We start from the raw sequence: 72,089 nt of genomic DNA, 5'->3' as shown, positions 1-72,089 counted from the left end.
ATATAAATCTATCGTCTAATTTAATTCAAATGCACCGGAAAAAGTGTCATAAGAGAAATGATGATTTTAATTCGACATATGATCCTTAGAATAATGAATTTATACATATTATTTACTTTTCGAAGATCCCTTGGTGTTGCATTGGAATCTGAGATATTTAGGGATCTTTCCTCTAGATTACCGATGTCTGAAGTTTAGGTGTGTAAAAGTGTATGTAAAATGCATCACTCATCTAATTGCTAGTAATCTGAGTAATGGATTTTTACTTGGTGAATCAAATCCCCAGTAATGGCCCAGTAATGTGGGTGAAATACCCGCTTTATGCCCCGCATGTTGGACATAATCCTAGCTATGTTAATCCCGTGAACAAAATCATCGCATTGGCATGTTAGTATGTGGCCAGATGGAGAGTAAAAAGATAAATGGTTTATTCCTTTCCCATCCCTAACATGTCCTTAGAATCAAATTAATTTTAAATAAGGTACCCGTTCGTCAACGAAAACGTTATTGTAATAGAACTGATGTCAGTACTTTAATTAAATAAAACAATTGATAGCTTGTAGAATGTTTACCTTAAACTGTATATAGAAAAGTTATTATTGGACAGTTAAGACTGGGTGTAGTTGAAAATACACAAATTTAAAACGGTAGACAATAAACGGTTAAGATATGTCCTTTGTTTTGTACTTTGTATATAACCGAGGCATTGAATACTACCACTGGAATATGTCAGGTGATTTGATGACCTTTTTGTAGCGCCTTTCTATTATAAATTTCTTCCACATATCATTTGCAACGGAAATGTTTTTACAGATTTCTTCATCGCAATCCATGGTAACGTGTTTTTTGTTTCTCCTTCAATGGCCAAACAATAGACATGAATAAATACTATAAACTAATCTCTGCTCTGCTACAACTTGCTCACTATTAATTATATTACGTCAAACAAAAAGCAATTATTTAAAATAGCAATTGTATTGTTTACTTTAATTTATTTAATAACTCGTTCTTCCATATTAATATTGACATTGAAAAAGAAATGAATTATGAGGAAAAAAAATGGAGCAATTGCCAAGAATGTGAATGGAAAAGTATTGACTACAGTGGTTCATACAATAAATATGACACCATTGTGTGGATTTGAAATGTTTCAACACATATTAGACGCTTTCGAAATCATGTGACTAGAAACATTTATAGAGACGTGGGAATATATACAAGAGGAACACAATGATAAAATACTGTCCTTGCTTTATGATCAAAGTCCATATTTTGCCTCAGTGGTAATCGAAAATGTAAACATTATTGAAAATACAGCGACGATTGAATTTGGTGTTTGGGATGGTTTGTTGTATTACCACTCAAAGTTACTTATAACGAGCTGGTTACCAATGTACTCTGTATAATATGTTTGATGAAATTTTACTATTTAACAACTGGTAAATTTTGCAGTTAAATTAGGTTTATTTTAAATAGTTTATTATTATTAAATCTTGTTGTATGCAGGTTATTTTAGAAAGAACAATTTTGACTGATCAAGGTTATGAAGTTTTGAAAGTGCTGATGTTTCGTCTTGGATTTTGTCAAAAGCACGGACTGTATAATATGATATTGTCCATAAGTAGCAGAGCAGTTTTCTTCGATGACAACAGATGTAAAATGAAAAACATTTTAAATATAAAATAGGCGATGTGTAGTTATCCACAAAACCTAGCGAAATGGAAGTACAGTATATTATTTGATTATTAAAGTTGACTTCACGAAAGACAATTTAACTTACAATACCAACTTGAATAATTGCATCAACTTAAAATTGTGATTGCTTTTACGATTATCGTAGTAAGCATTATTTCAATATTATATTAGTTCTGTACATGCATGGCCTAATACACCATATTTGAGACGGAAATAGTATCATGCTAAATGAAAAATATCTCAAGTCTGCCTGCTTTAGTGCACGAGTTCCGTCAAAATATCACATAAAGTTACAAAAGGGTTTCTTTGTATTTCTTTCCCGAGAAGCCGAATACTTCATTAAGTTAGCTCTGACAACGGAGATCATAAATCGAAATTAATTTTCCAGCTTGATTTGAATTTAGAATTGACAGCGAGCATGATATTCATATATGAGACTATCAAATATATCTGTTCTTAAAGCTTAGATTTTCGAGCCAACTCATAAATATATAAATATATTTAAATTACAATGTGTTGGACTTAATCGAAATACGGGCCCAATAATCGAAATGTCAAATGTCGAACTTAATATTTTCTCGGACAAGAAATAAATACAATTTATATTCTGTAAATGTTTTTGTTTTTTTATATTTTGTTTTATAAAATTTTCAGTTGGTTATTTCGCTGCACACTATATTCTAATTAACGGAGATATCCTGCTATATACGTGCATACAAAAGTCAGTTATCGTATTATCTATGTAAAAATGTTAGTGAATTTTACTTTTGGTTTCCATATTTAGTTCTACTGTATAAATATAAAAAAACCTGAAATAAAAAAAAACCCGAATCGTTTGTCAATACAATAAGGCACTTATTCGCTCCTCGAGCTTTCTACATTTTTATGTACGCATCAGTATTGAGAAGTATTATTAAAAAAATAAAAGATGACAATTTAGAGCTAAATTAAGTATGTGATATCAAAGCAATATCAAGCAAAAATTTGTTCTTTTTTTATTTTGCAAGCATTCTTTAAATTATCATTACAGTAAAACTTTGTACACAATTGTTATTATTTCTATTCTAATGTTTTTATCATATATTAAAAACTTTAGAGATATTTAAATCACAAGGTTGAAAATGCGTACATAAGTTAATGTAATAAATTGGCAGGTAGTCTTGAGTTCTAACTACTTTGATATATTTAAATTACTGTAAACATACATACATGACATATGCAATCACAATGGACTCTTATCTTATAGACTAACTATACATCATGGGAGACTAGGCATATTTGAGGAAAGATGTTTATTGTAATGTTTAATAACAGAAGAACATATATTATATCTTGAATTAAGCATATACAGCGTACATACATTCATGCATAGATATGAAAAATGGTTACGCATTTCAATAAATAAATTAAATTGGTGAGCATGGAATATATACAAACAATTTTAGAATTACAACAGGGTTGGTCTTATACATTACCTGGCATTCAATGAATCAAATCTTAATCTAAACGCTTGATAACAATATATAGCTAATAAAGCAGACATATATCATTTTGTTCCTTTAAATAACGCCTGTATGATTTTAAGACAAACATGATAACCTGTAAACTATCCAAGGCAAAAAGATTCTTCTCGTGTCTTTATACATTGTAAATAGCAGTCCATTTCTCAAACATAACTGCATTATCTTCGGGAAATTTAGAATTTGAGAGAAAATTGTAGTATTGAATATAGCGATTTTTAACAATTTCGAAATTAATAAAGAATACCAATACAATATCAAAATACACATTGTTTCAAGTTTTTAATGGAAAGTCATTGTCAAATGATATCAATTTATGTTGTAGTTTAACATACGAGTTAAGTATCTTTATTGTCTTGCAGATATCTTTTTTGTAATAAAACATGCATTTCATTTGTTCCCAAACAAATATCAATTTAAGAATATTGATTCTGTTTGAGCAATCTTTTCTCTCGTATATTTGCATAACACACTTCATATTGCTGTTAATACTTTTATAGGATTTTGTGAACAATCCTTTCTTTTATCACAGAGATATCAGCAAAAGAACAATAGTAGAAAGTATTAAAATAATCCTTTTGTATATGATGAGATGAACGTTTCTATAGTAAATCAACCTTGTCATAAGCCTTCATTGACAAAAACAAGTGACATATAAATACAAAATAGAGCAAGTATTGTTTTCTTTTTGACCATATTAAATGGGGATAGACCTCAGTACAAAATCATTTAAACATAATCTGGGAGATGTTTTTGTTTTCTTTTTAAAGCGTTATTAAAATCATTTAAATTTTGGTTCAATGTGTTATATTGAGAGTTCAATTAGAGGATTTGTTGCGAAACAGTTGTATCTCATGTGACATTACGAAACACCAACGCTTTGTTTTGTATAATCTGAAAACGCTTACGTATTCAGTATCACGGAAAGATAATAGTAGCGTTTGGGTATCAATTGCACTGAATTTTGTCTTCAACCAATTCTCACATATACTCACTCACTCCATTTTACAGACTGGCATAACTAGTATTTGAACAATAATTTATTTGCTATACTTTTCTTCTTGTACAAACCTCTGAAGAAGAGAAAATAAATGGCAAATCACTATATACTAAAAAGTTATGCCTTTCATGCGCACAATAAAATTTGATTCATGCATATTTGTAAGAAACAACAGCATATTTGTAAGAAACATTTAATATTATTTGGTATTTAACAATACAGGCATGTATGATATTAAATTACACCATGTATATATATATTCTTTTATTTCCTCCAATATTTGAAGAGCATAACATATATACATACAAAAAATACAAATATTTACATGAAATAATAAAACACAAAACATACGAGTATTATGAAACATAGCATTAATAACAAGTAAAGAGAGGCAATTTCCTTAAGACTGCACATGTCGAAAAAGAAGTACAGGATCAAAAATTAAGGAAAATTAATCTTATATAACAGGAGTTATATTTGCTGTCATATTTTCTAATACATCATATAAGCATGTTTCTTATATTGTCATATATTACAACATTGTCTTAAATAAATTCTAACATATACTGTGGAATCCGCAGAGTTCAATGCTTATCGAAACGAAACACAAGATCTGAACAGCGGATGAGACATGAAATTACAGTTTTATTTTTGTTTTAACACAGTCTATTGTAATGTAATATCACGATGTATTTCCCTTAAAGCTTTACTTGAAATATATGTAGTCACTTACAAAGCCTAAACAAATATGTAAGACATGAACATAGCCGGGCATTATAATCAAACGCAGAGTTATAATCTCTAAAACCCGACAAAATATCGCACAGTTGGTTTCTCTCATCTTGTAGAATATAGTCTAGATAGGCATTTATTTCCGATACAATTCAAAATATATAACACATATCACATCTAGTTGTATGGTTCACAGCACAATAAATATCTTATGGAGAGTAAGTTTATTAGTCAATTCATTACATTTGTTACAACACTCTATATCAGTATAGGAGTATAATCTTCCTAGAATATAAACAGCATTGTAACATGCATCTTTCATTGAGCGATTCCCCTTTACATAAAGACCAGAACAGGCACATATTTCTCCCTGAAACACAGTGCTTATATGCTGATCTGACATGAGCCCTTGCAAAGTTTCGTTTCTTTCATTGACATACCACTCATGAACTTTCCGTTTAACAGCGTTTTTCCAAGCTTGTTTCTCTGGGAATGTACCACATACAGAATACACATCTAGTACATGGAGCAAATTAAATTTACTTAATAGCTTATACATATCAGGAATATATCCGATCACTTGTTTATCCCCGTTCAAATAGTTTATAAGTCTGTGTACAAAGAACTGTTTTGCAATATATTTCTCTGGGAGTCTGCAAATTTGACCAAAGAATATACTTTTAATATTATTTGGTATTTAACAATACAGGCATGTATGATATTAAATTACACCATGTGTTGCCGAGAAACATTGTGTTCTTTTAAAAACAATGTCGTATTGTTTTATAAATCGAAACCGGTATAAATTTTGTGTTTGATATTCCATTTCTTATCAGATTTTATATAGAAATATTATAGTTTAAAGAGGAGTAAACCAGACCACGAACCTATTTTCGTCAGCATAACTAACTTCAAGAACTTATCAACAAATCAAACAACACGACGCATTATATCTGATTCCTAAAACGATATTATAGCATTTCGAAAATATAAAACACACGTCGTTATTCATTTGTAAACATATAATACCAAAATATTAATTGATCTTACTCACATTGTCATAAAACAGAGTCGATTCTAGACAAACGTCAAACATGAAAAATTATCATAGAATTCAAAAAGACTGTACTTAGTTTATAATATGATTAAAGTGTACGAGTATAAATAAGGTAAATCTTTTTTTTAATGAGACGCATGATCTTTCGGGGAATAACAATATATTCATTTACTTTCTGACAATCCCGTGGAGGTGTTGAATTATATTCTAAAGTACAAACCATATTGCTAATTAGATGTAACACTCGCTACATTGTTGACGTGTGAGTTTGTGAACTAGATACCACGTGGTTACGCTGAGAATATATTTGTTTAAATCTAGTCTCATAGACATTAACATGATGATAAAACTTCAGCCAGTTATTTACTTAAACCTTTCACCATGATAAAATGTAATAAATAGGAATAAAATGCACAAATTATTCACGTTTGACATATCCACCGGCAGTGTTGATATTGAGCGCGTGATTTACAAGCATTTATCTGTTTTCTCTAACAAGAAAAAATACTATGATGTTATCATGAATACAACATTGACTCTATACTAATCTACACGTATAACAGAAAAGAATAAAATTGGTTATCTTTTTTTATTTAGGAAATAGATATCAATTCTGAGTGCATTGTTGAAGAATAATGCACGGTTTGAGTTTAAATGCGTAGTAATATAATCACGAAGGCCGATAGGCCTGAGTGATTAATTACAAAGCATTTGAAGAATTAATATCTATTTCCATTCTAACACGTCAAGAAAAAATATAATTATTATCATAAAGTTGGACTTTATGTTTGGTGATTAAATTTGTTTTCGCCTCAGAGTTTCCTATAGAAACGTTCTTTAAAGGCTGTTCCAGTGGGTTGAAAACAACTGTCGTTAAATCTACCGTGTGTAAAAACATTTTGAGAATAACGAATTTTGAAAACGTTGATAATTTTTTGTTGGTTTATTTTATTTCACTCTATAATTTTTCAAGCGAAATACAAATTATTAAAAATGAATAAATGTAAAACTTAACTCGTTTGCGACATTAAAATAGCGTACTTGATTTGATTGTTTTGCACGGCTGTTTGGCGCTACATTGTGACGTCACGTAAACAACACTTTAAACGTCTGTACAGCGTTAACGACTGAATTAAAGATATTGGTGTTCGGATTAATTTTCTTAGTTAGACCATTGTCTTTTATTCTAGATAGTTTTCACAACAAAATTCGACAAAAATTGTTTTTGTTTTCACAACAAAATTCGACAAAAATTGTTTTTATTTATCAGACTTTTTAAACAAAATGGCGCCCTCAATGTGAAAATACAGAGGGAGATAATAAGAACGGCGAGTGCATTGTTGTAGAATAATGCATGCTTTCGGCCTTCTTTGTCTATATAGGAAAATTTCCGATAGTGTTTGAATATTTAATTTAAACTTCTTCTTTCAATTCCAGCAAAACTAGCTGATCTTAAGATAAATTATTTTCTGTCAACAAACGTTACACAATTATACGTGAATGGCATGCGTGTTTATGTTTAATTATCATGAATAAATGTAAATTTTGAGTGGCTTTTAAATCGCCCAATTACATGCGTGACTGTGATTCGTGACACATGTAGCATTTTAGCAAGCACTTGCTCGTTTCATATCCATCAATTACCATTAGTCAAACAACTTGTGCTGTGTTTTACGTCAAAGATTTGGAATCAATAAAATTCAATGTTTTCCTAAATTTTGGGGTATTTTTGTTTTAGCTTATAAAGACAAATTCAATGAACTGATTGTGTGATATCATATTAGCCATTCAAACTTGTATGCTTACAGATTTTCAGAGATCTTTTTGCAGATTGACGTTTTCCGAAGCGTTCAGAAGCACATATATATATATGTATCATTGGCAATCGTTAGCAGTGTGGGGGACAGTCAGACGGTGTAATACCCGCTTAATAACCCGCATGCGTGTTGGACATAATCCAAGCAATTTGGTTATAAAAATCATTGTTTTGGCATGGTTGTACGGGGACAGACGACAAACTAAAGGTGAGAAATGGTTGATTCCTCTGCCATCCTGAACATGTCCTTGTGTATCAACGAGGTTAATGTTTTATGTTATCCAAAATGATGGGTCACAGTTCAAAGCTTCATGTTTTTGATGAAAAACTCGTGCATAGGTTTCTAAAAAAGGTTGTAGGACAAGAAAACATTGTAACAGTTCTTGTGTGAGCAAATATGTTTTAAACAGGAGGAAAATAAGGAAATCTATTTCTGTACATGCACCTTCTGCTTATGAAAAGATAATTATAAGATTTTCAGGGGAAGTAGTTCAATGGTATATCATAACTTTCATAAATGCCCGAGAGAGAAATTGAAACTGTTTTCAAATTTCCGTAAACGACAGTCTACAATTGTATGCTTATTCACAAATGATTACTGATTATCTTAATGATTTAAACTAGCTAGCTTATCGAACGTCGGTGGTTCTACTCAGATGTCCGTTTGTGCCTGAAATAATGCACAGAGGGGCACCGGAAGTATTCAGTAAAGCTGGTATGTCGGTATATGACCTATACTGTGTTGGTGCGACGTAAAACCCAACCAAAAATAAAACAGTTATTGTAAGCATTAAACAAAACACTTAAAAGTAGTAAGTGGAAATAAAAACGGAAAGCAGTAAGCGTTCATTAAGTACCATAGATATCACATCATACATGAATTTTGATTAGTTCTTTGCATACAGTCGAGACATTGAATGCCACCCATATAATTTACGTGATTAGACGACCATTAATTACCTTACATTGCTTCCGGAGTCCATGTTAACGGTTTGTCTGCCTATTATATGTAGTTATTTTCTTCTTCAATGGCCAAGCAACAGATTTGTTTACAAAAGAAACAAGTCAGCATGATAAACGATTGTATTAACAAATCCTTGCTCACTATTGATAATATCTTAGCATACATATACATAATATTCAAAATAAAGTTTGTTTTGTAATCTCGATTTTACCATTTACATTTATGAATTTTGTAACTTTAATAACTCGTTCTTCCATATTAATATTGACATTGAAAGAGAAATAAATTTTGAGAAAAAACACGGAGCAATTTCCAAGAACGTGAGTGCAAAAGTATTAACTTAAGTGTCTCATACAATGAATACGACACTATTGTGGATTTGAAATGTTTCAACAATTACCGGTATCAAACGCTTCATAACCATGTAACCAGAGACATTTAAAGAGACGTGAAAATATATACAAGAGGAAACCGTTAATAAAATATTTTCTTGCTCCATGATCAAAGTCCGTATTTTATCTCAGTGGTAATCGAAAATGTAAACATTGAAAATACAGCGACGATGGAATTGTCTCTAAATGACTGATGTATTACCACTTTAAGTATGTTGCGTTTCCATTACACTCGGTGCTATGATAATCACATTTTTGATATTTCATCATTTGACCACATGTAAATTCAACAGACAAATCAGATTTTGTGTGTGACCTTGATTTGTATGTAAAATATTTTGAAATTGTTGAGGCTATGAAGTTTTGTTAGTACTCAAGAAAAACATGACTTGACTAATCATGTCATGTTAAAACCTTTTTTGCTATGTGTTGCAATAAGAAGAAATGCCGGTAAAAGTAAATATATACTATGCTCAAATTTGATTTTAGAAAATATTAAAAATTGCTACACAATCTCTTTGTAACTATAAAAAAAACATGTTTTGACTCTACACAAAGTGCATGTAGATATGTGATGTTTAAAGGTCTACAAACTTTGGTGGTCACAATATGAATATATAGTGTCATTAAAGGAACTGGCAGTTTTTAAAAGTAAGACCAACTTCACTCGACCTGTAATAGGAATAAATAGTTTATTCATTCTTTTATTCAAATTATAGAAATTTCCAATAAGAAATTCTGTGCTAAAAATATATTTCAAAAAATGAGCATAGTATATCTTTAAATAATTTTGTCAAAAGCACATACATAATCTCACATAATAAACGCTCTGTATATTTTCCAGCTTGAAGCAGAGTTTACACTTTGATTTTAGTTCAAAGTTAATTTTTAAAAAAAGGCAACAATTAACTTACAAAACTAACTTGAATATATGTATTATAATTATGATCGCTTGCCATTTTGGTTGTATTCACGATTATATTGATGAGAAATATTTAAATATGATTTTATCTGTACTAACCTGTCCCTGTACACCATATCTGAGCATACTCCATGCTTGAAAAAATTTCTCAAACCTGTCGGGCTCCTAAGACAAAAATCAAACAAAATATATCACACTCAGTGCCAGTGTCTGTGTTTCTTTCTTATTTTCTCGAGAGGTCGAGTACTTCATTATCTGGATTTAAGAAATTAACCCTGACACCGGAGATAAAATATATCAAAATTCATTTTCCAGCTGACTTTAAATTTAGAATTGGCTGCGAGCACGATATTCAACTTTAAGACAGTCGATTATGTCTAATCAAGCAAAGCAATGAAGGTAAACCCAACTTGGAGATATATATTAAAATAACAATATGTGAATATTGTGCTTGCGTTTAATTAGAACAAGATATATGATCGATATTGAAAATTCATAAAAAAAAGTTTGGGCAAATAAATACTGTTATTTAACTAAAACCAAAACAAAGACAACTAACGTCTCGGATCTGAGACCGGAGATTGAAACATCTTCAAATCATTTAAATGTTTAAACTCCATTAAAGGCGAGTACTGTCCAAGTATTTAGATACTAAATAGGAATTTTAAAACTTAAGAACACGAAAATCGTCATTTGTGCTAGGATGGAATCTAGAGCACGTTAGATCGAAAGTTCGAAATGTGTGAAAATCGTGATATTATTGAAATCAGATTCGGCCATTAATGTGTCATAATCGTAATATCATTGAATTTCAAGGTGGGATATTTATTTCCTAACCAGCTCTCAGATCGATAGTAAATGTTATATTATGGAAGCAAACCTGTAAGTTGCTTTGATGTGTCAATATGAAAATTCTATATTATGAGCAATATCTTATTCATCATTGTGGGGTAATAGCCTTTCTGTATGATACGAGTAACTTGATCCCACTTCTGATATAATATCATCATTGTCACGAATTTCAACACAATACCCATTTAAGTAGAAGAAGCACTTCTATTGTTTGATTGTATGTTCATTGTCTATGTTTCTCAGCTTTGTATAGGGTTTCATTCGGCGGAGATTAGTTTAGATAACGTAAATTATTTTACTTTGTATATTCAATGAACTCTTCAATGAATTTTGTGGAAAGTTTATTGATTTCATTTGTCACATATATACCAGAAATAGAAAAGAAAAAACACATTTAAAAGTCTGTAAGTCTCTAAAGAATATTTCATGAAAGATATCGAAATTAACATAATTCTAGTCTGTTAAATTCTGTCTGACACGTAAGAGCACATATAAAGTATCATTGTTATTTGCACTATAGAAAAGGTATCGAACTCGTGTCAGTGATACAACGATTAAGTCATTAGTTATTGTCTGGAATACTGAAGCTGTTTCTGATATCTTGTCAATAAAGCTGGTTTCTTATAATTTGTCTTTCATATCGTATATAAATATGCCTTGTAAGACAATAATATTGTCATTTCAAACTATAGCTTTTATTTTATTGTGTTATTTCTTTAATTGAAAATAGCAGTTTGAATTGAAACTAATTAATTCGGAAAGAATTTCCAATTTCTGTTATTTTTATAGGAATATATATGAACCAGTATATATCCTTCGGACAAATTTTGTTGCCATACAATTAAAGGTGAATGTAAAAAGAAAACAGAATAATTTACTTCTGTACACAATATCTATCTACTTATTATTTATTATTTACTATCTTACCAAAATCGATCATTAGTTGTAATTGAAAGTAAAACTTTATATTAGCATCACATAATGTATTGTTACATTAACTTACATATCTACGTATCAAAGACATAAACAATAAATTTGTCTTTATTTATCATTAAAAAATCGTATCTACAAGTGTCAATAACGTTGAATTATGAATTTCAAATTATCTATTACATCATACCTACATGCGGGTCACTGATATTTGCTAATGAATTACACACATTATACGTATGTTTGAAAAAACTCAATACAGCCCAGGTCGATATCAAAACCCTTGTTTTTCGAAATTATCGTGCATGCTGCATGATAAGTGAATATAAGATTTACATCGTTATAAAAATAAGAGTGGATGGTTACAGGGAAAAGTCGGTAGTGAAATTTATCATTCAGATGTCACGAAAATCATTGTTTGATTTGAAAATCATTGAAATAACAAATAAAAACATAGGACTAGCAATCTCCAGGATTTTGAAAGTTTTATAGACAAAGAAAAACACACAATAAAGTATATATATATTTTGAAAACTACTGATTAAATATTGGTTCTTCAGAAAACAAAAGTAAAATATTAGAACATAAATTGGAACAAGATTTTTTTTTCTCTTTACATATACACTTTTATTTCTTTTAATGTATACGCTCGTATATGAGTAATTACAAACTGAGCGTGAAACTTTTTTGTTTTCGTGTGGCTGCACTTCTACGAGAAAAGATGTCAATATCACATTTGATTTTGTGTTTTTAGTAAAGAAAGCTCATTTTTTATTCATTTTGGTACCAAATCATAACGTCTCGTGTGACTTACTAAAACTGAATGTGAAATTTTCGCACAATTCAAACAATGTTCTCACGTTGAAGAAAGTTACCATGCATATAATGGGCTAGGTCTAGTTTGGATTAAGGAAACATTTGTCATTTAAATATATCAAAATAATGAACTCACCGAGGAAATTCTCTTTTATATTACTATACAAAGTCACAAGATTTCCCCGTGCTTTTATATGATATTAATTTTGAGGTTAGTAATCAAGAAATTGGAGAACTGGTGAGGTTGTGGCTATATGTGTTGGAAAACAGTATTTAAACCAGATCAAATGATTTATTATCATGTTACGTATCATGTATTCCGTGTAATAAAATCATTTCGTATTCCTTAAAAAATATTTTTTCACAGTCACGTAAAATATTACATCATCATGACGTCATTTGAATATACATTTCAAAGGAAAACATCAAACAAAGCGTGCTTAAAACGTCAAAACAAGTTTATTTTCACAAATTTCTGTGCGATGAAGAGGAGCCAACGTGTGCTGCCATATAATATTAAATCCTATAAATCGAGTTCAAGAAACGGTAATAAAGAAAGCCTATGGTGAGCTTAATGATATTTTCTTGGACAAAATAAGTACAATTAAATACAATTCAAACATGCCTCGTTATTCTGTCACTTTACACAATGAAAAAAAAAAAGAAAAAAAGAAGCTGAAGAATAAACACATGTTAGGGACTACATGTATATGTGGCTGTTTTGTTTTTGTTTTTTTTCCCTCCGATAACTGATAGAAACAAGTCTTATAAAGGCATCAATAATAACGTGTTGTTATTATATGTTCCGAACTAACTATGTCTCTTTCCATATGATGTTAATCTTGCATCTTACACAAATGTTTACAAGAAGCCATATAAGTCGCCGTAGCCCGATTAGTTACGATCAGCCAAAAAGTGAGATTGTAATTAAATCACTTTCCATTTTCATTGTTAAGGCTTTTATCATAGATAATTTTTTATCAATATGGTATTCTTTGTCTCAAGTTATAATCAGCATGTCACAGTGGTTCACAATTCCTTTACATTTTCATCATCGTACAATTTCGCGTTTAACCATAATTTTCATATTTATATTCCTGTCCGTCGCTATTCAAGCTATTCAATGTGTACATCTAGTGCAAACGTTTAAGCTTAAGACATGTTTTGTCAGCTCTCTAACTTTTGAACCACTTTCCTGATTCAAAAGACGTTTTTGTTTCCTTAAACAAATTCGTATTCACACAAGCGATTGTAATGATGTTGTATATTTTTATGTATTGTGAACTAAAATTTATTTCAGGGGCGTAGCTAGGCTACGCGGGGGGTTAAGAGGCCCGCTTTAAGCCTCCTTGAAGGTCCCCCGAAAACTTCTCGATGTTCGCCATTTAGAGATGCTTAAAGTATGCATTTTCATGTCAATTTGAATTTCATAAAATAGGAAATTTAAGTCTGTAGGAATGTAATTTTATCATTAATAACAATTTATGCAATAATATGATTTGATATTAATATTGACAATGATAAATATAATTGCTAGATCGTAAAACAATATTTTAAAGTCTTTAATCAACATTATATAAGGCTATGCTATACATTGCATAAACAGACGCAAATTAAAGAGAGAAACGGCGATTTTTGCGTCGTGCAAAAGCATCTACAACAACATCAGCCTGCTTCTTTCTGTCTCTGTGGGTGTGCAAAAGTCAGAGAGGCGTGACAAGTGATCATCATTGAGCGCAATAAAGTCTTTATCCTCAGGCTGCTGAGCGAATGAATGTCAATCGCTCGCGGTAGAGACTGACATTGCTAGAAGCAAGTACAGGCGCCTGTTTACATTTGGATAACGCTCTGTATATCATGCAACACAAATTCTATTGTGGACAGAGCCTGCAACAGTGAAAATTTGCACCTTGTCTACCATCGTCCACATCCGAGTATAAAAGTTTCTTGATCATCCACAAAATCCTCTTGTACGACAGTATAAATGTCAGCTATCTGTTGACGGTCCATGTTGACTACTTTGTCTGGCAAGAAAACCTGAATAACGTATCTCTCATTATTCTGAAGAAGTATATGGTCTATCTCGGAAATAAGATGATCCACAAATGGCAGATACATGTTGATTCGCCAGTACTCTGATGCAATTTGAGCGGGTGCATCAGGGCGATCCTGCTTTTACCCCCACGTAGACGGCTGGACACCAACCGAATATGCCATGCTGACTGCCTTCTCATATACTAGTAAACGATCCCACACCAACGGATCATTTCTTTCAGCCATTTCATGTGCAGTAGCACTCGATGTAGAAAACGTGGTTAGGAATGTTACCGTGCATGGAAAACAAGCTACGTCATTTACTAGTACTTTATTTATGATATGTTATTTTGTATGGATATGAAGATAATGGCGTTGACCATGTCCAACGCATATTTACTTAAGGTCTATAAAGGTGATGAAACGTGAAGAGATATACATGTACAAATGACTTGAAGAGATATTCAAATGAACATGTTTAAACAGACATATAATGAACCGTGTCCATTAGATCCGTGGTCGCGGCGTCCGTGGCCTCGTATGCGATAAAGTCAAAGATTGGAGCGCTGTTGCAGACCTCCACAATTTCTGTGCTAATAATCCCGCCACATGTAGAAAATAACTCGTTTTATTACCGCAATGTTAATCCCATAGGCCTATGGGAGTTATTCGTACTGTTGAGGCAAGTGTACCAAGTGACTAGTTATATAGGTAACAGTATTTTTAACAGTATAAAATCTGGTCACGTGGTCTATTTTCTAAATAAAATGAAATAAAATGGCCGCCATTTTTCTCTCGATTCATTCATATTTTCGACGATAGGGGTATCACCAAGTAACTATGACTCTCAAAAGATTAAGTCCTTTGCACCCTAGAGTCTTGATTAGTCAAAAAGTAAGCATCCGTTTTGAACGGAAGTAATTGTAATGTGAATAATTATCTGTCAAACTGGAACATGCAGACGATTAAAGCATGCAACAAAGGATTATTTAATAATTCTAACCGATAGAGTTAGTGGACATACAGCTGTAGGATATCATCGTTATTTTGTAAATGCACTTTGTTAAAAACCATGCGAAGAATATTCTGAATACATAAGGATCAGATTTTACAGATCATAACCTGATAAATGGGTTAGTGTTTTGTTTTCTAAATAAAACACAGCTTATTGTGTGTGTGTGTTCATGGCTGGTAGATTTCATCACTTGCTTAAAGAATAAAGAAAAACAGCTTCTCAAGTAGGCCTTAAAACGGACAGTTTAGTTATTGCTACTCTTGGTTTATTTTTTGTTACAGTTAGATTAAGTTTACAAATTCAAATCATCACAGTATTTGTTCGGGGGAATAAAATAAATAACTCATGGGTTTGTGTGTAACAGTAAAAATATCATCCTCGTAAAAATACTGTCACCTCGTGATGATATTTTTACTTTTTTACCCACAAACCCATGTGTTATTTATATACTGGTCTAGGTGTCGCGCGAAGTGTATTTCGAGCGAGGATTACCGTGATCTAGGTGGTTCTGTAAGACTGTATTGTACTTCGCATAGTTCTTTATGAATTTACTCTCTGTACGACATAAAATTAATAGCGGTAATCAATGAATTCACTCTATATAGTCATTATAGTTTTGAAGTTGAACTTAATACCTTAATATTTCGAAGATGTTTATTTACATGTATATTACAATCAATGAACACAATAAATTATGTAATCATGCCTCTTAACCCTGAAACACCACCTTCACCTTTACCTTTTAGTTTTCTCACTTTCATTTTCCTGAATCAATGTTACGCATGCGCGTAAGTGCGAAACGCTAGCCACGGCCCTGTATTCGCTATTGAAACTTTTCAAAATTTTCATTACTTCAATTAAATCGCTTGTATTGTATGAGGCACTTATTTGTGACATTTAATTTATACATCATTGACGTTTCTCATGCTTTTTCTTGTTTGTATAGAAATGTTCGCAAAGAAAAGTGCAATTACATTGAAGAGTGCACACACATAACCAGATAACTTTAGGTTGTTACAAAAGAAAGCATGTTGTCCCAAAATGCATATGTGATAATAATATGGGCTGTTTAATCAGCGAAATCGTGAACTCTTGATTATATGATACGGCGATGACGACAACAAAGTCTTAGCAATGTCGTTGAGAAATAGTTCAACAGAGTTGTAACACATTTAAATAAATTGAACAATCATGTACTTGTCAATACATGTATATCATCTCCCTTTTTTCGGAATTTCGCTTTAGTGTCTTTAAACATAGCATTCTTTTTTAAGCATTAAAAGTAACTAATTTATTCATTAATTATGTTTTAGTTGCATTAGTTATATGTAGAACAATCGAGACAGGACATGCTCTTCATTACAAATGTACTTTTGAGACTAATTTGTTTTTTTAGTACTCTAAACATTTCGTAAATGATTATTTCGAAACTAGAAATAAGGTATATATAGTAAAACAAAACAGTAAAATTGTTATTATTGCAAACAGGAATTAAGATCAGTTCTAACTGTTGTCATAACCTACTACATATTATTTCAAGTATGCATGCCACTTTTCGAAAAGTTACAAACGAAAACTTCTTTAAGAAACTCTAAGTTTTCTTTAAATAATATGTTCAATCTTAACTTTATTTTATTTTTTTTTTTTGATATTATGACATTTGTTATTGAAATGATAATACTCCTGGGAAATTCACAATATTATCCTTCCTTTCCATCAATATCAAACACATTTAACTTATTGTAGTTCTCAAGGTTAATTCAAAAACTTTGTATAAATATCCGGTATTCGATACAATTATCATAGCCAAAAATAATGTGCAAAAAGATAATACAAAAAAACAATCACTTTGATACGAAATTCATTTTATTTCTTTGTCGTTTTTCTATTGTTAGTTGTCGTTTTCTATAAATAAAATATAGAAGTTGTGAACGCATACTGTTTCTTAATTGTTTGCAAATTAAAGTATTTGCATTCAAGTGTCTCTTTCATCTTTTTACGTCTAATTCTTGATTTTTCTATCGGCCCCAAAGCCGACTTACACATCGACAGTTCTGCATCCAGAGATTGCATTTACATGAAAGTCCGTTACAACATTTAAATCCAGGTCGATTTGTCCACGGTACACAGTGATGATTCCAACGTCGACAAACAAGGCGTTTATAACTCTGGAATGACTTTCTGAAAGTTGAGAAACAAAAAGTATTATATTGCACGCTTGTAATGTCGATTTTCATTAGAACAATGTGACTTTTATATTAAATATATAAACGGTTGCTGAATATTTATGAACTAACCTACACATTTTCAACGAGGAAAGGATTGTACAGTGCTACAAGTTTGTTATAAATACTTTTGAAATGTTATGTTTCAATATACTGATCATTTGTAACATTAATTTTCATCGGACGTTTAGATTTCTAAATTTCTAGTGTTTATTGTCTCACTTGTAATTTTGAACTTTTTTTAAATCTTAATCATAGAAAATAAAGTGATAATGCAATTTTATCACATTTGTTACAAAGACTTATTTCTAATAATTTCTTAAAATCTTTATAACTAATGGAATCAACGGTTGTTATAAATATATTTACAACCGTTTATACTAAGCCAAAGTCTGCATAACTAAATTCAAAAATGCCTGTGTTTACATTGCATTAAACAAAATTTATTAAAATAAAATGATAAAATTCACCACTAAGTAAAATATGTAAGTGTTTGTGTTTACAACCTTTTCATAATATTTTAAAAAATAAAAATGAAACAATTTGTAAAATATATCAAATAGCTCTGAAATCCCTCCTTTCACAATGGAACTGTCGAATGTGAATCGGATAAAATTAAGATTGTCTTAAATATTATACTCTTCATAAATTGTAAGAGATAAAAACAAATCGCATCATGATATGTATAACTACTCAGATATGTGAAGTTTCTGTGATAACAACACTTATTCAATAGGGGTATAATTAAAGTTTCTTACTTTTGAACATGTTGAAATATATCTAAGGCATCGTCTTCTAAATGATCATCTAAGTGGGAAACATTGTCGTCTGAAAATAAAATCAGCAACATTTAATGTCATTGATTTGTTTATTTATAACAATGAATGATAACCTTAATGCAGGGAATGGTTGGCCTTAATGATTATTTTATATTTCAATCTTTTTAAATCTCTATTTGTGGAATTTTTTTCTATTTCTGTTATCATTTTGAGACCAATGTTGTTTCATTTATAGAAGAGCATTTTATTATAATCTATGGAAACACAAAAACATAATTCTTATCAACATGCAATCCCTGACACGTTTGTCTTATGCTACAGATCATTCGCTATATCAAGCACTATTCATGAACCAAACAAGAAACAAATATATCACATGTGTTAGAAACAAAGTACCAACATGGCCTTAATATGTTTTCTTCTGTCAAAGGAAACGTCTATTGTGTACATTCACTATGAAGACAGTGGTTGTTTATTAATATTATTTTTGAATGTTTAATCTATAAAATTTTCTTTAATGCAATGTGTATTAAAGTACATGTAATTATTTGTTGAAAACGTATGTGCCTAAAATATTGCATTATCTTCAAGTTAATTAAAATTTTGTGTCTAAATTTTAGTATTGGATACTACCTTTATATAGGAAATGTTTTAATCATTTCGAAACTAATTAAGAATATGAAGTTATAGAAACAATGTTAAAATACACAATTACTTTATTGTTATTTGAATTGAAAGTCTTTGTCATATGTTCCCAAACATTGTTTAACATGTCTTTATTGTCTTGCAGATATCTATTTTTTTTTTGTTATAAAACATGCATGACATTTGTTCCCAAACAAATATAAATTTAAGAGTATTGATTCATAATGTTATTTGACAATTATTTTTCTCTCGAATATTTGTATAACTGAAGTTCTCATATTATTAATGCTTTTATTGGATTATGTGAACAATCCTTTGGTCTTTTATCACAGAGATATCAGCAAAAGAACAATAGTAGAAAGTATTAAAATAATCTTTTTTTTGTATGTGATGAGTTAGAATTGCTATAGCATATCACCTTTGTCATAAGCCTTCATTGACAAAAACAAATGTCATATAAATTCAAAATAGTACTTTTTGATCTTGATGAATGTGGATAGAGCTCAGTACAAAACAGTAGAAAGTATTAAAATAATTCTTTTGTATCTGATGAAAGGAAATTTCTATAGCATATTACCCTTTCATAAACCTTGACAACCGTAATGAGGATAGAACTCAGATTATTTTCAGGTTACCATTTCTATATCACTAAATATCAAATAAGATGCACACAAAATTAATCTAGCAGACCATCATCATGGCAGAGATTCAAGTATTGACACAGTTTTTAAGACACCTGATGTCATTACAGATTACAAAGAGTAATTGTTTCTACCAAGTTTCTGCTAAACCGTTACCCGAGAACCTCCTGATATTTCTGTCTGTTACGACTGTCAATGCGTGATTCATTTTGTTAGACCACATTTGTAACGCCTGCTGGATTTGTTGTAACGGACAGCCAAGTAATATTCATTTTTAGTTAAAATACATTAACTGTGCACAAAAGGGTATATTAGTAAGTTTGAATGAAGAAAATATCCATATGTGATAAACATTGTATAGCAAATCATATTGATAGATTCATGTGTAACTTTATATGCATTGTAACACCGCAAAACGTCCGTACCGCAAAACGTACGCGTGTGGACGTTTTGCGTCGCATATCGTACACATGTGGACGTTTTGCGGTGCATATCGTACTTGGTACGTTTTGCGGCGAGAGTGTGCCTTTGCGTCGCATATCGTCCATATTTTCTGTATTAAAATATATTCATTATAAACGTTACTTTTATTGGTTCTGTCACTTTCATATTGTTTCAGGTAAAGATATGACGAAATAAACATTAAAGTGCAATATTTTTGTGATCCTATATAATTCTGACTTTTTTTATTTTAAAAAAGAAAAATTTTTAATATGCTTAAGCCGAGGATGTTTTTCGAATCGATTTTTCATGGAATGGAACCAATCAGCAGCAGCAGCTGAGATACAAAAACGATGATATTGAAATAAATGTAATCTTATAGACATACAGAAAAGGACGGACGAACCGGGGATTGGACTGAGTGAATGACAAAAAATATTAAAATTAAGCTTTGCTTTTGACAATAGCTTTTCATATAATTGCATCAAGAAGTGGGAATGATTTTTGTGTTCTTGTTGACTATGGAGGTTTGGTTCTACCGTTAATTTTTACGGGGGATGGATGGGGGCTTTTGACAGCGTAGTCATATTTGAGCGAGAGAGCTATATTGTCATGGAGATGGGGCCTTTAGGTCGCCTAGTCATAATTGAGCAAGAGAGCTTTTGTCGCGGGGGCGGGGTGGGGATTGGGGTGCTTTTAGCCGCGCGCGCGCGCGCGCGCGCGAGAGAGAGAGAGAGAGCTATTGTCGGGGTCGGGCTTTTAGCCACCTATAGTCATATTTATGCTAGAGACATTTTGTCGGGTTGCGGGCTTTTAGTCGCGTAGTCATATTTGAGTGGGAGAGCTATTGTTGTGATGTAGGGTGTCTTTAGCCGCCTAATCGTTTTTGAGCAAGAGTGCTTTCATCGGGGATGGGGGCAGGGTGTGTTGGGGCTGTTTGCCGCCTAGTCATATTTGAGCAAGAGAGCTTTTTTACAGGGGGATATAGGCTTTAGCCGCCAAGTCATATTTGAGAGAGAGAGAGAGGGAGCTATTGTTGGGTTGCGGGCTTTAAGCCGTCTAGTCATATTTGAGGGAGAGGTCTTTTGTTGGATTGCGGGCTTTTAGTCGCCAAGTCATATTTGAGCGACAGAGGTATTGTCGGGGTGGGGCTTTAGTCGTTTAGTATTTGAGCAAGAGAGCTTTTGTCGGGTTGTGGCTTTTAGTCGCATTGTCATACTTGAGCGTGTGTGAGAGCTTTTGTCGGGTTGTGGGCTTATATCCGCCAAGTCATATATAAGGATTTTAAAAGGAAATAAATCCAAATATTTTGATTTTTGCCCGGATAAACGTACATTTATACATAATCATTGTCTTTGGTATCTTAACTGTTTGAGTTTGTGTTTGAATTTGGACGGACAGACAGACAGGCGCATACTCAGGTGAGCTAAAATTAACACACAATAACACCTGATAATAACTGGTGAAAATTAACGAAAATTATATAAACTTTAAAATATGGACGTTATGCGGCAGGGCCATGCCTTTTTGCCGCAAAATGTACGTCTGAAAAATGTGGACGATATGCGCCGCAAAACGTCCATATACGTACGTTTTGCGGTACGGACGTTTTGCGGTGTTACAATGCATACAATGACTGCCTGGAATGCAAAAGCTTTCATCTAGAGAATAAGACAATGCTACACTTTCCAGATTAGTCGTACAAGAGTGTTTTGATAACTGATCAGCCAGTGAAAAAATAAACAAATCGTCTTCTTCAATCGCTTATCAAGTGGCGGGAAGGTCGAGTGGTTTATGTATGTGACTAGTAATGTAAAGATAACTGGGTTCAATATCCGTCAGGGATAAGCTGTCGTTTCCTTAAGTAAGAAATTTTACATTCGTTTATTAGTACATGTACTTCAATTTTACAGGAACAGACTATTACTAACCACTTCCTTTATAATCGAATTTAAATAAACTGTATAAACTAAATTGCTGATCAATTTTCATGAATGCTAGCACTGTTTCTATGGTAATAAAATGTACTAAAACGTAATCTATATAAATGTTTCCGTGTCTTGAATATTGAAAATTACCTAACATGCGCTTTAATAAATAGGATATCGGTATAAAAGATAAGTATACTCTGGATTAATAGTACTTTTGTAAACTTTTAACAAAGCACTCGTGATTAAATTAATATGTGGCTTATAATTCTGAAAATAAAAATCAAAATAAAATAATGAATTTATCAATCATAGATGGATCAGTGAATAAAAATGTATATAAAATTATTGTAGTTTTATTGCTAGTGCATTAAAAGTTCTTTTACATTTTAACATTAATTGTATTTCACTCAAACGCGTAATTATTAGATATATAAGAGTTCATTTAGAGGGATTGTTAAGAAACAGATTTTTCTCATATGACGTAAAGAAGGGGTTACAATCTTTTAACACTAATGCTTTGATTTGTCTAAGCTGTTCAGCATCACGGAAATGTAGTATTCATCAATTTGAAATAGCTTTCGGATTTTTAAGGCTATGAAGTATATCATCAACCAATTCTCACATCTACTCACTCACTCCTTTTACAGACAGACGTATCCAGTATTTGACCAATCAGAATCAATATTTTATTTGATATACAGTTGGAAGTTCTTGTCTACATACCTCCGAGGAAGGGGAAATGACAAATCACTATCTACTAAAAGGTTTGGCCTTTCATGAACACACACGCATAACATTTATAGATTTGATATTTTACAATAAAGAAATATATATTATTGTAATAATTTATCAAAACGAAATGTTACTGAGGAACTTTGTTGGGTTCTTTTTTAAATATGTAGAAAAGGATTACAGATCAAAACTGGCACATGCTCTGTTTATGATAATCTATTTCTATTAGATACTTTTGATACACTATGCTCATATTTGAGTAAAATACTTATTGTTATTATAATTAAATCTTATTGCAGAAATTCACTAAAATCTAGGAAGTTCCTACTGTCTACTTTTGACAAAATAATGCACAAAATATGTTTGTGAATCTGCATTCCCTACCACATGTCACGTGAAGGCAGTCCTTTCTTGAAAGTTTTCAATGACACTATGCATATAATAAATATTATACTGGGTTTATCATTATGTACAGAATACATAATCAAACCGAGTCTGCAATTCTCTTATAATTTTGTTGTGATTAATGCTTCCAAGGATGACATTTCTACACAATGTGTACTTCAAACATGTTTATTTTACAATTATATAGAGACTGTAGAAATTATCAATATTTATGAAATATCAAGTTTTAGCAAAATGTATCCTTAACATTTAAGTTAATTTCACATCACGAGCTTATTTAAATCTACATCAATATTGATTTTAAGCAAAACTATTTATAAATAATCTAAATATGGCTTATTTGGCTTTTCTTACCGAACTTAAAGAAATCATGAACAACAAATCAAACATCATGACTCATTGTTTTTTATTCCTTACACGATATTAGCATTTCGAAAATATTGGACACGTGTTATTAATTATTAAACATATGATATTATCCTGTATAATAAAATTAATTTATCTGACTTACATTGTCATAATTAAAACTTCTCTTCGCTAAACATGATGTAGGAAAATAAGTGTCATGAGAGAAACGTTCATTTTAGTTAAACATAATAGTAATAATATTTCGGGACATGACTCCATATTAATTTATTATTCGTCAATCCCCTGGAGTGTTAATGTCTAAAAGTACTTTCAACAGCTTTAAAATTGATCAAAACTCTTATTTCAGCCAATTATTTACTTAAAACTTTTATTGTGAACAACCTTAATAGATGGAAATAAAATGTACAAATCATTCAAGTTTGACATATCCGTCGGTCAGTATTGACGTTAATCACGTAATTTACGAGCTTGTATCTGTTTTCTCTCACAGAAAATGATATTATCATGTTGTCTTGAATACAAAATACAGCTCAGTTAGTCTATACTTGTAGGAGAACGGATTAAATTTGGTTCCCTTTGATTTTATTATCTTTATAAAAATAATCTTAATTCCAGCAAAACAAGTTATATTTGCTTAAGATTAAATGGACTCCACAGAGGATTTTGACATGAAGGGATTGGAAATATTGTTTTCGAAATTTATACACCATTTGATGCATTACTTGACCAACAACTAGCGAGTAAAATTTTATACAGTTGCCCGCTTATTTTCCCATTTAAATTGCAACTGTTGTCTCATTAAAACAAATGAATTTCAATGATTTTAGGCTCAGATCCTTGAAATGTTTGGTATAAATACTTCGAAATTACACAGTTATACAGATTACTTGTGGTGTGATTGTATCACAAATCAACACAAAATGTGTATGACTTTCAAATCGCCGACTGTGCGTTTCGTACCATGTTTAGCATTATAACAAATACACGCACGCTACATATGCATCAATAACATTCAATCAAACTAAGTTTGCGTAAGAACAATACAATTTACTGATTAAATCATTTAATGGATAGCTTGTTTTTTATTTTGTTTTTTGTTGATTTTTTTAAGAGGTACTATTTTATCATTTGTTTTTTTTTTGTGTGTGTTTTTTTCTCTATTTTTCCGATAAATATACAGATACCATGTACTGAGCAATTGCGGGTTAAAAATTGTACAACAGCAAATGTATATTATGAACAAGTCACATATAACAACGTTTCTTCCCTAGAAAATAGCCGAGACTTTGGCTTCTTGATTATGAAGCCTCCAATAAAGGCCCTGTAATGCAGGTAATATCCCTGCTAAATTTCCAACCTGATTATTTTGGCTGTCAAGCAAAACCACCAGGCAGTAAGAGGATAGACGGAATATTAATGGGTAAAAACTTGATTTAGTCCCCACAACATATAATATTATGTCTGTATCGTAGTAAATATAAAGCCACAATCTTATCGGATCGGAATTGAAACCTGTAGTAATGCATGTAAATCAAACTGACATTCTAAGAAAATGCAAGGATTACAATAACAAAATGAAACTAACAACGCAGTCCCTGAAGCTCAATCTATCTCTGGTCATTTTTGCAAGACAAAAATATATTGGTTGCTTATTACGGAAAACTTGCATTTTGATGTTTCGTGAGGCACATGGAACGGGACTATTTCTTAACTGTTTGAACGATAGCTAAAAATTGCAAATAACGACATTATGATAACACATTTGTGTACAAAATTCGACATTATTGTATTTTTATATTGTATATCTTGAATATATAAATTCAAAAAATGGGCATTTAATTACTGGCGCCGCTACTATCTTATATAGGAAGAAAAGGTTTTATACTAGTATCGGTTACGTATAACAATGTATAATAATCACTTATGTAATTGTATAACGAACATATAAACATATATATAATTATATACTTGAAGATATATAATAACGACGGTTTATAAGCTCAAACTAATTTCAGCTACCATCACGTCCTCACCCACCCAATATTCCTATCATCACATAACCACCGGCTATTTATCAAACTAAATATTCGAATGCATTATGTAAGATTCAAATTGATCCAAAAATCATTTATTTCATTTTAGTTTATTTTATAAATTCGAGAAATAATTTTAAAATATATTTGATATTTTCAGTTTTCAAATCACACTATATCACTAAAGTACCCTTTATAGGTAAATGATGTTAAATTCTTTAAGTTGTAATATTTTTAACTGAAATTCTAGAAATTATGCCCGAACGAATTGATGTTTTATAAGAAAAAATAAAAGAAAATAGAATAAAACAGATGTTAAGGAATTATGACAAAAAGACTTTCAAATGATTTCACATGTGAAGAAAATACTTGTCACAACAGTACGTACGTACTCTTAACAAATGTAAAAATAACTACTATCAAATTATTAGTGAAAATAGCAGCAACTCTTACCTTCGAAAATAGTAAAATCATCATTTAAATACGCTGTACATACGTATACCGAACACAAAGATGTAAGTAAAAAAGTTGTCAAATACATTGTAAACGTTATCTGTATTAAAATCTTATATATATTTATATCCTCGTATGTTTATCAAATTTATCACATTATACCGTCTTAACTATTAAATTACGTGAATCCATTCCAAACATAAATCTACAAATGACTTATCTCAGTTGTCAACAGAAATAACCTATGTTGGCTTTTCAATAATTTCTATATTATAAACATAAGAAGCGCAAGATTTAAGCGTGTTGCTAATAGAAGTAAACTGTGCCGCCAATAATCGATAAGATGGAATCTGTGCTTTACAGCAACACATCTTGTCTGATCAATGAGGCAATTTCAATTATTGTTAAAACAGTATAAACTTCCTCTTCTCGCCCTTCCTTTCTTATCTTGAGTTTAATGAGTCTATCATTCAACACTTATTACAATTATATACATTGTAGATCTATTTTGTTCAATCAGACTTCAGTTTAAGTTTTAGTTTTATATAAGAATTGAATAGCTGAAGTAATGTCATAGAATTTGTTATATAAGCTCAAACTTATTTCATCTTACATGTACTTCATTACATTTTTGTCTATATCTTATTGTATAAACATTTTGAGTCGTAAAACTTCCATATTTTCACTTATTCAACACTTTATAAAAAGTACATATAAATTTTCTAATACATCTTAATTCAAGAATTTTCAAAGCAAAAGAAAAAATGAAAACCATAATTTGACCAGGAAAAAACAACAGAAAAGTGCAAAAATTAACAAAAAAAGAAATTCAGGACTTGAACCCGACCCTTATGTGAACTCAGTATTCCCATGATACTGAATACTTTTCAGGAATAGGCATCAAATACATTAAGTAGTATTAAGAAAACTTTGTTTAATTGGTCATAGGAAAATGCGGAAAATGTGCTTCCTAACATTCATCCGTTATTCTAAATAAATGAAATAAACATTATTTTAGACAACAAAACAATATCAATTGTTTAGTTCCATTTATTACACCATTATACAATGTCTTTACTTCTTAATAAATTTCTTTTTAGATGTTAAACAAGTGTATAGGCACGACTCCGTGAAAAAAAACCATTATTTTAGGGCATCACTATCAAAGTAAAAGAAAAATGGTTGTATCAAATTTTATAAAACCTAAAAAACTATGTCTGGAAAATTAATCAAGTAAAATTTGTTTTTCGGATTAAAAAAAGTCAATTTTCACAAAGGTAAACGAAAGAGAGCAACAAAAAAAGACTGGCCCTGTTGCCGAGTGCAAATTCAGTAGCCACAAAGACTAGCTTTCATAGTAACGTCTACTTTGATGAAGGTTGAAATCTCTAGAAAACGATGGCAGGGACATGGGAAGTTGCACATCATATTTTGTCTCCAATCAAACCGAGCCTGCATTTCTCAACAATTAAATATGTTATTATTACTCTAAATGTATCCTAGCTTTCCAAAATACTTTATCTCTTCGGCTGTTTGTTTTTGCTCAGATAGTTATCATAAAGATAAATCTTCCCAAATAATTTTATTCAAATTTCCTTTCCTCTGTTGGTTATGTTGAAAATATATCTAAATTATGTTAAAATATATCTAAAAGGACAGTCACAACGAAAATAAAAGGCGGTTAATATCAATTTGAGTTCAAAACTTTTATAATCGTTCACATTCGTTCTTGATAAAGGATTTTTTTTTGAAATAGGGATTTCCCAAAGTTTTATAGCCTGACCATTCAAAGCAAGTGTATAAATTCACCAGTAAAACTTAACATTGGCCGTATGACTGTAAAACCCACCTAAAAGTGTTAATGAGAGGCGCCATGTAATTTGTCTGTCATAACAATAAGTGTGTATCATTTTGTCATATTTTTCAGTGGAACCATTTTTAGAAAAACGACTATTAGTAATTTAATTTCCTGTTTGGCTACATTTAAATATATTATATAATGTAAGTCAATAACTGTGCTCAGAGTTATCAGAATACTTGGTTAGATCATGAATACAAAAATAGTTCTTCCAAAGGTCATTTGCCCAAATACAATGATGATTAAATGATGACATAGTTATATCGTAAATCCATATTACATTTGTCATAAAATGCAACAACGTTTTCCATGTCAATATGATAAGAGGCTGACTGACTGGTTGATAGATACAAACTTTTTTTAGAACTGCAATTCCAACAGAAATTTAATTCCTGTCTGTTTTTTTTTTTTTTTTTTAATAATGACTTCCGTTATTTCCTGTTTTATGAAATAATTCTCGAAAACATGCTTTAAGGGATGTAATGAGATGAAATTATTATTGTCGAGTAGTAAAAATGGCCAATATTTCCATTTTATTCTAAACTGTTTAATGTTAATGTGTTTTACACATGATATAAAAGGATATATAGCTATGTTTTCATTATGTCATGCAGCAGGATAAAATTAACAATGTGTTTCGAAACTTGTCTGAAATTTGTGAAGGCGTTGCTTTTTGATATTTAAAACGGTTAACTGCTTATGTTTCAAATAACATGTCGCTTTTGAAATTAAAGTTAATTTCTGCATATTTTGTAAGACAATATGTTGTTATACTTAGGTATATAATGTTAATTGTTATAAAATTACATAATTATAAAGTTCTGTATTTAGATTTCAAGTGAATTCGATTTCGCGGAAAGAGCACGTATGGTAGAAGAAATATGACGGTTACAATAAAATATAGTTTGTTCATTCACATGCAAAATGTTGATCGATGATACAGATAAGCTTCTTCAAATAAAGTCTTTACAGGAAATTAAAAATATGGATTTTCTGTCTAAAACTTAGCAAAGTGATTTGTGTTCAGCAATACAATGAAAACAAACACATGTTATCTTTGTGAAGTGCATAGATCTTATATCACTTTGAAAATGTAGCCATATCAATGATTCCTGTTATTTATTACAGAAATATCTTGTCTCGTCGTCTCTAGTACGCAATTAAGAGAAATGTGCAAAGAAACTTTAAGAATGAATGACTAATATACTCGTTTTATCAAATTATAATGCAGTAATTATTGTACTGGTACAAATAAAAACAAAATAATTTCTCTGTTATTTCGGAAGGAACATTAGTTTTGTACATATATCAGGTAATTGAATGTTGTGTTGGTAGTTAACTGTCGTATCGTTAGTAGACAAACAAGGACCTCTTGTATGTAAAAAAAAACATAACGTGTTCACGTTACTAAATAAGGGCTCTTGAATCTTAAATCTTAAAACATTTGATAGTTGGGTATTTTACTGCTTTTGAACGTATACCTTATATTTTCATACTTTTCTAAAAGCGATGGACCTAGTTCATTTACCCAAATTGGGTAAATACTTATTTATAATTTATTGTTGTTCTTCAAATAGAATCTATATAAATATATATCAAAATAACACTATGAACAATAACTTCTGTGTATTTTCCAAATGAAAAATTAACTATTCATTTCCACAATTGTTGTAAAATGTCAATGAGCAAGTGCGTGCTGCATTTAAAGAAGTGAAGTCAAAATTCATGGGTTTCCAAAATAATTGACAGAAGACTGATCAAAATCAATTGCGCTCACGCGAAACGCCATTTAATTCATCAGATACAATTTAATAATTAAACCGTATTTACAGAAGCTTCAATCGTCTCAATTTATCAGTGTTGTCCTTATGCTGCAAGTTTTCTTAAAGTGACTTAATAAGTATGCCTCGTTATGCCTCGTGATCAATAACCACCTTATAAATGTTATAAGACCTTCGTTCTTTTTAAATAGGTCAACATTTTTTTCTGATTTTCTCTAAATTGCAATGTCTTTGCATAATGATAACAATATATGTTCTTTTACGATTTTATATTATCTACATCTAACTAATGCTACAACATTAAGAAGTCGTCAAAGTATTCTTCTAGAAAATCGTACCTTTTCTTACTTTTTCTCAACAGTATTTTTATATATTCAAAGTTGTTACAAATTTTCTCCTATTTTTTCTTGCATTAAGTTTTTGTGTAAACTTTTATGTTAGCTCTTGATTCATTTAAAAGGGTAATGGACATAAAACAAGTTTAAAGAGAATTTATCTGTTAAACTAAGACGAATTTCAAAAAGGAATCATTTAATTGATGTTCACTACAAAGTCATTAACTATACTGTACAAGATAATGCAATTTGAAAACACTAGTAAAAAATTCTTTGAACTAAAATATATACAGTATTCTATCGCAAGTACGATAATTTTATTTTGAAAGTTACAAAAAATATTAAAACATTACCTTCTCAATATATAATGAAGTTGAAAATGACATTAAATATAATTTAAAATGACATTTCAATGTGAATTAATCGTCCATTTTAAACATGTTTCATGAACAAAGTATATAGCAAGCCAGTGACCCGAACAACATCCAATGACAATTTGTTCGCTTTTGGACCTACAAGTTACTTTTGCTGTCGAGCAAATTGATAAAACAATCATATGCAGATTAAACAAACAGAATTATACTTTTTCTTATAGACAATATAATTTGATAAACATGTATATAACTTTTTCAATCTTGCAGGGTTCAATTACATAAAAGTGTAGCTCGTCCCTAGTTTTACACAAAACAGTTTACTGAAATGTAAAGGAAATCAAAAGTATTTTCTTAATTAAAGTTGCTAAAAATATTCAAAATAATGAAGACATTTACATATAGCTTCTATCTTCAAAAATGAATTTATCTTTAAAAATGAGAGACGGTGTTAAATTTAAAAAAAAAATATTTGCATTACACAAATACTCATCCACTGGATGGTAGATTGCATTAAATTTTACCAATGTCAGTTAATGAACAGCCTCAATTTAACTGAGTCGGCAACATTTATTTTTCCAACATAGAACTTTTGTACTTACTTCTTTGATATCTCAAGAATTCATTTCGGACATGAAAATTTTAACAATTAGAGTAGACAGTAAAATTGTGCCCGTTTTTATAATATATTTTCATGTTTCATAAATATGTGGTTTAGGAATGATGTGAAAGATTGGGATTGGTTTAATTTATATATATTTATACATGTATATATAGATCGAAGATACGATCTTATCGTTTTATTTACAAACATGTATGGTAAAGATTACCGAATATCAAATATGATGCGTTACATGATAACATGATAAAAAGAAATAAGGGGAGATGATGGGTAGTGTACTTCGTAAGTTTTAATCAACATTTACTTAATTTTAAAATCATTGGTATCAACACATTTGACATTTGCGTCTGTGCCTGTTCGATATCTTTAGGTTCAATTATTGATGCAATTATATTAGTGGCCAGGTCTTTTGGTGATGGTTATATAGATCTTGACATGTCAAACCCTTTATACCAAGTTCAAATATGTTGTATTTGTCACTATTGATAGTACATGTATATTGAACAAAGGCAAATATGTAAAACTATGTTTTTTGAAAATAATATATATATATATATATTAATTACTTGTTCACCAAGGATCCCATTGGAAAAACGCTGTCGGGGTTTCATGGCTCATTCTAGGGTATTGGCAAGCTCGTTGTCAGAAAATACACAAAATGAGTTCTACAAAGTTCAATAATGGTTTAAGAGCAAATTAGAAGCTTGTCACATGTACAAGGTACGTTGAATGTGAGTATATTTGTAATTACAGTCGTAAAATGTAAACAAATTAGTATTCTGACTTCCATACAAAATACTATATCACTTATACTTGTACGTATTGCCAAAAATCTACATAAGCAAAATGTGGTTCAGGTAATTGGCCAATGAAGATGTTTTGGAACATCACATACAGAACACCAAACATTTAAAGCTTTTGAGAAATATAAATAAAAAAGTGTAACTGGAGACGATGGGCCTATAAAGACAATCTGTAATACAATGACAATGTTAATTGCATAATTATACTGCTGTATCTAAAGATCTTCTAAAAGCCAAATTGTAATGTTTCACTTTTGATATCAAATATTTTAATCAATGAATGTTTGATTATGTAAATTGTATCTGAACATATGTAATTAATGTATAAAAATAAATAAATAGGAATCAATTAATCAAGTTCCGTTTAAATTATCCCCGTACTGCCTCTTTCCGATCAGCTAACAGTTTTTTCTATAATAACTGACAAATAAAATTTCTCTTACAATTCTGCAAATATTATCATTTCAGCTAATAAATGCAAAAACTTTTAAAAATTTTACCTGAATTATTATTATGAATCGAGGACAAATCATTATTGACCCATTTTCTTGTTTTTCAAAATTTTACAACCACTTTTGTTTTCAATCAGTTAACAAAATATAAACTGTACCACATAAAAATTGTCATACAATGTTAAAATATAACCAGTTATGTATTTTGAAGAAATTTTGACAAACTCAACTTCAGATAAATGGTAATAAACAATTTTAACCTATTTATAATGCCATTTTTCAATCTTGATATCTATTTGCAGTAGTAAAGCTGTCACAATTGGGGATATGGATGTACATCTCAATGTGCATAACAGAAAAAGCCTGTTCTTGTGAAATATTTAGGATCTTAGGGTCTATATGACCCCATTCTAGTGACAGCTTTCTGAAAAGTTATCAGAGAGAATGTTTTTCCTTTGTTAAGTGACTGTTACTTTACTGACGTATTACCTTCCAATTAAGAATTGTATGGTAAAATATGTACATATTAAAATTATAGCTTTTGAAGTGCAGTATACATTATGACTTAATGATATTGAAACAGTTGTCCAACTAAATATCTATTTCTGCAGACTGACAAAAAACTGAGTCTGTAAATCAATTATTTTTAGAAAATTATTGTGATTTGTAACTGGGTAAATAAAGGATTAGTGGAAAACACACATTTTACATATTTTGAACTAAAATACTGTTCTTTTCTTTTTTAACACCATAATTGACATTGCTGCTGATAAATGTAGTCAAGGTAAATACAAGATGTGCTAACAGTTTGGTTACATGACAAATCAGGTCAAAAATAAAGAATTTCTAGGGATGATTGAAAAGTGGTTGTGATTGAAAACTGGCAGTATGTGGATAAATGTTAGTCACATACAGAACACCAAACATTTAAAGCTTTTGAGAAATCTGTAATACGTATGTTCATGAAGAAAAAATAGACTTTATGAAGATTAATAAATATTTTACTGTTTCAAAACAAAGCCAAAACACATTCTTCACAACAAGATAACTTGATGATTGTGCAATAAAAAACAAAAGGAACATTACAACGATCCAATTTCCTGCAAAAAGAAAAAAACATGATACTCGTGTTTTCTATTTTTAGAATTTCTTTTCATCATCTCATGGGAAATTCGTGAATCTTAATTCATTTGAAATGTATTCCGCAACAGTTACATTAGTCACGTGATTATTGAAACTATTTCTAAAACAATGTCAATGCCTGAATGAATGTGTATCATCAGTATACTCGTTATGAATTATTTGAATAGTTACCCTTTTAATTATTATAATTATTTGATTTATAGCAAACCATTTCCGGAGCGTGAACAAATAGAAATGGAAATATGATTCCGAGCAACGAGTTTAAAAAGTAGTTCTAACCACTTGCATTTTTAGCAACACGGTCAATAAAACGATGAAAACGATAAACTTATTGAGAGCTACAGTCTCTACAAATAACCAAGAATTTAATTAATATAAAAATAATTAGTTAAACGGGGTTTTAAAAATAAGCCTTTTTTTAATTTTCACGAAGAAATCTTGTCCTGTGTCATTGAACGAGGAAACGCTTGCTATGCATGATGTTCTTATTTTCTTTAAAAAAAAGCTTGTGTTCACCTTTTGTTGTAGACAGGACTGATTTTAAAGAAATATGAATGCTAGAGGCATTTTATAGTACAAGTAATATCTTGAGTGTTTTAACCTAATATGGGTATGCTGAAGACGATGAGGGTGGATACCAAGAAAATAAAATTGACTCTGACCTTCAAAAGGTCAATTCAAAATGGCAGCTGAAAAATACTAAAATAGGTCATTTAAACTATGATACAATATGATGCAATTAATAATTCTTGTTAAAATCAAATGATTATTCAATATGATCAGATTTTAATGAGATTGGCCACCAAATATAGCGATTAGCCTTATGGCTCAATTAACAGTATATACAGTACTGTTTTACTAGCGCGTTAAGTTATAATACTAAGATTGAAAAAAATCACATTTTATGTTTTGTTTTGTTTACTTGACTTATATTTAACAATAAACTTAGTTTATAAATATTACCAAAGAATAGATATTTCGTAATAACAAATTAATATTTCGTTATTACGAATTAAGATTTTATATTTTGTTAAAACGAAATAATATTTCTAATTGGGAATTATTATCTCGTAAAAACGAATTCAACTTAGGGAGGAAATGTGGAAAATGTCACTTCAGGTGTTCCGTAATTTTCAACATTATTTGTAGCTATGATTTTTTTAAGTTGTTCATTTTGTTTTCATATATTTTGCACTTATTATGGTATTCATGGTTTAAAATGAATATTTAAATTTTTTTTGAAATGTCAAAAAATGTCATTCCAATGCCATAAACACAACACAAACCGAGACAAAAAATGTTTTAAAAATATTCTGCGTTTCCCCCCCCCCCCCCCCCCAAAAAAAAAACAAAAAAAAAACAGATCTTAAAAAAGACAACAGTAGGGAGCGAACCATAGAACTCTCATACATCAGTCAATCACTTAACCGGCTGTGCTACTACGAAGTAACGATGACGTTTACATTTTTAGCAGATATGACTTTCACTAATATAAGTTTTATAGTTTTTTTATTTTATGCTTTTCAGTGGATTACTGATTTATCCGTGAAAATTATATTTGATAATTTCACAGCGAAAATTATAAAAATATAATTTCACACTTTTCAATGACAAAACTACTTTCTTAAGATTTTCCCCTTGTGGTACCTCACTTTTATTTTTGCTGACAATTCTGACAATGTCAGGCTGTTTAGAGAAAAGCAAAGCTGAAATTGATAAATAACTTAAATGTCAAAAGTAATAAAAAGAAGAAAACTTACTTCTATTCATCAGGTAATATCGTCTCTTAATTTTTGTTTGTTTCATTTTTACAGTCTGAAAAATACATTCGTTCCACATGCAAAACTGCTCTTGATGACATTTGGGCATATTTAAGTTTACCATCTTGTTTAAAAATAATTGACTATTGAAATTTAAAGCTAAAGTTAAAAAAAACAATAACAGCACCATATTTTCATCGAGTCAGAAAATGTCTGAAACCGGGAGATTGCTACGTGTGTTTGCTATACCATGGCAGCTCTCGAAAATTTTGGAATTCAGTCACGGTTTTGAGAAAATTCTACAAGAAGATTATCACATCATTCCAGGTACCCTCCAATAAATTTCCAGGATATCTTAAAGTAACAGCAAAGTTATCTATACAAATATTACTTGTAAAAAATGGAGTAATATTTTCTTTGACCATATATAAAAGTCACGTGGGTTGGCTACATAGTAGAGGTGTTAAAATATAATTGTAATACACCTTTTGTTAGCCATTGAAATAGTATTTTATGTATAAAGGATTTTCAAAAATGGTTATTATTCAGAGCGGGCGCTATGGTGCAGTGGTAACACTGTCTGCCTACAAATCAAGGGGTCGTGAGTTCGATCCCCCGCTACTCCACTGAACGAATAAATGACTACAAGACTGACAAAACCAGGACATAGACACAGAATGACGGCAACGATAGAAACAAGAGAAGACCTTAACGGAACAGGAAACAAGTACCGAAAGTACAAGACCGAAGACGACGACCGATAACAGAAGGAAGAACGGAGACAAGAACTGACAACAAGCGAACAGAGACGAGGACTGCTAACAGAAGAACAAAGACTAGACCGATAACAGAAGAACTAACAACAAGCGAACATAGACGTCGAACGATAACAAAAGAACTGACAACAAGCGATTGGAGACAGGGGCCGATAACAGAAGAACTGCCAACAAGCGAACAGTAACGAGGTCCGATAGCAGAATAACAGGACAGGGACCGATAACAGAAGAACTGACAACAAGCGAGCAGAGAAGTCGACCGATAACAGAAAAACAGAGACAGGGACCGATAACAGAAGAACTGACAACAGGACAACGGAGACGAGGATTGTTAACAGAAAAATAGAGACGAGGACCGATAACAGAAGAACATAAACGAGCACCGATAACAGAATAACATAGACGAGAACTGATGACAAAAGAATGTAGACGGGGTTCGATAACAGTGACGGGAAACGATGACAAAAGAATTGACAACACGAAAACGGAGACCAAGACTGATTACAGAAGAAAATAGACGAGAACCGAAGACAAAAGAACGAAGACAAGAACCGATAACAGGACAGGGACTGATAACAGAAAAACTGACAACAAGACAACTGAGACGAGGATTGATAACAGAATAAGATAGACGAGGACTGATGACAGAAGAATGAAGACGCGGATCGATAACAGAGACGGGAACCGATGACAGAAGAATTGACAACAAGAAAACGGAGACCAGGACTTATTACAGAAGAATAGAGACGAGAACGGATGACAGAAGAACGGAGAAGAACGAAGACGAGAACCTATAACAGAAGAACAGAGACGAGAACCGAACATCTAACAACAAAAGAACTGAGACCAGGACCGATTACAGAAGAACGAAGATCACGACCAATATCAGAAGAACCGACAACAAGAGAACTGCGACGAGGACCAATAACAGAAGAACTGACAACAAGTCAACTGCGATGAGGACCAATAATAGAAGAACGAAAGTCACGACCAATAACAGAAGAACTGACAGCAGAGAAATGCAACGCGAACCGATAACAGAAAAACGAAAACCAAAACCCAACAGTACTCATAGAAAGGTGCCTTTAATTAATATTTTGCATGCACACGTTTTAACCCCCTCACACATACGCACGCTGGGTAAATATAAGTTGCCACTCTATATGCTTGCATAGAGTGCCAGATAAAATACATGAAAGCTCTTTATCTAGCAGATAGGGCAGGAAAGAGTGTAGTGTTCGCTGCGTAAATGCCTTAAAGTTTTCACTTTTATATTATTACTGCTATATTACTATTATATTGGCCTATAGAAAAATGTCTGCCATCTTGGATTTTTCGGCCATATTGGATTGTTTGGGGGTTTTTTAATTCTGTTTTGGTGTCTTATTTGTTTTAACCTAAACATGCTTTGTGACAAATTTCAGGCTTTTCCTTTCCTTAAAAGTTTTATTTGATCTATCATCCATTTATGATAAAGAAATTTGGCGGCCATTTTAGTGGTCATTTTAAATGGCCATTTCAATGGTCAAGATCAAGTTTTTCAATTTGGTATCCACCTTTATCGGATTCAGCATACCTGAAATAGATAAAAAAAAAAAAAAAACACTTGTACTACAAAATGCCTCTAGCATCTTATAGGGAGCCAAATTCTCAAAATCAGTCCTGAATATTACACATTCTTACATAACGATGGGAAGCAATAAATTTGAAAACAGGACCATGTGCAGAGTACAATGTTCAGTACAAAGCCTTTACACTCTTGTAAAATCTCAGGTACATTTTGTAATTACTGATGTCCAAAATAGTCGAATTTTTTATTTCCGTGACTTAGTATTAAATATGGTGGCTGATTTCGGACACGATTTTTGCGTCTTGTTGTTGCTAGTGATAACACAACAAAGGGCTAAAACGGCGCGTTGTCGGATGATATTCGTCTTGTCGTCCTGTCGACAACGCAACGCGCAGTGTACCAAATCAGCCACCATAATTAAAGGCATTCGATTGAGGTTCAAATATATAATTGAAATTCTTACATACAACAACTTGAGCACTGAAAACTGAAAAATTGCTAGAGAATAGAGATAGTAAAGAAATATACTCCAAATTAAATTAAAAATGAATGGTTTGTGCGATTCTTAGTCCGATTTGAGTTTAAAACGTTTACATAGTTTCATTTTGTTGGGTCATGCAAATGATTATTCTGGAAAACAGGTGTGAGCGAATGATATAAAATTTTGCGCACACGTTATTGGTCCAGATAGTCATTGAGTGGTGTATTAATCTTGAAAGATAATTTGAACTCCAGTGGGTAGTGGGTTCTCTTCCCGCCAAAGACTTTGTGAGGAAGCTATCCAGATAGTTCACTTTCGCTCAGCGTTCGTCTGAAATCATGCTTTTTAAATTTAAGTGAAATGGCATTAATTCTGAACTAAACTGTATTATCATTCCTTGCCTTAATTGGGATTTGATTGTGAAAATTATGAAATTGATAAAAAATATGATGATATCAATAATGTCGCTAATTTGGTTTGCTAAAAGATCACTATACTATATAACGTCCTTGCGTTGTTCATTCACAGTTGGAGGTTGTATAGAATTTCATCATGTCAAACATATCAAATGTATCGAGATTAAATTTAGACTTTAGTCGAGAAGGAAATTCTGGGAGCGGTATTAGGAATACTATTTATTTGAATTATTATAATAGTTTTGTCTGTTTGTATAGACATCCCACTACCTATTTATTTCAAGTTTAATGACATCTTGGGGATATACTTCAGTCATTAAAACCGAGATGTCACTTCCCCCATACATACAAAAATAACAAAACAAATCTCAGATTGCAAGACACTCCCTAATACTTACAAAAGTACAAATTGTCAGCATTTCCATGAACATGTTCTTTACGAAATAAAAGAACACCGATCAAAATGTTCTAAATTTATGTTTGTTTAGAATGACTTTAAAAAAAAAAAAGAAAATAAAATTACAAATTTAATTTATGCTTATTATTGAGGAAATTTAAAGTTTCGCACTTTTCCGGACATTGTAAAAAACCCCGATAGATGTTTTTTTTCTGGGGCTTTCTAGGAGAAGCAAAGGGCAAATGACTTACGGCGGTCAATGCAACCAAAAAATGTCAGTAATTAAGAAAAATAGAAATGGAATGCCCGAAATTTTTGTTCATGAAAAGGGCCTGTTTTTTCAAACCGTTTTCTCTATGCTAGGCTAAAAACACCTGCACACTTTGCTCTCGTCCTGCCACCCCCCTCGACTTTAGTTATGATATCGGCTGGTGGTCCGCAAGTACAAGTTCTGGTCTTTGCTAATTCTTTGCCGTCCCGAGTTCGTCCAATCTACTGCTGATGTCCTGTGTCTTTTCTACGACATACACGTACCGAGTCGAATACATTTTTATCATTTATTTTCTTGTCAGTTTATAGTTTATGTTGTGTATATGTTGGCTTGTCAAACAACCCGTGTATACAGAATTGTTCGACTGTATAAAGTGGTGATAGATCCCTTCTACAAAAACAGAATCTATAATTCAACACTTTTTGTCATCTCTTTGAAAAACAATACTACTACAGCATTTAAATATTTAAGTACGTTATGAGTAACCACTTGAATAGATTAGTCAAATTTGCGTATTTATCACTGGTTAAAGTTTAACACAGATATTAATTCGTAATAAACGAATCTACCCTTTAAATTATCAGATAACAAAAGTGAGGATAATTTAACGGTGATACAGTGGTGAAGTTGTATATGTTCTATTTCGTTAATATATGATCACATGAATGTGTGTTAATTGAACCTGAACGTCTAAATTGAGGGACGAATACCATACCTCTAAAAGAACTGGTTAAAACTGGAATTACTATTACAAGGTAGGTATACTTGTCATATTAAACCAATTATGCTTTGTTTGAAAATTGATAATGATCATAATATATTTTTGAGATATTTACTATTGAGATATTTACTATTGAGATATTTATCGTTTAAGTATAAGTTCGTATAACTATTACCTTCTTTATTTTGTAAAGTTACCCTATCCGTAACATTGAAATGATACATTTATAGGTATATTTACTATATATAGAGCATGAAATTACGTTGTCGCAAAAGATATCATATTATAGTTTATATTTCGGAAAAATGTGGTTCTAATAATAAAGCTATTTCTAACTACATGATATAACATTTAAGAGAAAATAAGGGATTCCATACTGCTAACTGCAACAGTTAATCAATCTTATACTTGCGTCGGGTCACCGTGAATGTAATTTGGTAATTCCCAGCTGCACATGAAGACGTCTGAGAAGAAAAAAAACTTAATTGAAAAATTGTCATGTCCCTTGTGAGAATGGAAAACAAGTAACATTTTTAGGGGACATAATTAAATATCTATGATACGCTATTTTTCAATTGAATATACCATATTAACATTGAGGAAAAAATTGATCGAATATGTCATTACGATACACAAATTCTTCATGATACACAAATTCTTCACATTTTTCTTGTCAGTAAAGACTGTTACAATGGTTTGATTGTTGCAATAATTAGAATACAATAAGATCTACAACATGTAATTAAAATAAAACTTTTGATAAAAAGGCGTAAATGGTCTGATCCATTCTTATGAAATTCATTGTCTTAAAAAAAATTTATACTTCAGTGTACAGAGTTTTAAAATTATTGCTATTAAGAAAATGTGTATGTAAAGTGGGGGTGTAAAATAACTTAAACTTCAAAATTAACTAAACACAGATCTTTAATGTAGATCTCTAAATTTAACTACACCCGATAAACAACAAGAAAGACGACCATTCAGATAATATGTGTCCAGTATTTAAGCTCGTCACGGTTATTCCCCTTTCTATGTTAATCTTTTGATATAAAATGATATAAGTGCTTGAACAGATGGATTTATTTTTAAGTGATTTCATATGCAAGTTTGATACACTAAAAAATGCAAAATAAAATCAATTATTATCAAAATTTAGGTACGGTGCACAAAAATTATAGGCATCTGTACCGAATTTGTGGACTGAATCAAATTTATTCTGAATGTGTTACTTGAGAAATAGATGAAAAGGTGCATTTTTTATGAATGAACATAAACATTTTTGTGGAAAAAGAAGAAAATAGTAAATAAATATTTAAGATAATAATCTTCCTTACAAAGACACAGTTTAATAAATCCTAAGTTGCTGTCAAAAGAGCAAGACATGGACCGGATACACTCCACAATAACTGCAAGAGGAGAAGGCAAATGTAAACTGTCTATATCCAATATATATTTATATCATAAGTCCAACAAAACCTGTAATTTATAACAAAGCCCGACATAACATGTACATTTGATGACAGCTCACAATATAATCACAAATAAACATTATACTCAATCTTTACAAACTTCCGATATATGTTGTTATTATGTAAAATGATTTAAGAATATTCGACCAATGTATCAACAATTATTGTAAATACATGTTCATATTATGAGACAAAATTTATCTATTTTTTATTATCGTTTCGAGTCCTGTTTATGGCTGTATACAATGATTTTAACGGAAGACGAGTTGAAATAACTGAAATACATTAAACAACAAGTACAAATGTTGCTGCAATGCAGCAATTGAGAAGCTCCGCGCAAAAAATGCGCTCATTACAAAAACCTTCCCAAATTTTTCCCCCATCATTTTTAAAATTCAGTTAAGGAATTAAAATTTTTTTTCCCGGAATGTTTTTTTCCCCTTTTTTTGGGGAAATTTAAAAATTATTTATCCCAATTTGTAAAATAACTCCATCTTTAAAAAAGGGGGGAAAATTTAATAAAAAAAATCTTTGGCTGTTTCCCTACGGGAAGGGAAAGAAATTCCATTAATACAAACAAAATTACAAATTTTTAAATTATGTACATACGGTACGGGTTTTTTTTCCCATAACAAAAAATGAAAAATATCAAATCTTTTTAATTTGAAACCCAAATATAAAATAGTTTTAAAAAAGGAAACAAATTTAAAATAATATATAATATTAAAATATATGTTTTCATGTAAAATTTAAAAGGGTTTTTTTTTCAATACTAAAAAGTGAACACACTCGGAATAAAAAAATGGGATAAAATTTTCCAAAAACCAAATTGGGATTTTTTTTTTTATTTTTTGGGTTTTTTTAACCCAATTTACTTTACGGATTAAGGGCGATGCACCCCGGGTAATTTTTTCGGTAGTTTTGGGTAAGTTCCGGGTTTAAACCCCTTACAAAGGGAATTTTTTTTAATTTGGGTACTCTAAAATAATAGAATCACTTTTATAGGGGGAAGGGGGTAAACCCAGGGACAAATCAAAGTTTTCACACTTTTTAATTTCGGGGGACCCGTTGGTCCATTTTTTTTTTTTTCTTATTAATATTTTAAAAACATTTTTAAAAACTATATTAGATTTTATTTTGTTCTTTTTGTTTTTTATGTTTTTTTAATTTTTTTTCTAACTTTTTTAAAAAAACATTTTTTTAAAATTTAAAAACGGTTTTAAAATCAAAAAATTTGGTTTTTTTAAATCCCTAAAACCCCTTTCAAATTTTTTCAAAAAGGGTAAACTGAAAAAAAAAGAAGAGATTTAAAAAATGGCAAAGAAAGGAATCGAACCACAGACCCTTCTTCAGACCTATCAGGCTTTTCCTTTTAACCGCCCTTGCTAGGGAAAAAAAAAAACCCTTACTTTAATTGGGGGATTTTTAAAACCATACAAAACTTACATTAATTCTCGTAAATACACGGCCCAAAACCCGGGAAGGGGGGCCGAATTTTTAAATGATCCATATGGTTTTCTTTAAAATTGACGGGTTCAATAAAACCAAATTTATATACACGCTTTAAGGGGATAAGTTTTTACATAAAATTTAAATAGGAAGACGCCCTTAAATTTAAGGTATATGGGGAAAATTTCATTATACCATATTCGTGCGAGACAAAGAAAAAAAAAGCAAATTTGACTTTGGGTAAAAAAAAAAAAAACTTTTTAAATTAATTTTTAGGGGGTCAAAAATATTTTTATGTTTAATTGTTTTAAAAACCCAAATTCAAAAAAAACATTACACTCATTTTCAAACGGGCAAATAAAATTTTCTGTTTTGGGGATACATCAACCCATGTTTAAGTATTCCGTTTTGGGGGTCAGTCATTTTTTTTAACAAAAGCTGTCCAAAGAAAAGTGGGGCCCAAATTTCCAATAAAACAAACCCTCTTTTTGAAAAAATGATAAACCTTTTGGGAAAATAAAGTTCCGGGTTTTAAAATTTTAAAGGGAAAAATTTGAACAAAAATAAAAATATAAAATAAGAACATTCCCTTTTAATGTGCTACTTTTCTGAAGACCAAAAACTCTTTTGGTTAAAGGGTTTTATGAAACTTTTTCAGTATTGAAAAACCCTTTTTAAAAGTTTTTTTAAATGCCAAAAAAACTATTTTTTGCAGGAAAAATAAAAAAATTTTTAAAAACCCTTAACTCCAAAAAATCAATCCACCTTTCTAACACAGGGCCCCATTTTATTGTAAAAAATAGCAAAAAACAACACTTTTATAGCCGAACTCAAAAAAATAAAACACAATAAACCCTTTAAAAAATCTAACCAAAAAAGGGTTAACTTTTGGGAAGTTTCTTTGTCAGTAACAAAAAGGAAAAGATTTTTTAAAGGTTATTTCCCTTTTTTCCCATCAGGGGGCCATTTTTTTAAAAGGGTCAGATAAACTTTTTTTCCTAAATTATTTTTTAAAAAGTTTTTTTTTTATTTTCTGCAAAAATTTCCAAAATTTGTTTTTGCCCCCCCCCCAAAAAAAAGACAAACTGTTTTTTGCCATTCACGAAATGTGCAAAAAATTTTGAAACAGTTTTTTTTTGGGTTTTCAAAAGAAAGCCCTTTTAAAGGTTAAAATTCTTATTTTTATCATTTTTTTTTAAAATAGTTTTAAAACATAAAATTTTGGAAAGTGTATTTCCCAAATAGCTCATCTTTTAAAAAATGTGATTTTGTTGATAAAAATTTTTGCCACTCTCCTCTGAAAATTTGGTAAAAAAAATTTTTGGGCTATAGACAAAAAAAATTTTTAAAAAATTCCATTTTTTTTTCGCAAGGAATAAAAATTTTCATTTTTTTCTTTTGCCGATTACCCCCCCAAATTCAACATTCAAAACAGTATCACAAGGGGTATTTTCTTAAAAATTAAAAATTTTAAAACCAAATTTATACAAATTTAATTTTTTAAAAAAACCCAATAATAAACATTTATTTTTAAACTTTTAATTTTCCATAAAATAATTTTAAAGTTTAATTTATCAAAAAAAATTTTTAAAATTTTTCCCTTTAAATCTTCTTTTTTATTGAAAATTCATAATTTTTAATTTATATACTTGTTTTATGCTTTGTTTTTAAAATTTTGTTTTTTCAAAATGTAAAAAAAATTAAAAATTTGCATGTCTATTTAAAAAAGGAAAAAAACAAATTTTTTTTAACATTTTTTAGCTATTTTAATTTCGAATTTTGTAACACTGTTTTTCCGGTTTTTTCATTTTAAATTTATGCATTTGCGAATCATGGGAGGGGGAAAAAACAATATAAAAATCAAAGGGTTCCTTTAATTGGGATTTTTTTACTTTAATTAAAGTTTTATTCCCAAAACCCGGGGCCCTTTAAAAAAAAATATAAACAAAAATATTTCCGCCCGGGGCGGGGGAAGCAATTAATTTAAAAAATATATCGTTAAAATCAAAGTATAAGCAAAGGGTTTTACAAAACATTCTTTGGGTTTTGGCGGGTTTTTCCCAAAAGTTTTTTTTTTACAAGGGTCCATTTTTTAAAAAAATTTAAATAAAATTTTTAAAATCAAAACAAACCGACTTAAACTAAAAAACTTTTTGAAATGGGGGTCTTTTTTTAAAATTAACCCAAGTCAAAAAAACGTTTATTAATTTTTAAGTTAACTTTTTTTTTTTTTTTTTTTGATGAAAACTTACATTTGATTTTTAAATCGAAAATTTTTTAAAAAAGAAATTAAGTAAAAAATCTGAAAAAGGGCCCCTTCAATTCTAGGGAAAAGTAAATAAAAATGATTAAATTTTTATAAAACATGTTACAGATTTTATGTACAAAGTTGAAACGAACTGTCAAACTTGTTTACACTGTTATTATGTCGGTACTCGTTATTTTATTTTATTTCGTAAAATGTACTTATTTCTAAATAGTATCCTCTCATTATTTAGTATGATTTATTTTATTTACTGTGATATTGGTTTATTTCTATTTCATACAGATACACCGTCTGATTAGTCCAGCCTGTTGTCTGTCCCACACATCTTTTAGTAGATAATCTATCTGAATTTCTGTACGTTCATTGTCCAATGTTGACATTTTTATTATGTTTATTCATATACATGGCCATTGTATTTTCCTATATTCTTATTTCAGGCAATTATACAGTATTACAATTTTGTTGAATGACCGGCCTACTTGCTTGGATACATATGATATGTCTTTATGAAAATTAATGCATTGTAATATAGAAGTGTCCACATTTTTCTTATCTGCCATTGACATGTTTTACTAAGTAAGTCGCATATTCTTTAACCTACAAGCTAATTTACTTACTTGCTTACCTCCTTACTTACACACCTTACACAATCAATCTAATTACCTTAGTGCAAGTAAGCAAGACTCCAAGAGCTCTTTATCTTCTTACCATGTTTTCTTACTTAGTTGTTTTCTATCTCTTTTTTCAGATATTGTAGAAACATCATTCGGTAGTCGGTAACATTCAATTATACTCATATCTTTAGAGGATTACCTGCAATACGATTTCAATTTTTTTTAATTAAAAACCAGAATATGTAAGCAGACTTTTACAAGACAGGCAAACGTAAAATAAGAAAGGATGGACGACCAGGTGCCGATAATTCAGGTAAATATTACACATGCAAAGTGGTGAGTTTTTTAAGTTGTCTACACTAGCAGGACTGTTTATTAACATTTCCCATGTTTCAACATTTAGCATTTCAATATATTGTAATTATGCACAGTTCATCTTGGCTCAAATAGCTTTTGGTCAAAACATAAGCCTTAGTTTTTAAGACATAAGCTATTTCTAAATCACGACATATAAGTTTTCAGTCTTTATTTAAACTTATCAAGTACGCATGAGTATATAGTGTATAGTGTTAACTTCTGCTAAATGATAAATGCGCGGGATTTTAGAAATGTCAATTTCTGTTAGTAATTGCATTTTATTTAAATGCCGTAATGATTTCAATGACAGAGACTGATATTAAATGAGATTATAATCTATGAAAGGTAGTATACACCAGAACATGCATCCTGATACTCTCCATTTATGGCTTATTTCACTTTTCCTTTTTGGATCATGTGAACTTTTGACAAATACATAATGTTAGATGACAATTTCATCATATTTTTTCAAAATGCATTACGTACTCCTACCGAATTATTTGTTGATAATTAAATGTGGGCAAATAACATTGTAAATACGTTGATATGCTCAATAAAATATGGAATTGAACTGATTGAGCTTGAAAAGCAAAGCCTCTCCTGGATTTTATCTTATAATCAAGGGTGATTGGAAAATAAGGACACACTACCAGGTCCGATGAACTAAAATTTGAATTGACTTGACCACCATATTTATAGCTATATTTTTTTTTAAAAGTTTATCAAGATTTTTGTTATATTACCAGCAGCAGATGGCTGAAGAGCGACAAGGTGGACTCGGTATTATAACATGTGCAGTATTTATTGTCGGTGAGATTGCCGGATCAGGGGTTCTTGCTCTTCCAGCCGCTGTAGAAGGAGCTGGTAAATCTTTGTTCTTTTCAATAAGATGATATAGAAGTTTAGTGCTAAACGATTGTATTTTTTTATATGTATGTCGGGTACCATCCATTCAAATTATCACAAATTCTTTAAAATTAAAAAGTCCTAAAGTTCTTTTTTCAAATAATATAATCTATTCATATACTGTTATCTAGATCTTTTCACATTATATATCTAAATTATATTCTTTTTAGGCGGTTTTAATTTTTTTTCAAATTGTTTTACTAAAAGGTATAATTGTTATTCTTCCTCAGAAATGATTTTATTATTATTTCACTGAAGCTTTTCATTTTTGATGTGTTTTTATAGTTTCCAAACAATTCCTCATTGGCCAATAAAAGGAATCATATTTTGCTTCTGTTGTCTTCTGGAAATAAGTACAATTATGGGGATTTAGTAATTTGTATGGAAGTCCTTTGTTTACATTTTGCTACTATAACACAAATAATTTCATTTCAAATGCTACTAACATCCTCTCGTTATTCATATGTTAAAAAAGTCAAACTTAACATAATTATGTATAAATGTTTTGCCTGCAGGATGGAGTGGACTTATTATAATGGTATTATGCTGCCTTATATCTGCCTATACTGGTAATATACTGGGAAAAGCTTGGATGATAGTTAGAAAACGAAATATAGAATACCAGATAGGGCATGTTCGATACCCATATCCTGCCATTGGCCAGGAGGCTTTTGGTAGATTTGGCAGGTAACCTATATAAAATTTACACGTTGTTTAATATGACTACCACATTTTTCTAGAATATATGAAATTTATCAAATTTTGAAAGCGATGTTTGTATACATATCAAGAAATATTTATTGTTCAAATTATCCAAAATGTCATCCGTGAATAAATATAATTCTGTTCAACCGGCTCTCTTTATCAAATATACGAGCATGTTAGTACACAGAATAAATTCAGACAGATTTCAAATAATAGGTTTGGGTATTTTGCTTCTAGATGGCAAATGACGGGTCTCCACATGGACACATCAATATTAATCCAACCAAAATACAAGAATAAAAAACTTGATAGTGGATTATTTAAAAACAGTATCTGATAATTTCAGGAATCTTGTGTCAATATCTATTAACTTCACATTGTTTGGTGTCGGAGTCGTATTTTTACTCCTTGCTTCCATCAATATAGCTAATCTCCTCGAGCCATATTGGCCTGACGTTAGCTTCTGTTACATCGGAGCTATAGTTGCTGGTTGTCTGATACCTGTATCATGGTTAGGAACACCTGCAGATTTCTGGTAAGTATTGTATTTGGTTGGTTGGTATAACGGGGTCTAGAATCGTTAATTTCTATTGCATAATTGTTGAGAGATTCCTCGTTGCAAATTTTCATATTTAATTTCTAGACGTAGAAAAACTCAAAGACTATAGAACTACATCAACATGAAGTTTTATTAAATGATAGAGCTATTATGCTATAATTTCACACATAAAAAAGTATTTTGAGATACAAATACAACTGACTACATATACCGCCATATGTAATATGACGTCAGTAACATAAATATAACAGATTTTATCAAACTCTCTCTGTAACAAAATTATATGAATAACGTCTGATAAAAAACAGTGTTTTGTATGATATATTTGTATATGTCACAATTAATGAGTTAAATGCTTTACTAAAATTATAAACAAGAAGAGGGAAATGTTTTATACTACATTTTCCAGGTTTGTAGCTGTGGGCGCAACATGTGCCACTGCTATCGCATGCTGTATTTTACTTGGTAATGTCATATATGACGGAGAAAAGAAGGTTGGTGCTTTAATTCATAACGAAATAGACTTTACGTCCTTTTCCGTGGCATTTGGAACAATTTGTTTTGGTTTTGGTGGACATCCGGCATTTCCAACTTTCCAGGCAGATATGAAGAAGCAAGAAAACTTTGGATGGGCAGTTTTGGTCGGATATTTGAGTAGGTTTATATGCTGCCTCGATTTTTGGGATCAATAGCTTTAGTTTAAATGTTCTCATTTAAGAGTCCATGTGAATATGAATTTTATGCTAGTACATGTATTACGATAACACTAAACACTCGTGCCCTTGTGTGCATTTTTCACATGAAAGATTATTAAGTCCCTAGCGGGATTGTAACTCAAAAGGATGATGAGCAGTGATTTCGGCCTAGCCTGTGGTCATTTTTCAAAAATATAATCTTTACTTAATGCATTTCTCATTCAATTGCATGACTACTGTAAAAGTGTTTTGTTGAATGTCAATGATCTGATCACCATTATTATTCGCATATTTATACCGGTACATCGTATTGTTTTCTTGTTTGTGCATTACAAGTTTAACCGTTTCTTATTTCAGTTGTTTTGGCAATGTATTTTCCTGTCTCAGCAGCCGGATATTTCGTATATGGAGGTCAAATAACTGACAACATTTTAGATGTCGTGTCTAGAGGACCTGCACATACAGTCGTGTCTATTCTAATTATAGCTCATCTTATGCTTGGTTTTATTATTGTAATCAATCCATTTTGTCAAGAAATAGAACACCTTTTAAAAATTCCAACACGCAAGTATACTCAATTCTATGCTAAAACAATCGCAATTTGTAAATTGGAATATGACTAAAACTCAAGTTTGTCTGGATTCATTTTAGCGATTTTATATTTGGATGATTCTTATTCTAAGTCCGAAATGTTATTCGCAAAATCTTGTCCTTAGTGTCTATTATTCGTTATTTCAAGATACATTTACGTAAACTTTGGTTTTTGGGACGGAAATACACAGCAGCATAAAGACATAAATACCCTTTTTCAGCATAATTCTATGTTTGACACTTTTGACGTTTTCAGCAATACAATAATGTCTAAACAGAACAAAATATAAATTTAACTTTCTATTTAGAACTAGACTAAAATATTTACATTGCTTGTAAATCACATGTAAAGGCTGATAATTCTTCTTTGTTTCAGATTTTTCAATAAAAAGGGTCATGTCAAGAACAACTATAGTTATCGTGGTGTTATTTGTTGCCGAGTCTGTTCCACATTTTGGTAGTATTTTGTCGCTTGTTGGCGGGTCTACAACAACATTACTTGCATACATATGTCCTCCATTATTCTATCTGAAGTTATGCAGACAAAAACCGAGCACAACTGATAACTGGGAACCAGAGTAAACTACATTTCTATTCTTTCTCTTGTTATAATTCAAATAAAACGATTGTGGCGATAGTTACAATCAAATCGTTTCATCCATAACATCCATACTCTATTCGTATAGTTATGTGCAAGTTGTAAGTAAGACTTGTGTTGTAGTATTATATGTTCCCCATCAGTCTGTGCGTGCCATTCCTCATAACATATCTCCAATAACAGACTGCCTCATGTCTTTCATTTTTGTTAATTTTTGATGATTTAAGTATTGTTAAGTACGGTGTTATGATATTATTATCATTATCACAATATGATGACACTTACCCCGCTTAATAACTTAAATGGACTTGTCCTTCATTCAGTCTGGAAATATAAACTTTCATCGTTTAAGGGACATTTTCAAAATATGTACTAACGGAATAGCTAACAGTGTTTACCATGATCCGTAGCCTTTTATTGGCATGAACTGGTTACCATGTATATGGGTCGCCAGCGGACTTAGGGTAGGAAAATATTCCAAAGAAAACAAATAGAACACAATTGTTTATTATACAACTAGTATACAATTTTGGTAAGAACAGACAGTTGAACAGTACTGACCCAGAAAACAAATTAAAAATAAACTATCAATCTTTAATGTCATTTAGAATAAATGATGTTATTTCTGAACCGCTCTAAACAAAGCTAATATTTTTTATTTCAGACCGGAAGTACCGTTACATACAAAAGTAATCAACTATGAAATTATTGCTGTTGGTTTTATAGCGGGTGTGGCATCTACCTACTCGGCGTTGAAGTCCCTTATCACTGACCATTTTACAGTACCATGTTATATTAATCCAATAGAAGCTGGAAAATAGTAGTATCTTTTCTAAGAAAAATGTGAATAAAATTTTAATTCAGTAAGGTTTATGTAAAACTAACGATTTTACAGTTTCTTACTGTCTTTTTGTGATTTCTAAAGATTGACTCTAGTGAAACAATAACACTTAAGTGAGAGAGTTTACGAGTTTGATATATACACTATACAAATACATACTCGTAGACAATACACTGATGAATCCGTAATGAAGTATTATTAAAATTTCAGTCAAATACTTTACTGGAGGTCATATCTTAACAATTAAATAATACTTAACCACGTGCATTATTGAAAGTAACACAAACTTCTTTGACTACAATGTTTACTTTAAAGTTGTCTTATTCATCTTAAAAGTTATTTATTTTCATACAAGACATGATTTTTGGCTTTTTCTTAATTCGTTGTCAACCTTTGCAAGTGTTATTTCTTTAAAACATATAGTGTTGAATTATAAATCTTTGTATCCCCCATGTTGCGAGATGACCTGCATCGACATTCACTTCCGACCATTGAGCACCGCCTCCCTCTTCCAGACGAAAAACAGCGTCTACGTCGTCTCCCGTTAATAACTTCGAACGTGTCTAAGCAGGCACGACCAACTTGTGTACATAATTGTCCGTCCGTATGCGGAATGCTTTCTAACACCAGAAATGCCACAAACATGATCAGTAAACACCGACTCGTAAAGTTTATCATTTTTGCTTCAGGGTTATGATTTTATCAGAGATTCGCGTAGAACTGGGTTGGTATTTTTGTAGAAATAGTCCTGAAAATAAATCTTTTGTTTAATAATAATAATAGTAAATTAATAATTATCATCACTGTCACAGAATCAGTGTATGATGTCATGTAAGTAAAAGATTCATTTATATACATTACATTCATATTGTTTAAATCACTGATCAATTTGTGTCTTTATGTATAATATAATCACATGTATTATGTAATTTTATCCCAGAAAGTTATTAGTAAATCATTGTGTTAAAATTATTGCTACATTTCTACCGTAAATATCTATATCAAATAGAAGTTGAAAATAAATAAAGTTAAACTTTGATAAATCCTTAATTTATCGGATTGTTACAAATGTAGTCGTACTGTCCTCATAATTTTATTTAAAAAATAGGAGTTTGTCCCATTATTTGTTTTACTAGTACCCTTTTTAGAACTACATGCATATTAAAGTCAAAGGTAATTTGAAATAAGAGATTTTCAGGGGAAAGGTGGTTGCTGTTTTTTTTTGTTTTTGTTTTTTTCTTTTTTTGGGGGGGGGGGGTTCAAAATCACTTGACCAGACTTTTCGTCGAGAAAAACTTCAATTCGCAAAATAAGCGAAACAGCATTTCTCGAAAAATTCTAATTTAACAGTTTTTTCAGTCTATACTCAGTCATTGGACACGATTATTTGTGAATTATTTGTGGACAGTATTTAAAAATTGAAAAGCAAACGATTATCTACTACAGGATACAATAAGTGCTCTAGAAAACGTGCAGTCAAACATAGCACGTTAAATTGTCTTAACGGAGCCTACAATTATGAAAATACATATCACTGATCGCTTCGAGAAATTCTAAAGAAAGCTTTACTTCTATGTATTTATTTACGTTCTTCTCAACACAACTTTTGAAATTATAACATTGAAATATAAAAAATCACGTGGTACTCCAGGATAAAAAAATAATTTCTAACTTTATTGATAGACTACTGTAATGGTTGTGATAAGATGATTATCACCAAGGAACGGGTTCAATCTATTAAGGTTGTCAAATAAGTTACATATCTTCGGAACCGTAAGTTCACAAAAATGAATAAGGAAACGGTATTTCCTGCGGAGTAATGAAAGTGTATAAAATAAATGATATTACTGCCCGCACATATGATTAAAAAATAACTTACGTTTTCTTATCGCCCTTTGCCCCTCTCTGTGGATATTCACGAACTTCCAGTAAATGATAACTGTTGGTTAATATAATTCGAGCAGAAGCACGTTATATATAGCATAATATATAATAACTTACAGCTAAAGTAGTACATGGTAAGTAGTATAGGAAATCCTTTTCCTACTTAATCCTATTTTATCTTGAAATAAACAACATTGTTTATCATAAACACCAAGTCCTGGATTACAAGTGCAATTGCACGAACACAATGGGATTCACTATATATCAAAATATCATGTCAAAATATTAGTAAATATGTAACTATCAAGATTAACATCAACAATTAAGGAACTGGAGAAAACGGGATTATATTTTGGTTGAGTACATAACTAGACGAGTTTATTGCGCTTTATATCCCGTAAAGTACAACACAATATTTGTTAAGTTACCTGTGTGGTTTATGCAGAATTTATTTTAGTTCGTTGTGTAGGAAGCTATAAGCTTATAGACACACTTTCATATCACTGTCCCTATAATAAACAAGAACTGAGCAATGAGTGTAACGTATGTTGGCTGATTTGTGCCATTCGTGTTTTCGCCCCGCGACTCCGCCAAGCGAAAAGTCGAAAATTAACAAATTAAAGTTTAATAAAAAAACTTCGCCGCGCGCCCCCGCTAATAAGCGTGTTTTCGTCCCGCGACCCCGCCAAGCGAAAAGTCGATAATTAACATATTAAATGGCGGGGTCGCGCAGCCGAAAACTCGCTAATTAGCGAGGGCGCGGGGAGAAGTTTAATATATAAAACTTATCCCCGCGGGAGCGCGGAGCGAGATATAAGAAATAAAACGGCGGGGTTGCGGGACGAAAACACGATAATTGGGGGGGGGCGAAGTTAAATAAATAAAACTTCACCGCGCGCCCTCGCAAATTAGCGTGTTTTTGTCCCGCGACCCCGCCAAGCGAAAAGTCGATAATTCACGTGTTAAAATGGCGGAGGCGCGCAGCGAAAACACGCTTATTAGCGGGGGCGCTAATTAGCGTGTTTTCGCTTCGCGCCCCCCGCCGTTTTATTTCTTAAATCTGGCTCCGCGGCCCCGCGGGGCGAAGTTTTATTTATTTAACTTCGCCCCGCGCCCTCGCTAATAAGCGTGTTTTCGCTGCGCGCCCCCGCCATTTTAACTTGTTAATTTTCAACTTTTTGCTTGGCGGGGTCGCGGGGCGAAAACACGAATGGCACAAATTAGCCACCATAGTAACGTGTCTTTCTCAAGGAAACAACTACTTGCCTCCCAAGAGGGTTTCAACCCATGCGACAGATATCCTACTACTGTATCATAGTTTGGGGACCTGTCTGTTGAAAATGTGTCAGAGTTAAATCGTATACATATACATGCACAGTGCGTTAACTGGAGTGCAGGTATTAGTTACCCGCACTCCAGAGCATGCTCATTGATTGGTTCATTTTCTCTGGGGTTTCATATTGTGACAAAAGGGAACGGGTTTTTGTGTTTGACTATGATAAAAAAAAGAAAGAACATCAAAACACTCGGCAATCTGATTTATACTCGGGGGCTATGCCCCCTCGTACAAATCAGATAGCCTCGTGTTTCGATGCTCTTTCTATTACGTATTTATATCCAAATCGTGTTTCTATTCTTGGACAAGTTGATGTTAAATTATATCAACTAATGTAAATACCCTTGCTCAAGTGTCACATTGTTAGACTAAGCTGTATTCTTTAAAGCTGCGGTCCCACTTACTCCCGGCAGAGCCCAGGACCATCCCGGTAAGTTACCGGGATGATCCGGGGTGAAATTATTGTTGCGGTCACACTTACCCCGGCAACACTACGGTAATTCCCAACTAACCACCCAGAATGCGCCCCGGATCATCCAGGCAGAGCCCAGGTGAAGCTACGGTTCATGCCGGTGCTTCCCCGGTCGTTTCCGGATGACGCCGGAAGAGCCCCGGTTGACCCAGGCAGAGCCTCGGTCGATCCAGGCAGAGCCCCCGCAGAGCACAGTACGATTAAGGCAGAGCCCCGGTAGACCCCTGGTGGATTTAAAACACGCGAACATCCGTAACTCCGGCAACGTCAGGGATGATCCGGGAACATCCGGCATTCGACCCCGGATGGAATAAAATATTTAATATTACCGGGGTGGTTTGGGATGATCCGGGAAGTATAGCTTTGCCGGCTTCATCCTTAGCTTTGTCGGTAACGACTGGGGTTACACAAGGGAAGCACTGTAGCTCTGCCGGCACAGATCCGGGAATGATCCGGGGTATGATATAGCCGGTAGAGCTACGGTAGAGCCCGGTGAATGCTGACAGAGCCCCGGAGGATGCCGGCAAAGTTCTGGAGGATGACGATGAAGCTACGGTTGATCCCGGTAGAGCCCTGGCAGAGCCCGGTTCATTTCAAAAGAATCACGACAATTTGCGATGATTGCACTTGTTTGTATTCCCTTCCCATTTCCCTTCTATTCAGTCTTGCATAGGGACTTTTTAGATAATCATCATGAGAACAATAAATATTATATTAAATAAAAATTATGTATCAATGTAATCATTTTCGCGCGTTTTCAAGCCACCGGGGTTCTACCGGGACTCTGCCTGGATCGTCCTGGTCTCTGCGGGGCTCTGCCTGGATCGACTTGGGCTCTGTCTGGGTCAACCGGGGCTCTTCCGGCATCATCCGGGTTAGTGTGACCGCAACAATAAATTCACCCCGGATCGTCCCGGAATATCCCGGTAACTTACCGGGATGGTCCTGGGCTCTGCCGGGAGTTAGTGAGCAGCTTTAATTATTCCTCCCACTGACAAAAACGACTGATACAAAGTTATAAAGCCTTTATTCATTAACACATTCAAGTGAATCAATTAATAAATTGTGAGCACTTAAAAAAGACAGCAATTTCGAGGATATACACTTATATTTTGAACTAAAATAAAAAAGCTTAAGAAAATTACGATGACGGTGGTGTCACACATCCGACAAGGATGTATTACTTAATGTGCTGAACTTGCACCTCATACTCTGTTGTAAAAGTACAAAATGAAATTAAGTGGGTAATTATTTTATCATATACCTAGCTAGGAATATTCTGATCAACTAAAAGTATTTATATACATCCAGGACATGTACTTGATATTCGATACCTGGAGGCGTGGCGTCACTAAGACTCATTTATGTCATATTCAGTAATACACCTACTCTGTGGTGGGTGTGGGGAAACTACTCATTCTGTTTGTTCATATATTGCAGATATCATCGGTAATAAAAAACATCATACAATATACTTATTGTTTTTTCCGGCCGAAGGCCGGTCTGTTTTCAGTTTGACTTCCTGTTAAATTTACAAGGAAGAACTGAATTTATGTAAAAAAAATAATCATTAGTCATTTTAATGTAACAATATGAAATCTCGGAATCTGATTGGCCAATTAAGAAAATGACATAAAGGATTTTTTTTCTGACATGGAATACGCGTCAAAAATTTAATTTATCTAAAGGAGTCTGGAAACGAACTATTTACCTCCATAAGTTCTTTTACTAACAAGTTAAATTTCAGATACTTAAAGATCCTGTATATACATACGTATACACACAGAAACAATATCAATCATAAAATATACAGGATCTTTAAGTTCTGTTTTACCATGCCATCATAAGTTCTATATTGCCATATATCCTGCATTTTATTTTACACTGTCGAGTTCTAAATTTTGTCAAACATAAACGAAACCATCAAGTACGTCCACTTTCCCGTTTACTCGTATGAATCAAAAAAGCGAAAAGCACACAGTCAAGAAAACGAAATAATCTGGTATTATTAGTTATATATAAGCTTATAATTTTCATGTTTTCATGCCAAACTAGCTCATTACATCAACAGGCAATGGCGCTTACACAATGAAAATCCTTATCAAATTTCATATGTATAACACCAAAAGTTAGAAACGATTTAAATAGTGTATAGATCAATTATATATCAAAGTATCTTACTAACCTTCAAACACAAAAGAAATACTCACAAATAGTAGTAGCACACCAAATAGTTCCGTTTTACAAATGACTGACTCTTATAATGAATCTATACTGAGCAAAGTCTTTATCTTTTTTTCTTCTTCATTATCTACTTGAAGAGGCTCCAAGAGGTCTGCAAACCTTTATATTCCTGCAGACAAGAGGTTATAGTAGATTGAAATCAATTACCATAATTTGTCGCAATAAAATACCAGATACTTCAAACTCCTCACAGTGATAACCTCCCTTGGCATATTTTACTGATCCGTTGTAGAGAATTACAATAAGTAAAATTGAAATGATTGGTATACTTAAAATGAATTCAAGACAAAGACAGAGGTAAAACAAATATCTTCGTTGCGCCGAAAATATGTCCATGTAAATATTGGTGCGAATTGCAAAATGTTCGAATGATTTTGAGGACGAATTGTTCTGTTATCTGTAAGATAACAAATTATGTCTGTTATATCAAATAATAGTTATGAATAAAATGTTAAATATAATCAATTCTTAGTTACGCATTGTTTTCTAAAAGATTAAACTACTTGATTCATATTTGTCTCACGGGTCTGTTTGAGCTTTACGATTGAGAGTAGGCGTGGTTAAGGCCTTGTAACTTGCAATTTAATGATTCGTCCTAATGTTGCAGGTAAGTGATATTGATCATAGTTGTCCTGGTTCCCTTCCCTCCGTCAACGAAGACTAAATGCTAGCATAAAAAGTAAGCATCATATTAAATTTAGTGACAATTTAAAGCGGAGACGTACTTCGACAGAGGCAGAGCAAATGAGGTGAGTGACACTGCCTCAGTCGTTACCTCTCTCAACTGTTAAGTTCTAGAACGATCAACTATAGACTGGCTCATTAGCACGTTATTTATTAGGTAAATAGAATTAGATAATGATAAAAAGAATATGATATTCAAACATGGCACTATCACTTTAGTTAAACGTTAATTTTAATCCCTTTAAGCCGGGTGACATGTTGTACATCAGAAAAGCTAGTTTTATTAGAAAATTTGACAACAGTGTGATTTTGTTAAAACAAAAAAAAGATACACAAAATCAAGTCTAAAATTTCCCCAATTCTGAATAGGCGAATGCATATCTACTAGACGCCGCGTGCAGCATGGCGTCTTATAAACTCTTCTTATTTGGTTAAAACTTACTTTATTCAACATTGTTCGCAATTTAACTTACTAGGTAATGAAACAACATTACCATACGTTTAAGATTTCTACTGGAAGCTATCATCTTCAATTATCAGTGTCTATCAGTTATGGATATTTATTAATTAATAATAAGATAATTGCACATTTTAAATGTGACCTCAATTGGAAAATTTGCTGATCTGTAAGGCCCCTACAAGCTTGACCGGCAGGCGGCATAATGTCAATTTAGGTATAAAGGCATAGATCTCTGTTGTTGTACTATATCTGGAAAGTCTTGTATCACTGTATTAAATCTTATCACCAGGATCTCTACAGCTATTTTCTTAAGAAGAAAAAAAACGAATATTAAAAAAGAAAGGAACAAAAAAAGAAAGAAAAATAAAGTTTTTTTTTCTCACAATACCTTTTCTTTTTCAAGTATGAAAAGACGAATATAGAAATTATATGTGTATTGTCAATATTGTTCTGTGATGATAATTTGGTCTTATCGGTACTTGGGAAAGTCCAATAAAGGGTCAGAAAAACCTTTTATTCCATTGTCATCGCTTTTTTTTTAAATCTGGTAGTTTTTTATGTAAACTTTCCGAATTACTTGCTCATTCGTAGGCCTACATATTACCCTTTTATTTGTGATCTTCTTCGTTGCTATACTTAATTTCCTAATTATAATGGAGAGTTGCAAACATAAAGCCCAGGCTTATAAATTTATACTCGAGTTTTAAAATGTCACTGAGTTCTTGTGATAACTCAAAATATGTTCTGGTGTTCTTATGATAACTTTTGTTACTGCCAGTATGTTTCTTGCGCTTAATTACGGGATTTTACTCAAAACTACCAGATTTTTTTTAAATGCGATGAAAAATGGAATAAAAGGTTTTTTTTTCTGAAAAATAATACAATATGAAGGGCAAGCTTAATTACCAAAGTTTAATTAAGCACCTAAAACTCCCCATTTAAAGGTAAAAATTAGCATTTTTCACGTGAGTTCTCCAAGTAGATAGAAAAGTTTTCCACAGAAATCTGTAACGTTTTCCAGGAACTCCGTGATAGTTACCAGTTATCATAAGAACTCTTTCCTTCTGTAACAGTTCCTCCCCCGTGGTTTTACTTTGTGTTTCTTTTAGTACGCATCAGTCTGCTTTGCCTCCTTTTTCGCATTATTATTAATTTTTATGTAAACATAGGCTTAAGTCATCGTCCTTGGACAGTACTCTAGCAAAAAATGCCCCCAGGTAAATATGTGAAAACAACGTGTGAAATATATCTCCTATATTTAACGCATATAAAACGTTTTTGAAACGTTCCTGTTTTGCAAAATTAAAATAATTCTGTTATATATAAAAATGAGAAGTAGAAAAAACTTTATTACATGCTTTTCGGCGGTTTATAGAAATATATCAATGATATAAAACTGGTAATTTCACTGTTTGAAACAGTGAAATTACCACTTTGATAATTTCACTGTTTAGGAAATAGATATCAATTCTGAGTGCATTGTTGTAGAATAATGCACGGTTTGAGTTCAAATGCGTAGTAATATAATCACGAAGGCCGATAGGCCTGAGTGATTAATTACAAAGCATTTGAACGAAAAACGTGCATTATTATACAATAATGCACGAAGAATTGATATCAATTTCCATTCTAATACGTCAAGAAAAAATATAATTTTTATTATAACGTTGGACTTTATGTTTGGTGGTTGAATTTGTTTTCGCCTCAGAGTTTCCAATAGAAACGTTCTTTAGAGGCCGTTCCAGTGGGTTGAAAAAAACTGTTAAATCTACCGTTTGTAGAAACATTTTGAAAATAACGAATTTTGAAAACGTTGATACAACTTTGTTTGTTTATTTATTTCAGTTTATAATTTTCCAAGCGAAATACAAATTATTAAAAGTGAAATAAATGTAAAACTAAACTCGTTTGCGACATTAAATAGCGAACTTGATTTGATTGTTTTGCACGTGCTGTTTGGCGCTACATTGTGACGTCACGTAAACAACGATTTAAACGTCTGTACAGCGTTAACGACTGAATTAAAGATATTGGTGTTCGGATAAATTTTCTTAGTTAGACCATTTTCTTTCATTCTAGATAGTTTTCACAACAAAATTCGAATTTTTTTTTTTAATTTATCAGATTTTTTAAACAAAATGGCGCCTTCAATGTGAAAATACACAGGGAGATAATAAGAACGGCGAGTGCATTGTTGTAGAATAATGCACGCTTCCGGCCTTCTTTGTCTATATAAGAAAAAATTCGATAAGTGTTTAGAATTTGAATTTAAGCCCCATTTACGTTGGGTTTCAGTGAAATACCAAGCGTGCAACAATAACTGGGTACCAATTTAATAATGTGACGTCGTAAATTTTGACCGTTCACGCCTTCTATTATTGGTTTTGGGCGCGCTTTCAATTCAGTATTAGGTTAAATTTATGCTTTTTTAAAAACGGTTTTCATTTATGGCATGTAATAAAAAAGAAGAATTTGTTTAGTTTAGTGGTAAGAATTGAAAATATATTTAACCTTTTTCGAAACACGGCAAAAGTTCATTTTTGCACTTCGTGGCTTGCGCCACCCTCGTGAAAATTATTCCTTTTGGGGCTCACTGCGGTGAAATTATTCCGATCTATAACACGAAACTAAACAAATAATCCTCTATTTAAACTCAAATTTTTCCAAGAAGTTATATATGATCTTTTTAAAATTTCATAGCGGACTTAAAAGGACGTAAACTGATAACCCGCTTAATATGAGCTTACAGACCTTTCTAATGATATAAAATATTAATCTGTTTCATGAAAAATAAGTTTGTTTTTATGATATAAAATTACTTAATTTTTCATTTTATCAGCCACCATATTTTTTTGGCCAACCATTCACAAGTTAAACGGAAGAGCATTAGTGCCAGGTGTATGTTTTTTACTAACTCGAAATTTCGAGTTATTTATCTCGAAATTTCGACTTACTAACTCGAAATTTCGAGTAAGTAACTCGAAATTTCGAGTAAGTAATTTCGAGTTACTAAAATGAAAGTCGTGCAATGTAAGTCGAAATTTTGAGTAAGTAAGTCGAAATTTTGAGTGAGTAACTCGAAATTTCGAGATAAGTAACCCGAAATTTCGAGTTAGTAGGTCGAAATTTCAAGTGAGTACCTCGAAATTTCGAGATAAGTAAGTCGAAATTTCGAGTTAGTAAGTCGAAATTTCAAGGTAAGTAACTCGTAATTTCGACTTATTTATCTCGAAATTGAAATTTCGAGTTAGTAACTCGAAATTTCGAGATAAATAAGTCGAAATTTCGAGTTAGTAACTAGAAAATTCGAGTTAATAAAAATATACACCTGGCACTTATGCTCTTCCGTAAGTTACCTGTATGTCTTATCAGCAATTTTTTACTATTAATAGATTTCATAACAATAATATGCAACTTCTGGACTCCTGTTTATAACAAAATTAGTATAGTGTTATTGTTGCCCTAGAAGGAATTTTGGTATGCTTAACATGTAAAAAAATATAAATGCTATAGTATTTTTCAAAGCATGATGATTATTTTAACATCAATTAATACCAATCACATTGCAGCATTTTTCAAATTTCTGCTAGGTCTAACTTGGTTAATGTGTACTAACTAAACAAAATTTACTTAATCAGTCATCTAACCAATCTAACTATAAGCAGTTTAGAAAAGTGCTTTGTTTTTGGTTGAAAAATAATGTTGATCATTAAATAGGCTAATGTTTAATAATACATATTGTCGAGTGCCTGCGGCACTCTTGACCAATTTATTTTTGTTAATATGTATTATTAAACACTAACCTATACATGTCGACTAAAACAACCGGAAGTGCTGCCGGTGTGATAGAGGGAATAACCCGTAAAATTGCTAATTTATTGTGCGCCATCCGCCACGAAACTCAATTGACCACCGGTTATGTAATAATTTCCCCAGCCTCTGGAATGATGAAACAAGTATACACGGTAGGGAATCACGTGACTTTTACGGTTACGCGTACAGACAATATGGCGGCCTAAAAACCTCGCTTCACATGTGTTTTTCAGGTAAAATTCTTTAATTATATCCCTTTTACTTTACATACGAGACCTGTTGCAGCCTACGCGGAATAAAAGAAATTGTTGCCGCCTATACCTTAATTTTTCCACCCCTGTGCTCATAGCTTTTACACAACACTCAAAATGTTCAACAGGAATTTTCAATGTTGACAAATTATTTTCGGGTAACATTCACGTAATCTTTGTATTTTTTATGAATTTGATTAAACTACGTAGAGTTAGCAAAGAGAAAAAAAATGTTCCCAAAAAAATAGAAGTTCTTTATTGGAAAATGTAAATATTAGGCATGTTAAATGTTGACTGGTCATTTTCTATTCCAACACACAAGAGAAAAATGATTTGGGTAAACGCCACGCAAACTTTTATTGTTGATAACTCCCACGCAATATTTAATGTGCAAGCAATATAATATGCAGGTTTTAGCCTAGATATTGATTTAACAAATCATGATTGATGCATTTTAGCCTCAGACTTTCAAAATAATTTTGAATAATATTCAAAATACCGCCAATAGGTCCTGGATAGAATTAAACCAGCAGGCACATAAACGTTGAACAACGTTGAATTGTGGTCAGATTTTAACGTTGAAATAACGTTGGATTTATGTTCGGAGTATAACTGTTTAACAAAAAAGACAGTTTAAATGCAAGCTTTAATTTTAACGATTTAAGAAGTCCTTTTAGCTAGAATTAAAGCTACAATCTGTTCCACTCTACTACTAGTGACTTCTTCTAGATCTCTCCTGGTATGTCTTAAGTGTTTCATATGGGTGTTTGAAATACTTCGTTGGCTGTTTCTTACTGCTACTGCAAATAAAATAAGAAGTTACTTATTAAAAGTGACTTGGTTCAATCTTAAATATATATATAATTAAATCAACTTAGTGATATGTTTTATCTTAAAATGATTATCTCTAAGATTTACATAATAAAAACAGCATAGAAATTAAGATACAGCTGAAGTTTCATATTGACAGCAAATTATGTACATAAAACAGCAAAAACCTTTTTAAAAGGAGCTATTTAGAAAGTCTCACCTATGATAGGTAAGAAAAACTGCTCCCCTTCAGTTACTTGCAGCATATTCCTAAGAAATATTCATTCTAGGCTCGAGCTAAGACCATTGTATGCATGCATCCTGAAAAACAACAAATATGTAAATTTTATATTAATAATGTTACACAAGTATTCTAAAAATAATATACATGTATTATTAAGACAAGTAGTTGCAATTTTAATACTTTGTTAAGAAGTAATATATATAATATTAAATATTAGAATTTCAATTCAACAAACCTGACAGTCCTTTTCATGTGAAATGTATGGTATACAAACTACAGCTGCAATACTCTCAATTTCAGCCAGGACCAGGATCTAGAATATAAAAATAGATTTATTATCGCCTATAAAATTCACGACAATTTAAGCTTAAAACTTAACATTAAAGAACAGTTTAATCAATATTTGTGTCGATAATGCAATGAATATAATGATTTTTTCAAACTAATTCACGCTTATTTTTACTAATCACTAAAGATATAAATACAGCTAGATTGACGAATCGTCTTGGGACGTTCTTGATATGGGCCGAACAACACACTTCATCTGCTTATAGGTTACAATAATACGATAAATAAATTTCAAAATTAAGGCATGACCTGTAAAATCAAAATTGCCAAGGACATCAATAACTTCGCGTAAGGCCTACCAAACCCAAATCATTCAATTAGGTCGCGTTTAATACAAAAGTATCAAAATATTAGAAGGAGGTTTTGTATTTCTTTTTTTAGTATAATTACAGTTGACATTTTCATATTTTGCATGATATGAAGAGTTTCCAGCTCGGATATTGATTGTTGATAAATGTGGGGTAAACATTTCATTCACAGAATGACCACATCGGCACAGGACCTTATAACTTTTGTGGTAAAACATTTTAATGGTCTCAGCAAAAATCGGAAACGTTACGGGTTTTACTGTTAGTATTAAAATAACATTCAAACATAAGTCCTCTAAATTCTTTACCTAGTTTGTAAAAAAAAGACCCATTCTAATATGCTTTAGGGTTGTTTTTTTTAGCCTCACCAGCTAGAGCCGAAGGCTCAGGGTGAGCTATTAGTATCAAAGGGGGATGCTCGCGGCGTCGATCGTCCGTCATCATGCGTCAACAATCGTCTTCTAAAAAATAGAAAATACTTTTAAACATCTTTTCTTTGTACAGAACTAATCGATGGATGATCACCAAACTTTGTCAGTAGCATTCTTGGGAAGTCTTTTATCAAAGTTTGCTCATATTAATTTGATTGCCCTTTTAGGAACATCTCTAGGGCTAAGTAGAAATAGAAAAAACCTTTCAACATCTTTCTTTTCTACAGAAATAATTGATGGATGATCACCAAACTTTGGGTCGGTAGACATTCTTCGGTTAGTCTTTTATTCAAGTTTGCTCATGTGAATTTTGATTAGCCTTTTTTAGGGGGCCCACTAAAAATTAAAAATAGAATATGTTTTTAAACAGCTTCTCCTGTAGAACTAATGAATGGATGATCACCAAACTTTGTCTGTAGCATTTTTGGGTAATCTTTTATCAAGTTTGCTCACATTAATTTGAATTGGCACCTTTTAGGGGCCTCGATAGCTAAAAATATCTTCTACTTCAGAACCAAAATTGATGGATGATCACCAAACTTTGTCTGTAGCATTCTTGGGTACTCTTTTATATTAATCTGATTAGCCCCTTTTAGGGGCCACTAAAGATAAAATAGAAAATACGTTAAATGTCTATTTGTAGAGAACTAATTGATTGATGATCACCAAACTTTGTCCTGTAGCATTCTTTGGTAGTCTTTTATCAAAAAAAAAAAAAAACAAAAAAAATGTTTGCTCATATTAATTTGATTGGTCCCGTTTAAGCTAAAGCTTAAGTGCCCCATGTCATGGCATTTCTTAAAATCATTGTTTAAACATATTCTATGCTCAAATTTAATATTAGAATATATTGACAATCCAACACTGAAAAGCAGTTGTTTTCTGATGAGCGACTCAGGGCCATCATGTCCCTCTTGTTGTTTGTTTTTGTTTTTTTTTTTTTTTGCTTTAGAATTAAAAAAAACATAATTATGTTTAAATACAGACACTGATTTTAAAAAATAATTGGTTACATAAGAGACTAAGTGATAAAATGATTTGAATGTCTTTAAAATCTTAATATTAACAGTAAAAATGCCATACCTGTGACAGTTCGATTTGCAACAACGTTTACAAAGGTCCTGTGCCGAGTAGCCAGTTTTAAATGGTCATTAAGACCTGTTCTGTGAACGAAATGTTTTTCTAACATTATCCACAAACAATATCCGAGCTGCAACCGTCCATATCTGCAAACTATGAAAAATGACAACTGTAATTGTGCTTAAACTGAAATCGACCTCCTTCTTATATTTGAGACTTTTATTTCAATTTCTGCAATTAATTCATCTATATCTCTATATCGAAACTTCATTTAATATATTTACGTGAGTATGTATTCTGCTACCAATAGGCGCTTAATTCTATCCAGGACCTTTTGGCGGTATTTTAAATATTATTCAAAATTCTATGAACTTTTAAGGCTAAATACATCGATCATGATTTTGTTAAATCAATATCTAGGCTATAGCCTGCATATATATTGCTTGCACATAAAATATTGCGTGGGAGTTATCAACAATAAAAGTTTGCGTGGCCGTTACCCAAAAAATTTTTCCCTCGTGCATTGGAATTGAAAATGACTAGTCAACATTTAACATGCCTAATATTTACATTTTCAAATAAAGAAATTCTATGAACATTTTCTCTTTGCTAACTCGGCGTGGTTTAAAATCAAATTAAAAAAAAAATACAAAGATTGCGTGAAAGTTACCTGAAAAATAATTGTTAACATTGAAAATTCCTGTTGAATTTTTGAGTGTTTGTAAAAGCTATGAATAGCACAGGGGTGGAAAATAAGGTATAGGCGGCAACAATTCTTTATTCCGCGTAGGCTGTAACAGGTCTCGTATGCAAGTAAAAGGGATATAATAAAGAATTACCTGAAAAACACATGTGAAGCGAGGTTTTTAGGCCGCCATATTGTCTGTACGCGTAACCGTAAAAGTCACGTGATTCCCTACCGTGAGTATATGTCGCTCCGCTATATCTCAGGCAGCACACGGACTAGTTCAAGTATCATACAGGGGTGACAACAGGTAGTTTAACATGTATGCTGCGTTATCATGCGATAGATTTATCGTATGAAGTATTATTTAAACTTTCATAATTTCCATTTGTTTAATGCGTTTGTCAACGCCGTATTTTTTTAAAAAAGATATTAAACAAAAAGGTTCCATTAATCATAGAAAGATTGTTCACCCCTTGTCATTGATCGTTGACCTCTATTTTTGATGATTTATCGTCTGCTGAGTTAATCGCTGACAGATTCGCTTCGTTTCATCGGAAATTTACACAGCCTATCATTTTGGAAATATATATATAATTAACTTAAAGAAAAGGATACAAAAATAATATGTGGAATTCGAAGATAAAATTTGTATTATTTGATGATGAGGATTATGCGCCAGGGGTTGATGAAACAAGTGTTGAAGAGAGTGTACAACCCGTAAAAACGTACGAGTCTAGTTCCGTTTTAGCACCACAAGAACTTGAATCTTTCGTGCATAGCGCGGTAACTGCTGACGTAAGTGGTGATGGTAGAGATTACGCAATACCCAGGGCTTTACGAGGAAGAGAATCTACGCTCACCCGTGATACTTCAACATCGTATGTTTCACAATCGACACGTGAAATGTCTAGTTCGGCAGAATTTCCTTTTCAATCCCAGACCCGGTCACAGCAAACCAAGACTGAAGTTAGCAAGCTATCAGACTATCAGGCGCTAGGAGCGAGACCCAAAACTACATTAACAGTTCCATTGACCCCGCTCTCACATGAAGCATGGAGTAAGTAATAAATTAACTTTATTTTCCAGATATAAAGTGATAAAATGTAAAATTAAAGGTAGTTTCAACACGATACAATTAAAAACATTGCAGGAAAAAATTGACAGAACGCGGACATGGGCGGTCAATAGCATGCTGTCAAGCCCCGCTGAAGTACATATTCAAACCGACCGTTCTTTACGAAATAGATATCGCTCTTAAAGTATCTCAATTTTTAGTGTATCCAAAATATTTCGACGTACCAAAGCTAGATTCTGAGATATTTTTGTTGTGGGTTCTACGTCAAAACCAGATACAGACCTTTCTGTGGTGAAATGTGGATTAAGGTGTAAATGTGAAAATGCAGCGAATTAAAATTAAGAACTTGTTCAAAGTAGAGGGGGATCTTTCCCATACACAAAATAGCAAAATATCTCAACGTACAGTACAATTAGTTAATAATTACGTTTAACATTTTATCAAGTTGCATTTTACCTTATACGTATGTTCGTTCTTTATTAATATTTTTATGTAAATAGTATTCGATGATGTCAGCGGTCCTTCAAAAATTATAGTGATTAAACTGCATACAAATTGTTGTTTTTGTACTTTGTGGTGATTATTGCGAAGATAAAAAGGTACACGTATAATTATACAAAAACTTGTGATATTTGGTTATATGGCATTATTAAAGCTGCAATAATTATGGCAGCCTTTTAAAGATAAACATTCAAAGGCCATTGTAAAGAGTTCTATGATAAATACAAATTTACTTGGGGGAGTTCGTGAATTATGTACGATAAGGCATTAATATTGGCAACTATGCCAACATCATTTTACAGCATATTAAAGTGATTAGGAATGAATCCATAAATAAGTAACTACCAAACATCCAAGGTTTTAAATAACTCTGCCATTACAGGAAGTACATGCATCAACTTTTAATTAAAGTTCACTTTTCGTGCAATATTTAGTTAATCTGAAACAAACAACAACGCTACTGATGTCAGAATACACAGAGTTTTATAGTTTTTAGAAACTACATGTACTTGGACATTTATTTATTTCACTTTATCATATGCGAGGTAAATGTTCAGTTGCAACTGACCAATTTTGGAAAACAAAATTTATTATTTACACTTCATGGAACATATGTTAGGTTGTCTTTATATATATACACTTAAAATAAGTTGAAAGTCCAACAGAAAATGATCTACATGACCACCACCCTTCAAACAAAACAATAGACTCAACTAAAATGCAAACGTCTAATTCCAGATATGTCAGGGTTTCAGGCTCGTTGCAAGCCCATGATTTGCAGATACCCCTAAATAGCAGATTTCGTACAGAAAATGTAAAAAAATATAACAAACATCAATAGCAACTACATGTATTGACTTACTATTTCATTTAGCATAACAGTTCGCATTTTTTTTTAATTTAAAATAAAAACAAATATGCCAATAACTATAATGCCATAGATCAATTTTTAGCTCTCTTAAGCACAAAGTGTGTCCGTCATCCGTTGATAGTCGTCAGTCTTTATCAACAAGTTCTTTAAACAACATTTCCTCCTAAACAACTCGATGGATTTTAACCTAAGGTGGTCGAGAAAAAAATGTCAGTCCAATGTGACCTTATAAGTGGCTTTTACATTTTCTAACAATGAATCTCATGTGAGCGATACAGGACCATCATGGCTCTCTTGTTGATTTAGTTGTCTGTCACTTACACTAAAGTTATAAAGTGTTCGAAATGTTTGCCCAAATGATAAGTTGTAAACAACTGTGTCAACATTTAGTTAGTTGAATATGTTTAAACTTTTCAGAAACAGAGCACACTGCAGTACGGAATGTTAGCACACTGACACAACTTTGCCATGGAATGGCTGACTTGTATACGGTCAGTGCAAGAGCAGACGATACATCTAGTTCCAGCTTTTCGCCCTACAGTTTTCATATAAAAACAACAGCAAAAGCGACTGCTACATCATCAACATTTGAAACTTCTAAGCTGTGTTTGACGTCTCGTCAGAATGAGTCATGTTTTGTAGATACCTCGGTTAGAACCTCCGGCAGTTTAAGTAGATTGTCCGTTCTATTTCGGGACACCAGCCAGCATGTGTACACAAACCAGCAACCAAACCTTGCTTCTCAGCCAAGGTATTTTATGGTTGCGGGCGAGTCGGACCTTCAAAAGCTTCAGTACGAGGCTTTAGGAGCAAGACCAAGAACTGCAGTAGTTCCAATAACAAGGCATCAACTATCACAAGGAGATTTAAGTAAGACATTTAAATTCTTACTTTGTATCAGCAAAACTTTAATTATAGATATTTTATCCCTAAAGTCACTGGGCAAATGTGAATGAAACTTGGCAAATAAAAATGTTGTACAGTCAAGTTGTATCATGTTTACCACTTTCACATTGCAAATTTAATAAATGAAACTTGATAAATTGACCTATTTGGTCAATACCTCCGGGATGATCCGGAGATCAGTTTGTGTTATACAGACTTAATGCATAAATAACAAAGCTTATATACTTGTTTAACAATCAGCATTTTAGTATTTCAAGTCTTATAAATATGAAGTAAGTAAGTCTTATATGAAATAACTTTTGTTAAGTTAATAAGTGTTCTTTAATATATTATCTATAACACTTCTTGTCTTATTTCCATATTTCACAGATCCAAACTGCAACTTCTGCAAAAGAAACGGCGAGCCTCCGGGGTATTACAGCTCACACAACTTGGAGGAAGGAGGACGGATTATGTGTCCAGTACTTCGACGATACGTTTGTCCACTATGTGGTGCAACAGAAGAAAGGGCTCACACCATATCATATTGTCCTTTGTGGAGGGGGAACTCACCTACAAGTGTGATAAGAACAAGGCGTCAGGCGTGTGGATGTTTAAAGGGACGATGTAGACACGTGAAAGAAAACAGTGACTAAGAAATGAAGAAATGAAAGAAGAACGAGTGTGTATATACTTTAAAAAAAAAAGAAATATAAGCATAAATTTTGATATTAATGGCTCATATACTCTAACTTTTTAAGATTCATTTGTACATTTTAAGTAGTTAAACTTTTGTGTTTAAGTTATTTTAGTATTTTAATTCCACATTTGGATAAGATTGGCGCAAGTGTATAGCTAGAATGTAAAGTATATTAGTATATAAAATATAATTATGATGCTATTGTTTTGTAGGTGTTGGTTTATATGTGTAGATATTATAATCACTTGTTGTAATACAGTGCAGGATTTAGTTTTAGATATAAACGCTTCTGTAAGTCGCAATGGTATCGAGAAAATTGAACTGATGTACTGTGAACTTGATGAAAATTTTGGAAAACAGCAATACTTCCGCATACAGATTTAAGTGATCTATAACTCTTGTCAAAAGATTTGCTAACAAATTTGCAAATTTTAACGAAATTATGAATAAAATGTTGTCTTTACTTAAAAACTTTATTTCAAATTCAGTAATGAAAAATTAAACCCTGTAATCATTTTTCTTTCAAAGGTGTTCTAACAGTTTTATATGAGATATGACATATCCACATATATCCATAACAATTTTATAACATATAAGAAATTATTATATTTATACAAAAAGTTGTATTCACATTTAAAGATAATGCATATCTATTTAGCTCACCTGAGCACTTTGTGCTGAGAGGTTAGCTTTTGTGGTGGCAGTATGTCCGTCGTCCGTCCTTTGTCGTGATCCACAAAGTCTTTAATAAAACATCATCTCCTTATTCATTTGATAAATTTTGACCAAACTTTACTTTGATGTTCCTCTACCAACGCTATATAAACGGCTCCAGTCTAAGTGGGTCTAACGGTATAAGTGGGTCTAACGTTATTAGTGGGTCTAACGATATAAGTGGGTCAAAGGAGCTGAAAATAGACTTTAAAAATGAGATCTTGAAAATCTGCTACTCAGAAACTACAATACACAGAGCTTAGATATGTAGAATCACAGTATTGTCCTCAACCAAAGATTAAGAATATACAAAAGCAATCATATATATCAAATGTGGCCTTCTGAATTATAACAGCAACAGCAACAACAGAACATGCATATAGAGATACTTTCGCCGGACACTCAACAATTTGTTTAAACATATATATTTATTTTGCATCATTCATTCATACATATTACCATCAAGATGTATTTTGTATTTTTCTTTAATTTACATGAACTATTAAATTAGGTCATATATTTGTAACTTTTGTTCTTGATAATTCATCATTTGAGCAATAAGACGATAAAAGTTTTGTCTTAATCTTGATTATAATTTTAATTTTAATGTAAGATTACTTTATATTTTTATAATATAATGTGAATACAATTTTGTAACTTTTTATGCAAAGTGTAAAGAGCTTTTTTAGCTCACCTGTCACAGATTGACAAGATTAGCCTTTGTGGTTACAATTCGTCTGGCGCCCGTCTGTCGTCCCTAAACTTTTACTTTAAACGACATCTCCCCAATTTCATTCAAACATCACAGACAGGAATGTTTCTTTGGTGGTCACCTTTAAAAATTGTTCAAAGAATTTAATTCCGTGCAGAACTCTGGTTACCATGGCAATCGAAAGAAAATAAATTAACAAATATTCTTTTAAAAAAAAACCCAAAGAGCTAGAGCTTAGATAAAAAGCATGAAAAATACTTCTATTGAATGTCTATCAAGTTTGTTTATAATTTTTACCCTTGGGTAAAAATTAGCCCCGCTTGGGAGTCATTGATTTTCCTTATATGCATGTAGTAAAAACTTTAAAAAAAA

The 72,089-nt window shown here is 31.7% G+C and overlaps 3 protein-coding genes and 1 long non-coding RNA gene across 7 annotated transcripts; 2 read left to right on the top strand and 2 right to left on the bottom strand.

Moving 5' to 3' along the window:
* Positions 1-17,395: 17,395 nt before the first annotated feature.
* On the bottom strand, positions 17,396-26,778 carry LOC132713002 (uncharacterized). Its single transcript, XM_060695444.1, has 3 exons — positions 26,400-26,778; positions 18,729-18,798; positions 17,396-17,926 (listed from the first exon to the last, which is right to left on the bottom strand). Exons 1-3 carry the CDS (start codon positions 26,485-26,487, stop codon positions 17,764-17,766), a joined length of 321 nt encoding a protein of 106 aa, XP_060551427.1. The 5' UTR covers positions 26,488-26,778; the 3' UTR covers positions 17,396-17,763.
* A 13,247-nt stretch (positions 26,779-40,025) lies between these two features.
* Positions 40,026-51,428, top strand: LOC132713072 (uncharacterized). Of its 4 annotated transcripts, none has more exons than XM_060695561.1 (9): positions 40,026-40,190; positions 46,192-46,267; positions 47,061-47,175; positions 47,733-47,904; positions 48,269-48,457; positions 48,891-49,135; positions 49,534-49,740; positions 50,144-50,345; positions 51,030-51,428. In XM_060695561.1, the coding sequence occupies exons 2-9, from the start codon at positions 46,241-46,243 to the stop codon at positions 51,184-51,186; spliced, it is 1,314 nt and encodes a 437-aa protein (XP_060551544.1). In that variant the 5' UTR covers positions 40,026-40,190; positions 46,192-46,240; the 3' UTR covers positions 51,187-51,428. The 4 variants fall into 4 exon arrangements, with proteins under 4 accessions (XP_060551544.1, XP_060551527.1, XP_060551520.1 ...); XM_060695544.1 differs by having other exon boundaries at positions 47,058-47,175; XM_060695537.1 differs by having other exon boundaries at positions 46,089-46,267; positions 47,058-47,175.
* A 147-nt stretch (positions 51,429-51,575) lies between these two features.
* On the bottom strand, positions 51,576-53,755 carry LOC132713099 (uncharacterized). The gene is made up of 2 exons (XR_009623403.1): positions 53,086-53,755; positions 51,576-51,954 (listed from the first exon to the last, which is right to left on the bottom strand). It is a non-coding gene; the product is annotated as an uncharacterized LOC132713099 (long non-coding RNA).
* Positions 53,756-68,476: 14,721 nt separating this feature from the next.
* Positions 68,477-70,247, top strand: LOC132713105 (uncharacterized). The gene is made up of 2 exons (XM_060695578.1): positions 68,477-69,576; positions 69,982-70,247. Exons 1-2 carry the CDS (start codon positions 69,180-69,182, stop codon positions 70,245-70,247), a joined length of 663 nt encoding a protein of 220 aa, XP_060551561.1. The 5' UTR covers positions 68,477-69,179.
* Positions 70,248-72,089: the final 1,842 nt, after the last annotated feature.

This window comes from Ruditapes philippinarum, unplaced genomic scaffold (assembly GCF_026571515.1).
Source record: "Ruditapes philippinarum isolate M1 unplaced genomic scaffold, ASM2657151v2 ctg1367_1_1_1_1, whole genome shotgun sequence".
Classification (NCBI taxonomy): Eukaryota; Metazoa; Mollusca; class Bivalvia; order Venerida; family Veneridae; genus Ruditapes; species Ruditapes philippinarum.
The sequence above is the reverse complement of the archived record's forward strand: the minus strand, read 5'-3'. Positions and strand labels throughout refer to the sequence as shown.

What these genes read in the sequence shown, in the direction of transcription:
- LOC132713002 (XM_060695444.1), bottom strand. Translation starts at nt 26,487, where the DNA reads ATGTATTTGACAACTTTTTTACTTACATCTTTGTGTTCGGTATACGTA. An exon ending in TGATTTTACTATTTTCGAAG is followed by an intron (nt 18,799 to 26,399) that starts GTAAGAGTTGCT and finishes TTTTATTTTCAG; the next exon opens with ACGACAATGTTTCCCACTTA. An exon ending in ATATTTCAACATGTTCAAAA is followed by an intron (nt 17,927 to 18,728) that starts GTAAGAAACTTT and finishes CTCAACTTTCAG; the next exon opens with AAAGTCATTCCAGAGTTATA.
- LOC132713072 (XM_060695544.1), top strand. Translation starts at nt 46,241, where the DNA reads ATGGACGACCAGGTGCCGATAATTCAG. An exon ending in ACCAGGTGCCGATAATTCAG is followed by an intron (nt 46,268 to 47,057) that starts GTAAATATTACA and finishes TTATATTACCAG; the next exon opens with CAGCAGATGGCTGAAGAGCG. An exon ending in GCTTTTGGTAGATTTGGCAG is followed by an intron (nt 47,905 to 48,268) that starts GTAACCTATATA and finishes TGATAATTTCAG; the next exon opens with GAATCTTGTGTCAATATCTA.
- LOC132713105 (XM_060695578.1), top strand. Translation starts at nt 69,180, where the DNA reads ATGGCTGACTTGTATACGGTCAGTGCAAGAGCAGACGATACATCTAGT. An exon ending in ACTATCACAAGGAGATTTAA is followed by an intron (nt 69,577 to 69,981) that starts GTAAGACATTTA and finishes CATATTTCACAG; the next exon opens with ATCCAAACTGCAACTTCTGC.